The sequence below is a fragment of the Taudactylus pleione genome, unplaced genomic scaffold, assembly GCF_031769625.1.
Source record: "Taudactylus pleione unplaced genomic scaffold, aTauple2 ptg000607l, whole genome shotgun sequence".
Taxonomy (NCBI): domain Eukaryota; kingdom Metazoa; phylum Chordata; class Amphibia; order Anura; family Myobatrachidae; genus Taudactylus; species Taudactylus pleione.
In genome coordinates, this window is record NW_028285009.1 from 1,566,741 (window position 1) to 1,638,829 (window position 72,089).

At 44.6% G+C, this 72,089-nt stretch overlaps 1 protein-coding gene across 1 annotated transcript; it reads left to right on the plus strand.

The window, feature by feature from the left end:
- Positions 1-7,706: 7,706 nt before the first annotated feature.
- PRKAR2A (protein kinase cAMP-dependent type II regulatory subunit alpha) lies at positions 7,707-57,437 on the plus strand. The gene is made up of 11 exons (XM_088454012.1): positions 7,707-8,257; positions 39,029-39,064; positions 43,066-43,118; positions 43,377-43,460; positions 43,570-43,676; positions 46,700-46,853; positions 51,490-51,591; positions 52,423-52,497; positions 52,600-52,665; positions 53,012-53,150; positions 53,928-57,437. Exons 1-11 carry the CDS (start codon positions 7,996-7,998, stop codon positions 54,059-54,061), a joined length of 1,212 nt encoding a protein of 403 aa, XP_088310138.1. The 5' UTR covers positions 7,707-7,995; the 3' UTR covers positions 54,062-57,437.
- The last annotated feature ends 14,652 nt before the right edge of the window (positions 57,438-72,089 follow it).

Genomic DNA, 72,089 nt, shown 5'->3' on the forward strand with positions numbered 1-72,089 from the left:
GCTGTGTCCCCAGCATCTGATGCAGTAAACTGGGAATGCCACCTAGCATCTCAGTTTATTGCATCAGCTGACCGGGTGACAGCGATCAGATGACCGAGCCGCTCGCTGGATCACCGATCACTGGTCTGGGTGCAGGTGTTTATATTTCTTTTTAGTTTTTCACTGTGATCAGCAATGTGGTCTATCAGACACACAGACTGATCATGGGGGCTTACTCCAGGCATTGCTGAGTTAGAGTAGGGGAAACGGGAGGGGAGGGGGAGCAGGCACCCTGCTTAACGTCATCTCCAGGTATTTTTCCTTACAATTCTCTTTGGTAACTTTGAAGCAGATCACATTTCCCATTACAAGTATGGGAAATGTGATTGGCTTACTAAAATGTCTGCATTTAAGGGGTTGGAGTAGCTTTAAGCGAAAACCTCTCTAAATGCCCTTTCATACATTTAGGGGAAACTAAAATAATGTAAAAAAAAAATTATTGATAAATAGGGCCCTATACACAGTCAAGCGATATCTAAGCCTATGTCAACAACAAAGGGATGATTTAGCTCTTACATGGCCCCTGATGTTTCCTGCATGTCACCAGGACACCAGCATGATGCACAGAAATAGCAACACTCCATGTGTCTAAGACACCTGGTTAAAATTGATCTGCGAGCTGGGTGCCTCCCCTTCAGAGCTGAGTTTAGAACAGTAAAAGGCCTATTTATTAATCTGCAGCAATAACATAGTTGCCAGCTATCCCAGAAGGTCCGGGAGAGTCCTGAATTTCGGGGGCTCCTGACAGAATTGGCCCTCTTTTGGTGCTGCCCCATGCCCACTTGTTGACTGAAGTGGGCGGTCAGGGGGCAATAGCAAGGCAAACCACATCCTAGAAAGGCCACTATACACACCTGTACAATCAAATGTTCAGGGTAGGAGAGAGAGAGGAAGCGAGGAATGGGGAATTGGAGTAATCAGAAATATCACCAGAGTGAAGACCAGATTAAGAGAATGCCCACTCACATGGGAGGGTGAGGCTGTTTATTGGGAGAGACCAAATGAAGATGTGAGGGTAAAGAGTTTGGAAGCAGATGATTCAGAGGAGATATCAATTGGAATATTGAAGTCACCTAGGATAATGCAGGGAAGGTCTGTCAAGGAATTTGGAGGAAGGGCAATGGGGACAGTAAATGACAGCTACTTGCAGGTGTGCTGTTTGTGGATGGTAACAGGGGCAGTCCAGTTTAAACGGGGGAGTGGAGGTGCGAACGCAGGCGTGCCTGAGTGTTTAAACGCCATTCTAGAGGCGTGCATAATTAACAGGCAGCGTCATAGTACACGCCACCAGCCATTTTTTTACTCTGTTTTCCTCGCAATGCTTGCGGTAGAAAAAAGCTACCACAAGCACTGCGTTCCCATCCGATAGTGGTCGATGTACCATTGTTTTCACAAACTTCCAGGAGATGACGTGGGCCAGTGGGCGTCTCTGCATTCGCTAAGGGGAGTCTGCATGCACAAAGCGAACGCTCGTACATGTAAGATGGACGTGCTTATGCCTTGGCGAGCGATCGCTCCCCACCGCGTCACTTTGAAATATTTGCATACGCATCGAGCGAGCGTAGTCTCATAGCGACCGGGTCTGAATCAGACCCTCAGACCCGCTCCCAAGCGCTATGCGCTCCCAAGCGGGTCGATGGCCCCTGCAGTGGGGAGTGACTGACTGGACAGGTGTTTCACCACAACGATCCCTCTCTCATCCAGGTATCCGTTCATAGAAGACCCTGGACAGCAGAGGGGACCAGGTACTTGTACTCCATACTTACTATTTAAATTTATATGGGGTTATGTGACGCAACATGATATTATCTGCCTATAGTATTTTATAAAATTTAAGTATGTCATCCGGGATTGCTATCCTGATATAAATCAGTATCAGGTCATCTGGGATATTTACGCCTACAGGGTGGTCTTTGCTCTCCCCTTTTTTCAGAGTACTCTGCTAGCATTTCATGTGTATATTTATATATTTTTGGTTACATTGAGGTAGTATCGAACCCGGCAATAGGATTAAATAATTTGTTGCAAGCCGGGAATCATTTGCATATGTGTTTGGCCATACATGGTATATGAATTTGGGATGATAGTCAGCAGACACGCTATTATCACACTCAATGTATAGATTTATCTCAAATGACCGAGTGGTTATTATTACATACAGTTCTAATTTGTGAGTTATTTACAATTTTTATATGTCATATAAACTGTACCTGACTCTGCTATTATAATATATTATGTACCCATCAGGAGCTATATGAGCATATGAATTCAAACAAGCATAGGGCCTGATTCAGAGCCGGACGCAATTAGCGCTCGCTCGTCCAGAAAATAGGGGTGGCTATTCAAATGAACCGTTCGCTCTTTGCGGTCTGTTCACGCCTCTAGGTCTGAACGAGCTAACAAAACTTGAGGTTGTTTTTTTGAAAAATACGCCCCCTGGCCGCTCGCATCCTACGTCATGTCCGCTATTTATTAGATTAATCGAGTACATCGACCAGCGTATGAACTGCTCGCAATTCTTGTGGTTGGTTTTTGCTACCACAATCTTGCGAGCAGTTCTGGCTATAAAATAACCCAGTGACGTGGTCAATGGCGCTGCTGTTTTAATTATACACACCCTTAAAACGCCCGTTTTGACCTTTAAGCACGCCTGCGTTCTGATCTCCACTCCCCGTTTTCAAGCACCTTCCCCTGTTACCACCCACATACGCCTCATTCTGTAACTCAAAATAGCAGGCATTCGCTATTTAGCGAACAAACAAATTTCGGCCTCACTGACTGGTTCGCGCATGCGTATAACGATCCGTACGCATGCGCAGTTGGGCAAACATCGCTCGGAGCGAACGAGCGTCCGCTTACGAGTGGCTCTGAATCAGGCCCATAGTCACCACATACTTTATGCTAAATCTTATAATAGATATATTTTTTATAAATTCATGAGATTAATTGCTAAGGGAGCTCGATTAGATATTTTATAAATGAGCACAACAAATCCCTATTCTTTTATTGGAAATATATTAAAAGCTAATTTTTAATTATACTAACAAATCATTTATGTACAAAAGAGTGCCCCACGAAGGAATCACTATACTGATGATTGGTTTTTCAATTATTGTTACTTGTTGAGTATCATTCACATAAATCCCTGCCCCATTGGAGCCTACTGTCTTAGGGCCTGATTCACTAGTGTATGCAACTGCGAATGCGCACGCACTCAGCCGATTGTTTCGCACTGTACCTGCGTATGCATCGTAGTGCGTGTGTGCGACCCGGCCGCTGCGATGGGGACTGCAATCGCAGTGACTATGCTGACCCATCGGAGAGTGATTGACAGGAAGTGTCATTTGTGGGTGGTGACAGGGGGGCGTGTCGGAGAAACACAGGCGTGCCAGTGCGTTCGCACCCCATTGCAGGGGTGTGTGCGTAAATTAGCCACTGCGATATCATATTCAGGGCTTCATTCAGAGGCGGCCGTACGGTCTACGACCGCCTCGATGTTTGTCCAGTGCGCATGCGCACGAGGGAGCCGGCTCCTTCGTGCGCATGCGTGAGACCCGCTACGACCGACAGCGCTGGTCGTAGCGGGTCTCTTTCCAAAGGGGGCGAGCTGTCGATGTTGATTGACAGCTCGCCCCGTTTGGAAGGCGGGCCGCGGGGGTGGCAGCCCAAACGGAGACGTTCCCATGGGAACGCCTGCTGTTAGGGGGAGGCCCCACTGACATCACTAGTGATGTCAGTGGAGAGCTTCCTGCTCTGACAGAGCCAGAAGCTCTCCGGGGCTTACGACAAGTGAGACCCTACCCTAGGGTCTCGTCGTAAGCCCCGATGGTCGCGATGGTCTATGACCATCTCGACCATCACCCTAGCAGTCGTTAGAGCTGTGGGTGTAAACCCACAGCCTAATGACCGAAACAGAGGCGGCTGGTCAGGATGCAAGCGGCCGCCCAGTTTCTGAGCGACCGCTTGCATCCTCCGACCGCCTCTGAATGAGGGCCTCAGTGTGAGGTCTCATAGCGTGCGTGGTTGTTAGCAATTGTCAGAGCTTGCACAAGTGTGCTTGAGGCTGCGACGGTACTCGTTTGTACCGATGGTTTCGCTATTCTGCTAAGTATTACAGATGTGTGCAATTTAAAGTGGGCGTCCATATTTAGTGCTGTTTGCATTGCAATTGCAATGGATTAGCATACTATCGCAGTTGAACTGCGTGCGTACGCAATATTGTGATCCGTAATGAATCAGGCCCTTAATTCCACTCACTACAGTACCACACAAATATGCACTAGGAGGAGTGTCAAGCAATTAAAAGAGTTGAAAAATTACCCTGGGCCAGTGGAGAAGTTGCCTATAGCAACCAATCAGCTTCTACAAATCATTTTATAGAATGTACTTGACAAATGCTACCTCAAAGCTGATTGGTTGCTTTTGGCTACCTCTCCAGTGGCCTACTTCTCCACTCTTTTCACTGCACCTGGCACTGTCACACCCAAATGGGCTTTTTACGACACCGTCGCATCCCATGCCGTCCCTCCATTCGCCAAGGAGCGACACGCCACTGGACCTCGCCGGACAGATAATAGTGATTACCGGTGGTATAATCGTATTACCATTAGATGTAGTGATACCAAAAGAAATATGCTGCTGGCAACTAGCTTTTTAATGATAAATGAAGCCCTAAGGGGCCTATTCATCATCGCTGTGAGTAGTAGCGGTTGATACTACAGCACCAGAGCAATTCAATAATGCTTTGCTGCGGAGACAGCAGATCTGAAGATCAGCTGTAAACACTATCCCTAACACTGCTACTTTGGTAGCAGTGAAGCGTAGCACTGCCAAGTCTGACTCGGCAGTGTTAGGGCGCAGGCGTGATATTTTGGGTTTGTGCATGCGCAGGAAGGAGCCGAACAGGGGCGGAGGAATCCCTCTTCGCAAACCTGGGACTCCTTCGAGTGGGGTACGGGAATCGGCGCCATCTGGAGATGGCGTAGGTTCTCTCTGTCGAGCACCGAAAATTTTGTATTTTCGGAGCTTGAAGAATTTAGGTCCCCATACTATTTTACTGGGACACCGGGCCAGATCTGGACTGAAAGATAAGCAGGAGATATTTACTTTTGTGACGATTGGTAAGTGCATACACACTTACCAATCATCAGCCCGATGTGTTGTGACTGACATCACAACTGGAATTTACCTGTGCCCGCCCAGTTAAGCTGTCAGTCACCTGGCCTCTGCAGCAAGTGTACGGTTTGCAGATATATTGGGCATCGGCTTTGCTGCACAGTTGACGCAACATGTCTGTAAACTATGTGTGGTACCCCGAATCCTGGGAGTACCACCTCTGAATACCCTGTAGGCTAAGATGCCTTGTTTAATCAGTAGGTGCTGAATGTTGTTATAAAGCATGTATATGTTTAATGTATATATGACGATGGTATCATAAGGCTGTACCATATATTGTATTTATGCCCAGGACTGGTAGTGACCTGCCCCACTTTGTGGCAGAGACTGTAACCTGTTTCCCCCCTCACGGAGTGTGGCCTTTCCCACCTGACCTAAAACTGTTAATGGTGGGCAAGCAGCAGGGACTCTTCCACCGGCTCTTGAGGGGGACCCTGCAAGTTACTGGTCAAATGGCCAAGTGCCGTTTTAAACAGTGACTGCTGCACGCGACCCCAGCGGGAGAGAAGCCGGCGCGTGCAAGAGGACCCGGATGGAGTTAATAAGAGGGACTGCCTGAGAGACGGTTGCGGTTGTTTCCTGAGGCGCTGTGGCGGAGAAGGGAGCGGTGACGGAGCGCTTACCTGTGGAGATTGCGGAGTACCAGCCAGAGGACCTGGCAGCTTGACTGACGGCAGCTGCTGTAGGCGGAGCCGGGGGCGGCCCGGAGGAGAGCCGAGCCAGCCCTTCATTGTCCAGGGGCAGCGGTCAAGTGTAGTATAGTTACAGCTCCCACCCTGAAGTTGAAGTATAAGCCTCATCAGCTATTCTATAATAAGACATTGACTGTAGTTGTTCTCAGTTAGCAGCCTGTGTGCTATTCTAATAACTAACAACTGATCAAGGCACTGTCTGACGCACCTAGTAACGTGAAGGGTTCAACACTCTGACTTATCGATTCTACATTCACAGCATCTGTACAGCTCTATAGTGCACAGCCTAGTAGAAATATCCAGAATCAGTGACTAAATTGCTATTACTGGAACAACCCTATGCCATTTCAATCAAATTGGAAAACGTTATTTTTAACTTAACAGTTCAGGGAGAAAAGAAAGTAAAGTGTGCATAATCAGCAGTGTAGCCTGGAGAAAGGAAATAGCGCACATTAACAGAGCTCAGGATTACAAAAGTTACAGTCGTGCACCACCGTTAAAGAAATATCGGGCCTGCAACTGTTATATTGTAATGACTTAAATAGTTAAAGTTAGCCATTTAGGATTGTAGAACATATATATCGTGCAAAGGTCATAAAGTTTGTACCATATACTGTTTTCCTGCTGTGTGTTTTAAACTCATTTAATTTCACAGGCATACAGACAGGGAAAGAAGAAGGTTCCCATATAATAAAACTTAATCGGGTCACGTGTGTTTTCTATGTGAACTCTGAAATTATAATGTACCCTTTAATGTATCTGTATGAAACAAAGTGTTAATGCAACTGTTTGCTCTATCTTATATGTTTGCTGTTATTGCCAATAACATATGGCATTGAGTACCAATTGGTCTGATATTGCTAGAATCATGGGATAAATTACCTATCCCAGTTTCGGGTAACTTTCCAAAGAACTTCCTCAAGGAGAATACCTTAGTAGGCTGTTACATATATACACACAGTTGACGCGACATGTCTATAAACTATGTTCTTCACAGACATATTGTCTGTACATAGTGGCTGACGCACACACGATACATCAGCCATTTCATTGAATGGCCGATATATTGGTCAGTTTCAGGGTTGGTGCTAGGCTTCTCTGCGCCCAGCACCGGGGGCAGGGCTAAATGACGCAAATTGCGCCGTTTAGCCCAGCCCCCCCCTCACGGACCTGCAAATTCCCATTAAATCTCCCATTTTCCCTGCTTCACTAGGAAGTGGGCAGGATGCGGGAGATCTGGCTACACTTCCAAGGCTATTCACGCAGGGTGCAGGGCTGCGCCCTTCAGGCTGTGGCGCTCTGGGCGACAGTCCTGCTAGGCCGTGCCTTCAGCCGCCACTGCTCAGTGTGTACCCAGCATAATAGAGCAGGCCTGATCATTGCTGGGCAAAATCATCACTGGTTCCCAGTCGATGGTTTCATACCATCGAGGTCAACCACCAAAGGTACCATCGATTGTTAACCCACCAATGACCTCCCTTAGCCTGGTCACTTTTATTATTAACATCCTTTAGGTCAGAAGAGTATTAAAAAAAAAAAAAAAAAAACCTCACGGAAGTCTCAATTTGATTGGCCTACAAGCGTAAGAGGGGAGGGACTTTTATGCAAATCAGTCACCGCCCCCTGATACGCCTCTCCCGCCGTTATCCTGTCACATAAGAGCTGAGCGTGCGCCTGCCTAACTGATTGAGGGGAATAATAATAATAAAATAATCCCCAGCGGAAGCGATGCCTCTGACGTCAGTGACGCGTCCCGCCCTCTCCACCAATGTGCCACGCCGCCTTCTTCCCGCCTCCCGCCCCTCGCTGCGCGCGCACCCAGGGGCCGCTCCAACTCCTCCCGGCGGCGGCGAGCAGAGAGGGATCAGTGCGCGCTGCGCTGTGTGCCGGTCCCGGGTCCCGTGTGTGTGTGTGAGGTGAAGGAGAAGCCGGAGCCGCCTCAGCCTCCCCGCAGCGGCCGCAGCGTGTCAGGGGGGTGGGAGGGGGGCGGGGAACGGAAGGAAGGAAGTGCGGACTCTCTCCCGGGCCACGCCACCGTGCCGCCGTGCTGTGAGTGCCCGCCAGAGTGGACGGAGCCCCCCGGGGGACGATGAGCATCGAGATTCCGCCCGGCCTGACGGAGCTGCTGCAGGGCTACACGGTAGAGGTCCTCCGCCGGAGGCCTAAGGACTTGGTGGAGTTCGCCGTGCACTACTTCACCTCTCTGCAGGAGAACCGGCTGCAGGATGGCGCCGGGGCCGCCGCGGCTTCCCGGCCTCACGCCCGCGGGGTCAACTTTGACGGGGAGCCTATGCAGACCGAGTCGAACGGGGAGGAGGAGGACGAGGACTCCGATGAATCCGACTTCGAACGTAAGAGGCAGGGGCTGGGCGCCTGATATCCCCCCTTAGCTACCCCAGTGTGGGGGCAAATAGGCCTGCAACCCCGCCCTGGGGTTCTCAAAGTGCGTGCTTGGACTTGTAGTCCCCCCCCCCTATAGGTTGCCTCATCCTAGAGCTTTGACTATAAGGGTAAAGTCCCTATGCCATTAGTTCCACTGCAGATTGGCAGCTGGGTGAGTTCTGCATACTGAGGGGTGGGGGGCATTATAGTATAGGTTACCCTGTGTGTTGGGTTATGGTATCAGTACAGGGTTCTGTATATGTGCATATGCCCCCGTGACCTGTCATCTGTCAGTGGTGCTATGAATGGGGAGGCCTGGCCTCATTCTGGAGGAGGGGGTGACACAGACCATCTGCCACCCGCCCACCCTTGTCCTGAGACCTGCCATCCAGCTAACCCAAAGAGACTTCTACATACATGTAACGGGCACTGCCCTAGTTACCCCATAAAAGAGGATCCCTGAGTCGAGCTAGACCAGGGGTGTGGAACTACACTTCCCAGTGTGCCCAGATTGTTGCTGGGCTGTGTAGTTCCACAGCAGCTGGACTGCCGCACTTTGCCTACTCCTGTAGCCAGCCAGTGCTAGATCCATAAACCATTGCTTGTGGGCTTCTAGGTGTGGGTGCTCTATTCATTCATGGAACAGGTCTGCGCTGTGTGTGGTGTTGTGAATGGGCGTCACTGAGCTTTTTATAGCTTAGCTGTTATTTGGCGTCATTGTAGTAGCAGATAAAATGGGGCATGTGTAGGACTGTGACGTACGCTTCGTGTGACTTAAGCAGGGCCTGTGTCTTAGTAAAAAAATTGGGTTTCACCTGTAAGTGGCACAGCACTGCCGGTGTAACCAGCTTCTGAAAATGCGCTTGTCAAGTTTGTAGATGGCTTTCTTGAAGGTAATCTAATATCCTTATATAGTTCCTTGTAAATGTTCCTTAATCTCAGTGTACTGTGGGTTGAAGTTGTGTAGGACTTTAACATTACTGTAATGTCTGCCACATTTATTATATGGTACTGTTTATTTTTGGAGCTTTAATTCGTCACCTCGGAACGGTGCATACAGACTGGCGCATTGGACTCCATTGTAAAATGAGTCCAGGAAACTGTGTCTGGTAACTGTATCCCTTTATGCTGCAAAGGATAAACGTTTTGGTGCCCAAGCTCCCAGACTCCAACCTATTAGTGATATGCAACCGCCGTGTCTCACACACAATGTACTGCATTAGCATGTGACTATTGGTTCCATCAGAGCACTGGAATATGGCTATTTTGGTTGTTGCAATTTGGCTTCTGCAATCTGTTCCTAATTGTACAGATTAATTGGAATGTAACGCTTGTTAGACCATATATTTCAAAGCCCTAAGCCTCGTGACTATTCCTTATAAGGTTACATTATGTGGCATAATTATATGGGAGGTGGGTGGTGTATGTATGAGTATATTTGTGATATATATATTTTATTAGCGATACCTCTGTAATTATCACTTAATTCAGCAGCCTGATTATTCATGTCATCTGTAGATGTTTATAGCTTTGTTTCATGTGCGTTATATATGACTACTTATTTGGTGAAATGGTTACGAGGGAGGTTTAATGCACTCCTCCACATGCTCTGGCATCCAGTCCCTCAAATATTAGTGTTTCTGCTCTCTATAGAGAAGTATCTGAAGATTGGCATCCTGACGTGCCCTGCACATCATCAAGCTAAATCACATGTGGTGCTAATGAGTTTACCGAAAAGGATATTTGACATTTTCAAGATAAAGGCTGGCGTATGCGTGTGGACACTGTGACTTGCCCAACGCTTTGCATTCTTTTTCTTTTTAAAAGGTTTTTTAGCTCTAGGAGGTCATGACAGTGAGATTTTTCGACATTTATTTGCAAACAGGCATGAAGCGACTGGGTTATTTGGGGTCATCTAGGGGTATGCTTTTCATAGGTAATATCTCAGGCTGTGCTGGTACACATTTGACTGCAATGTGTAAACTCTTAACATGCCTGCAAAATTTACAAAGCTTCAACCCTGCAGTAAATGCTGTCTGAGCTTGGATACTCTCGAAGGGCTGAAACTACTATTGCAAAACCTTGTAGGGATGGAACCTCTTGTGGGTGTGGAACCCTGGAGGTTATGATTGAGATCATCCAGTATCACTGAGAAATTAAGGCCTAGTTGCAAAGCACTGCCACATGATCTTCTGGCAATGGGGGTGATGCGTTTTGTTTTTTGGTGGGGGGATCAGATGGAGGAATATTGTATAGTTTTTAAATTGTGGAATAAACTAATATAATTTTAAATGCAACATCTCGGATCCAATTTAATAGTATCACTAACAAAAGGAAAATATCCTATTCATTCACAAGTAGTATATTTGCAAATGGCTGTAAAAATTGGCTGGTGGTAGTGCTGATCATTGCGTCTCTGTAGCTACCTTTTTGTTTCAGAAGGCTCTGAAAGAACTCTGGCTTTAAACACGTCATTTTTCCATCTTCCCTGCACTTCCTGACCTCATTACATTCGGATCTTTCATGGTGCAGGAAAAACTCTGCTATCTCCATGGCAATGAGGAAGCTGTGGAGCAAATTCGTAGGTAGAAAAAACGCCTAAAGGTCACTACTGCAGTTCTTAACAGCAAACTGATATCTGACCATGCTTCTAGTAGGTGGGCAGTACTACAGAGGCAGTAGGCAGCTGTTTGGAATAGGTATTGAGTTATGTCTCCAGGAAGACATCTAGTGCATAGGGGCACTACTGAATTCCTGATTATATTCCCATATAAACTCCACACTGATAAGGCCCTGGTTGCAATGGAACCCCAGCATTACCAGGCAGCACTGTTGACACTGTAGCTTAGTATTCAGCTACACTATATTAGCAAGGACTCTTCCTGTCATGGGCAGGTTTGTGTAGTTGTTTACTTAAGTCACATTTAGCTTGCAGACTGTCTGCACCTTATGGTGTGTGAAATGATGCATGTGAAACCACGTATGGTATTTGTTACTTTGTAATAAATAGATTATATAGCAATATAAGAGCTACATTTATCTCAGATATGCAGATTTGAAAGTTAATGCTGTTACATTAAGTCTAAAACAAACCTGTACTCATCCTTTCTCCCCGGTCAACAGTTCATAGTATCAAGTATATAGCATCCCCCTGCCCCCACACACATTCTCACAGTTTTAGCTACCAGGCACCCCGTGCTCCCGCCCTCGCACATAAACTGGCCATACACCGAAAGATACAGTAATCCGCCCATTTTACTCCTGTTCTGAACGTTTATTGCTCAGTGCAAATTCGCAGACTCCCAAAACGCCCCAAAATTGTAATTTTCAGGCATGTTCGATTGGTCAGACGGTACTTCTGCAGATATTGTTTAAATCATGCCAGTGTATGGTAATTACTAATGGTCTGGGGACGAATCTCTTGTCCAAACTTTTTGTTAAAATTTTGTTTTCTTTACCAGTCTTATCCGAATATACGGTGATCGATTTTCTCACTGTTGACTACTGGTATTGTATAATAGTTTGAGAGATTTATCATCACAAATTAATGTAGGGCGTTATTTGAAGTTTCATTGAATCGCTTAGAACGTCTAATGCTGGGTACATACTGGACTGTATATCGCTCGTGCAGTCGACGATATATATATCGTCTTGACCATCTGGTAGTGTGTATTCACAATGTATCTCTGAACAATGTTTTTCACAGATATATCACATCTGCTGTGCTGCACAGCAGATGCGATACATTGTGCAAATATATTGTTCACACCTGCTTGTGTGTACACACGACCCATATCTCGGGTGTATAGCCAGCGTAACCATGTGGCTATCTTATACCTGTCCATTATGGCATCACATTATAGGACATGAATCTCTAGAGACTAGAAATGATATGGATTGTTTAGGTGGAATTATTGTAATCAGGCCTGTGTTTTTATATTTTTGTTTCTTCATAATGAAAGGCCATTCGTTTTGTGACTTCATGCTGTATCCCATAATACTTCACTGAGGCTCCCTACATAGTTTACTTATTAAGTGTTCAATATAAATAAAACAGACCTGGACTCAGTTTATAAATGTCATTTCTTTGTTTATGAGAAAACGTTACATTACGCTACAGTCCAGGATGAGAGTCAAGTATTTGCCAATGATACAGTATCTGTACTCCTAAATTCCAGATCTGGCAAGTGCACTTTTTTCCATCTTGAAATGTTTGATTAAAAAAAAAAAAAAAAAAAAAAAAAAAAAAACTTTTATGTTATTTTAACATCTTTATCATTATCCTTATTCCTAATTGGATTGTGTATAATAGCAGATTGATCAAAATCTTTAATTATTTTATAGGAACTATTATAAACTGTTTCATTTTGATAGTAATGTCTTGCTGAAGAAACAGAATGCTTGCAGACCTTATGTATCGGTAATAGGATCCATCGTAGTTTGGTCGTGGAGTAACAAGGCTGTCTGATGGGGCAACGCTCAGTTATTAAAAACTATGACAGAGATTTAGGTCGTCGCTGAGCAGTAATAGAAAGTGTTTATAATACTTTGGTGCTTGGCACAGGCGGTTTGGGTGCATTATCTACTTTAAATGTTTCCATTTCTACTTAATGGCCCCGTTTCCTGTAGCATATTAAATGTCCTGCTTCTGGATTATCTGATGAAGACATTTGGATTAAAATGACATTTGAGAGTTTGCAGTACAGTTTTTATGCACACTAGCGCAGGCAGGGTGCTTGCCGGTGAACAGGGCAATTTTACTCGTAGCCGACGAGGTGTGGTCAATTGGAAGGTGGTCTTGTCTTTAAGACCGCCCCCTTTCCATCACTGTGTAGCACTCACAGAGACGCTGGGAGCCCAGAGCTCTCCCTGCAGCGTGAACAGATGCCGTGCGCGCATGCTTACACATGTGCTTATACATATCAATGGTGCTGACAATTGTTGCTTTTGTGTACATGCAGCATCACTTTGCAGCTCATGCCTTCCTGCCACTATTAAAATATATAAGAATATCTAGGTTTTAAGGTTAAACTGTTCAGTGTAATTTGCCATTATTTGTTATGTCAGTATCCTGGGGTAGAGTAAGTTGTTTTTGAGTGCCCAATCACGCCTTATCCCCCCATCTAAACAGACGGGGTATCATTCAGTTCTTTTATTTTAATTTTTTTCTTTGCGCTTGCTGCACTTTGTCTAAAGTCCTGATTACTGTGCCCAAACAGCAGTGTGTCCTCCCAAAACCAGGACTTCTCACACATTTTTGCTCGCCACCTCAGAAGGGTGGAAGGAGAAATATGTCCACCCATGGCATTCGCTCCCAAACGGAGCAAGAATTAAATTGCACAGTCGGGCACCCACTGATACTCTGCTTAAAACAATTGAATTCCCCCCTCTGAAGGCGTCATGTCTGGTCCAGCCTTCACTCCCAACTGGCTGTGTATACCGTCTGTGTGCCATTTAAACTATGAAAACTGAGCCTTGAGCACATCCAAGACAAGGTCGTACTATGTGGTCATGAAAAAATCAGTGTGTACGTAACTGTTGGCAGGATTTCTGTTTGTTAGGAGCACTTGCACGCATAGAGTTCTGGAGATGAAGCAGATCAATGTAAAGCCCTATGGAGTCACTGTGTAACTAGGGATTGTCTGACATTGGAGTGTGGACAGTTTAGGAGATCAGGGGGTTTCATTCCTTCCCCGAGATACATTTTTCTGCTGATTTTAGTACATTTGGCATCTCTGCAGCAAAATGAGAACACCCAACATTGTTTCAACAAAGTAATAAGCCATAAGCATGGATGCTTGCCAAACTGTGCTGTAACAAAGGAATAAATGAGATTCGAAAACTGCTTTAATACTGTATACTTAGTTTACGTTTTCTTAACTGTTTCTATGGACATTGTTACTGGCTGGGTTCTATGGACATTGTTATTGGCTGGGAAGACCACAGCTGCAGCTTGCTTTTAGATTTGATTCATGCAGTGAGTATAGGCAAAAGCATTCCTCATGCTGACTATTTACTATTGTAAGGTCCACTTACATCACTACCGAAGGGCCCTGCACAAGGATGGCTGTAAAACATCCCCTAATTGGGTCCTAAGGAGTTGGGGATAAGTTTTGGGCATTTGTAGGTTAAGAAAATCTGCTGTAATATATCTTGAAGTTCAAAGAAAGGTCCCATACACAGGGCCTGCTTCCGATTTGTACAGTATTGCACAGCCGAAGGGAAGCCATAATGAATAACTAAAATTCCAATGCAGCAGGAGGGGTCTGTAGGAATTGGGTGCCTCCTGCATGCTTCTATCATCTGAGTGCTACATCCAAAGACGCAGCATCCGAGAGATGGTCGCGGCCCTCGGCCAGTCTGTCTAAGCCAAGGCCTTGGCTTAATTTTGTAGAACGGTCTCTGCCTCCGCCCCCCCCTCTTGAAGTGGCGAGCAGAAATGTGCGATAAGTGCTGGTTTTGGGCGCCCATACTGCTGTTTGGATATCATAATTAGGACGTTATACAGGTTTAGCAGCTTCATGCTGCTGAACCCTGTCTCTTTGGGTGCGATAATGCATGGGTGGCCAAAACAATTAAATATCGCACCCCGATCTCCTGTCACTTTAGATAAAACAATTGAACCACCCCTATAGTGTCGCTGAATCTCTTCCTTTCTATTTCTTTATAAAGATTCTTGTAGAGAAGTGGCTCTCCAGATGCTGTGGGACTACATATCCCAGCATGCCCTGCTACAGTTTTAGCATGCCCTAATAGCGAAACTCTGGCAGTGCATGCTGGGATGTGTAGTTCCACTGCAGCTGAAGGGCCCGAGTTTGACACCACTGTTGTAGAGGAGCCAGGCATCCAGGTTACACTTATTTCAGCTATTTTGGCCATACTTAGACACTGAGGGCTTTTATTTTGAATTGCACCATTCTCCCTCTGTGATCTCGCTGCATGATATGAGCAGAGTGCTGTTATGCTGCTATATCACTCCATCATTTTACATTCATTTGTGTTGACTAGCAAAGATTTTTTGGATGCACTCTATATAATTATATAATATATAATTATGCACCCTAAGATTGTTTGAGCGTTGTGCAATTCTTTTGGAACTGATTTATATTACTATGTCTATACTTATGTGGAAAGAGCCATATTTATTTTTATTTTTTTTTGATAACTGTTAAGTCTGCATTTTAAATGTGCATATTAGAATGATGAAATTTATATTATGTAGCATTAGAACAGGGTTTCAGCTGTATATTTATTGTGTTGGCAATTTAACGTGTGTTCCAACTAGATGATCTGCTTTAGATACTCAGTGTTCTCCCCAGGCCTCCTGCTGTGGAACGCTGGCCTCTGAAGCGACAGGAGGCTAAAGAAGCCTTCGATCGCTTCAGAGGCAAGCGTTGCCAGTGATACACTGCGCGGGTGACGTCCTGACGTCACCCGCGATGTGAGGATCCTGCCTTGCGCGCCTGCTGGATTTGGTTACATCCAGTCAGAGCGAGGCAGTGGCAGCAGGAGCGCCTAGCAGCATATTAAGGTAAGTTCTGGGCTGGGACCCGTCTGGGGGCACTGCATAAGGGGCCAGTCTGGGGGGCACTGCATAAGGGGCCAGTCTGGGGGGCACTGCATAAGGGGCCAGTCTGGGGGGCACTGCATAAGGGGCCAGTCTGGGGGGCACTGCATAAGGGGCCAGTCTGGGGGCACTGCATAAGGGGCGAAACAAAACTTTAGGGGGCAATGTAAAACTACATTGGGCAATGCATAAAGGGGAAAACTACAGGGGGCACTGCATAATGGGCACTTTTGACTGAGAGCCAGTGGGGGAGCAGCCTGAGACCTGTCGGGCTGGAATGGTAAGGGAGGGCAGTGTTCTCCCCAGGCTGTTTTTTGCGGCTGCACCACCCGGCACTTTGGGAGCCTGCAAGTGGGGACAGTATCTGGAAGCTATATTAAAAAACCCCCAGATCCTACAGACTTTGCAGCTTGTCATATTCAGACAACTGGGCCTCTAATAAGAGGAGAATTAATATATAAAAATGTTATCTCAAGTTTAAATCATAAGGTCAGGGTATAAAACATTTTATTATTGTGAAGGCCCCCACCCGGCTACTTCTGGATACCGCCCGGCTGGAAACATTTTCTGGGGAGAACACTGGATACTGTATCCTGACTTGCGTTCCATACTCTTATTCAAAAATACATTGGTAATGGATGGCAGCAATAAATGGGGGCGATTCAATTGACTGGGATGTTAATAGTGCTGAGAAGTTGGTTGCGGAGCTATTAATTTCTAGTCCGACTATATTCACTCAAGTCGGAGAATGCCGGTTCATCCGACCAAAGCAGGGTGGTTAGTTGCTGCAGTGTGACAGTTCATCAGTGAGGTAGGTTGGTAGCGAATCAGAATGCTGCCAAACTACTAATTTACTAATGCAGTGCTCAGACTTGATTAAGGCCTCGTCTTATGACTATTTTGCTGCCTGGGAGCCACGTCACCACAAGTTTTATGCAGATGTTGTGTTACTGGTGAAGGTGAATATTTAACTGTCACTGCTGTGTGCATTAATCAATTGAGGGTGGGCAGGATTAATGATGTTGCTGCAGATCTGGGGGTGGAGGGGCATTTAATTACATATATTAAATCTACAGTGCTCATATTTTTTACAAGGTTTGAATGTGTATGGAGGTGGTTGAGGGTCTTTATGTGTAATGGCAAGAGGGTGGCGGAGGGCTTCATGTGTAGCAAGTAGTGGTGGGTCGGTGGAATTAAAGTGTTATGGTGCGTACACACCGTACGATTTTTATGGACTATAACTATTGCTGAATGATATGGTTAATATTGTTAATTTTTATGCAGAGAACGACCAACGATGCGCGTCCCTGCATGGACGATATCTATGGCCGTCCGTACATGCAGTTCAACTTGGACAATTTCATCACGATTTGTATGTTAAGAGATGTGGGGTCCGACATATCGGGCGGTCCCCACACACGGTGCGATTGGGTGGCCAATCGCCCGATATGCTGGCTCCCGCCTCCCCCACCCGCATAGCACTGCATGGGATCGCATCCCCTGATCGACCGAACCTGCATTAAGATCTGGGGGTGCGATGTACCATCCCACAGTTGCGCGAGGTATACCAGATGTAGTATGCGGCCGGTGGTTCGATTCCCGGCAGCACCTGGCCGACAACAGCAGAGTTCCCGGCAGCGGAAGCCCGACAGCGCTAGAAGTCCCGATCGTGGATAGGTAAGTACTAACTAACCTAACCCCCTAACCCTCCTTAGGGGCGCCTAACCCGAACCTCCCCCCCAAGTGCCTAACCCTAACCCCCTCATTCCCCGCTGCATAAAGCAAAGTCCCCCGGGAGGGTGCCTAACCCTCCCGGGGGGGGTGCCTAACCCTAAGGCCCCCCCCCCCCCTGGTGCCCTAAACCTAACCCCCTCCCCCCCCAAAGGGCATCCCTTCGATCGGGATGCTGGGCGCCTGACTCCCGGCGTCGGGGAAATGTCAGGCGTCTACATCTAGACGCCCGGCATTTCATCCCTCACCGGGATATGATGATCGGGAAGCAGGCTGCCGGTATTAAGGCAGCCGGCTTCCCGATTGTATACCCTATATCCTGACCGTTTCACAATAAAATAAGTTTTGATTAAAATACCAAAACGTTGCAGCCAATCGAGTCTTCACCATAGTGTTGGGCTTCATTATACTTCACAGCCCTGTATACGGCCGTCGGGAGCGTACAATCGGGCATACACCCTGCACGATATGCCCTCTTTGTTGTTCTGATTTTGCCGGGAAATGACAAATCGGGGCGCTATAAGGCAAGTCAGTACCCAACCTTAGTATATTTTAAACAAAGCAAAGCTTTAATTCTGTTCATACCACTTTATGCAGTCCAACTGGTTTCTCAATCCAAATTTACAGGCTTTGTCAGTTTGTTGATGGTGCCAGCTGGGACTACTCCTTCTAACACTTTTTTTTTTTAATATTGAAGAGTTGCACCCATTAATACAGTCTGCCAAATGTCATACTGGCAGAGTAGCTGTCTACACTCTAGGCTCAGCTGTAGAAGCCAATTAGTTTGACCAGGCAGATCTATTTACTTCTAAAACAAGTCCTAGGAAACTAATCCATGTGAAATCCTGTTACATGGGTTATTAGTATTTCTATAATGCCAGCATGTTTTGCAGCTCTTTTATTTCAGAACAAACACCGTAATAAGACAAGATTGGGTATTAAAAAGAGAGGTAGGGGTGACATGCTTGCAGGCTTCCCCTCTATGGAACTGCGGTTATGCACTGTAACAGTGACATTTTTTGTTCCCCTTAACATCCACTTTATGGCAGGTTATGTAAATAGGTGACGAAATGAAGAAAATAGTGATTTTGTTGAGTTCGTCACAAAATTTAAAGCGGCAATCAGTTATATGGTAAAACCAGTCTGATTTCTGAATGGTGCTTTAAATTTAGCAGCACAAATGCGCCGGTTCCTTCACGTCGAGTGTGTACGCCTGATATGTTTGTGAACGACATCGTTCAGACATCAGGTAGGCCCTGCAGCACAGCCACCCGCATGTGTGTATGGGCAACCCGTCGACTGCGTGTACACTTGCTGCAGGGACAGTTGACACTAACATCTCAAATTTAACCAAATTTAAATGCCCGCCCAATTGTGGTGTCAGTCCAGACATATCGAACTGCCAATTAGTAAGTGTGTTTAACTTACCAATTGGGCGCTCTGACGGTGAACATAGTCTAAATGTGTACCCAGCATATGGCTAGATTTTTGAAAATTACAAAAATTTAGATTTTTGTTTTTGGGATCCTTCAATTGGTTAATTTTTAAAAATCCAATAACAGGCAGTGCGTTGGGGCAAGCAGAAGAAGGCAACGCAGTGCATCAGGCCTAGGAGAAAAAGGCAACGCAGTGCGTCAAGCAAAGGCCTCGCCGCAATGTTCTGTCACAGATGCTTGACAGACTCCCATGGCCCGATATCCCGGCTCCCCCACCTGCATAGCGCTGCATGGGATAGCATATCGCATCCCCAGATCAACTGAACCTGCAGTAAGATCTGGGGGTGCGATGTACGACCCCAGGGGTGCACGCTCTGTATGATATCCTGCCCATACACGGTACGATAGAGCTGCCAAATCGTACCAATTTGTCTGATCGGCTGCTTTATCACACGGTGTATGGGCAACTTTTGATCCAGGACATCTGTGGCAGTGTGATTTCATTCACAAGTTCTTATCTGCTAAAGTTCTTAACTGTAACTATGCTGCAGTCTAACCTTGATGTGCATTATGTAATGCAGCACATGGTTATTGAACAAAGTGCAAGGTTTGCTGTTTTAAATAGCGCTTTTCAACATTGTGCGCTTAAGCTTCTGCTCTCAAAGGCTTGAGGGGGTGGATTTGCTAAGGCTTCTAAAAATTAAAAGTGACTGTGTTGCCCATAGCAACCAGATTGTAGCTAACATTTCTCTATTGCATCCTAGAAAACGATGGCAGAATCTGGTTGCTATGGGGAACTTTTCATTTTTAGAAGCTTTAGGAAATCTACCCCATGGCCTCCTTTTTTTTATTTTTTATTTCCATGTAATTTTTTTTTTAATCGCATCCCATTTACCTATTTATGGTTTCAGTAAAGCTGACTGAAGAATAAATGCACTATATTCCCCACAATTCACTAATGTTTGGCTTCTAGGGATAGTATGGCAGGATGGTACGGCTGTGTCTCCACTGTGCCTCTCTGCCATTGCTCTATGCTATAATAGACTAATGAGCGGAGACTACCCAACGGGATGGTCCTGGTCAGCTCCAGCTAATTGCAAATAGGTGAAATGGTAAAATGATTTAAGTGGTTTTTTTTGGTGCACAATTTTATTGTATTTTACGTGCAAACATTTACTAAATTGTGTTTTCTCTCTTCTGATTTTTTTTCTCTTGTTCTCTTGCCTGTAATAATTATAACCTAATGCGGATATTATATGTCACATGGAACTACTCTAATGTCATTTAGTTAAAACTGTTTCTCACAGTTCACTGGGGGTAGTTAAATTGTGTTGTCTCTGAAGTGAGCAATTCCATTGTTTGTGCAGATGGGCATGAGTGCTGCGGGTGCCCATTTCTGCTCGCACCCTCCCGAGGTGGCAAGCAGAGATTCGTGAAATGTCGGGTTTTTGGGCACCCAAACACATTGCACCCAGTACTTTGCAATGGCTTAGCCACTGTATGCGTCCAAACCCGGGGCTTTTGGGCGCAATTAGTAATAGGTACCCATTAACTCGCGCCATCCGGCACAAATCCTTGAATATCTCGCCGTCACTTTAGACGGGAGATTGGGTGTGAGAAAACAGTTGAATACCCCCCCATAGCAGTATAGAGCAGGGTAGGGAAGTATGTTGAATTTTCTATAGCATGGGACTTGCCTAATATCGCTAGCCCAGTGCGTCTGTAACGCCAAAGCTGAGACGGGGTGTTTCCCCAGTGGGACGACTAAAGGTTGGTGTGCAGCGCACCTGCCGGGGGAAAGGTGACATCTGCATTGTCCGGGTAGTCTCCGAAATGGCAGGCTGAGACACACAGCCGTGAGTACGCAGGGCTGCCTGTGATTGACGAGCAGGACGGCGTGCAGGACCAGTAGTCTGCGTGTGCATGCGCGTGACCTCCGATGAGGATCATGGGATACAAAATGGCGCTGCTCTCCGGACGCAGGTACACTGCATGCTTGTTCTCCTATCTACAAACAGAAAAATCATAGCGTGCCACAGCATGGACGCAGGACCTTCTCTGCAACAACCAATGTGTTCAGAAACATCCTGCACCTGTGATTTCACAATAACCTAAACAGTTTCAGGAGTTAATGGACTGGATGAAAAAGTTGTTTGTGTCCAAACAGGATTTTATGTGTCTGCAAATGTGTACAAGATCTAGGTCTGAAGCAAGTATTGATCATGATCAGGATATTCTCTCTTCTGAACATGGACTTGAGGAAGTGTGAGATGATTTGTCCAGTGGAGAGTCTGGAGAGATTCGTGAAGATGTGAGAACTTTCAATGTTGAAAGTATGTTAAAAGATAGATAGATAGATAGATCTATCCATCCATCCATCCATCCATCCATCCATCCATCCATCATAAAGATACTCGGGAACAGAAAGATAATCGGGATGTGTTGTTTGAAGACAGAGTAAAAAAAGGGCAGAAATTTTCCTGTACATAAAGCTATGAAGGAGAGATAGTATCTAATGAATGGCAAAACCTAGATAAAAGGCAAAGTAACTTTAAACGTGTAGAACGTATGTATCCTTTAAAGATCAGGATTTGCTTAATTGGTGCACGTTACCTAAAGTGGATACTGCAATTGCAGAATTGATGACAAGAACTACCATCCCATTGGAGGATGGGGCAACATTCAAAGATACCATGGACAAAAGAATGGAAAATTAATTTAAAAATAAATTACGTATTTCTATGCGGTATCTTTGAAGTCTGGTGTAGCTATGGCTTCTGTTGCTAGAGCCTTTAAGACTTTGGAGTTCGAATTTGCATATAGATGTTGAAGAGAGAATATCAAGACAATACCTTCTGAGGAATTTAGAAATAATGCAGAAAGCGATTTGATTTTGTATGTGAAGTGTAATTGGATACTTCCATACACAGCAAAATCTATGGCTACAGGTGTAGTAGCAAGGAGAGCACTATGGCTAAGAGCTTGGTTGGCTGATGCAAGTTCAAAGAACATATTGGCTACGTTACCGTATGAGAGTTCTTTCCTGTTTGGCAGTAAACTAGATTTGCTAATGCACAGGATGACTGGAGGTAAATCACACAGGTTACCTCAAGATAAGCGAAATAGATACCCATTTGTATCATCAAGGCAGCAGTATAGAGAAGCTAAGATGTACAGACCTGGTCGTCAGTACAATAGAAGATATTTTTCAGGAGTCACCAGACAGTTCTTTCGACAGAATTTCAGAAGATTCAATTCCAAGGCCCCTGTAGAGATAGCAGTAGGAGGAAGGCTATTACAATTCACCAATCAATGGACCCAGTACATTCAAGACAGATGGGGGGTACTGGATGTGGTATCCAACGGATACCGATTAGAGTTAAAAAATGAACCAAGAACAGACAAATTTGTGTCATCAAGAATGCCAACCACAAAAGTGGAAAGTATATTGCTATGGAAGATTGATTAGTTTTATTAAACTAATCAATCTGCAAGCAATAAAAGCAGTACCAGCTAATGAAAGGAAAACCGGGTTCTATTTACTCCTATTTCTGGTAAAGAAGCCATCAGGAGAGTTCAGAACTATCCTAGATCTAAGGCAACTGAACAAGTGTATTCAAAGAAGAAAGTTTCATATTGAAACGTTAAAATCTATTCTGGCAGGTCTCATGTAAATAAACTTTCTAGTATCAATTTTAGATTTAAAAAATGCTTCCACATTCCAGTAAACAAGTCATCAGAGATTCCTAAGGTTCTGTACAGCAGGAAGACATTTCCGGTTCACATGTCTTCCCTTTTGGACTATTGACTTCACCAAGGTGCTAGTGACTGGCGCATTTAAGGGCCCAGGGGATTATGATCTGGCCTTACATAGACCTTGATATCCGGAAGAACAGAGGATATGGTGCGAGACAATGTAGGACAGGTTCTACAACGTCTGCAGCCACTGGGTTGGATTATAAATTGGGACAAGAGTTGTCTGATTCCAGTCCAGATAATCACATTTATAGGAGTTGTGATAAATACCCAGTAATACAGTCAGTCTTCCAGAAGGAAGATGTACAAAGATACAGAACATGGTCAGCCTTATACAGGGAAGCAATCAGGAAGCCGACTGCCTATATACCGGCAGCCAGCTTCCCGACTGTCTTATCCCGGCAAGATGTAGATGCCCGCATTTCCCCCGACCCCGGGAGACCGGCGCCCGGCATCACGATCGTAGTGATGCCGGGCGCCGCGAGCGGACAGCCGCGGGTGGGGGAGGGTTAGGTTTAGAGCTCCAGGGGGGGGGGGGGACTTAGGGTTAGGCACCCCCCCGGGAGGGTTAGGGTTAGGCTAGGGGGAGGGAGGGTTAGGGTTAGGCACCCCCAGGGCGGACTCGGGGTTAGGCACCCCCCCGGGGGACTTAGGTTTAGGTAGTGGCGAAGGGGGTGGTTAGGGTTAGGCACTTAGAGGGGGGATTAGGGTTAGGCACTTGGGGGGGAAGTTAGGGTTAGGCACCCCTAAGGAGGGTTAGGGTTAGGGGGGTTAGGTTAGTGGATACTTAACTATCCACGATCGGGATTTCCAGCGCTGTCGGGATTCCGCTGCGTCGCACTCTGCTCCTGTCGGGCTGCCACTGACGGGAATCTAACCGCCGCCCATGCGGCCGGCGGTATTTCATACCCATTCCCTTATACAGAATCACAGCAGAATTCAGCTCCGTATGGAACTAAGATTACTTGGCATGTTATTGTCAACTATAGATATAGTTCCTTGGGCAAGGTGGCACATGAGAGATCTACAGTGGGATATTCTAAAATTCATCCAGAAGAAAATGCCTCTATCACCACATACGGTTGATACAGGACACAAGAAAATCCCTAGATTGGTGGAAGAGTGTAAATCTAAAAAAACAGATTAACACTATTGCTTCAACCACAATACCTAGTTGACGACAGACGCAAGTCAACTAGGATGGGGAGCACATGTATCACAACAGGTGACACAAGGTCGCTGGACCCTACCGAAGAGAAATGAGGGCTGTGTGGAAAGCAATACAGTATTTCCAAGAACTGAAAGCGGCTCCATTATAGGAGTATCCTCAGTCAATATGACAGTGGTATCCTACATAAATCGTCAGGGTGGCACCAGCCGTCAGATCCGCATGTAAAGTTTCAAATATTATAAACTGGGGGGAAAAGTACCTACTTTCCTTTTCAGCACTTCATGTGGCAGGCAAGGATAATGTGGTGATGGACTTGCTGAGCAGGAAACAGATTCTTCCGGGAGAATGGGAACTGAATATAGAAATATTTCAGGAAATAATAAAATTGTGATGTTCGGAAGTGGATCTAATGGTGACAAATGCAAACGCAAAACTACATCCTGTTCTTTTCAAGAAATCAAGTACAAGGGACAATCGGGATAGATGTCTTCTCACAAAAATGAAAGTTTCACCTAGCATATGTCTTTCCACCTTTCCCACTAATAGTGTTCCCTCTAGCTCCGGCGGGAGGCAGGGCGCCGGAGCTAGAGAGGGCATGCCCGTGCGCGCGACCGAGAAGGGGGCGTGGTCATCGGAAAAGGGGGCGTGTCTATAAGACGCGGCCCCTTTTTGTCACACTTGGGGGCGTGCCCGGCACTTACGGACACGCCGGGCAGCCCCCAAGCCCTGCAGACAGGGAGAATAGATGCCGGGCGCATGCGCCCGCCGTCTATTCTCCGGCGGTGACCGGGTCACCGCATGTTTCTCCACCCGCGGGACACTGCTTCCCGCGGGTGAGAACGGCTCCCGCAGGCTGTTAGGGCAGGGCGCTTTTTGCCCTCCTCCTGGAGGGCAGAGTGCTTTTTGCCCTCCAGAAGGAGGGCAGGGCGCCGCGCCCCGCTAAAACAGCCTAGCGGGAACGCTACACTAATATATTGGATATTAAAGAAGATCAAACAGGAGCAAGTGGAGGTAATAGCGATCTTTCCTTTATTGGCCCAGAAGAGCCTGGTTCTCAACAGCCTAAAGGTGCATACACACTAGACGATATGCTCCCTGAGCGATATCGTCTAGTGTGTCCCCGGCAGGCTGTGCTCAATGTCGTTCATGACATTGAGCACAGCCGCTGAACGATATCATTAGCGATATCGTTCAGCGCCGGGCTCTCTCACCCATTCCCTGACATGCAGCAACCTGACGAGGTCGTCAGGTTGGCCTGCATGTCAGCCCGATGAACGAGGATGACGAACGACCCGCGGGAACGCGCGTCGTCGTCATCGTTCATCTTTTTTGTGTTAAAAATGGACGATAAAGTGGACGACTGAACGATAACGATATCGTTATCGTTCAGTCGTCCACTTTAATCGCCCAGTGTGTACGCACCATTAGAGATAATGGAGGAACCATGGTTGTTACCAGTCAGACAAGACATGTTAAAACAGGGTCAGTTATTATATCAGAACCCAGCAGTACCCAATTTAGCGGTCTGGAGATTAAGAGGAAGATATTCAAGCAGACAGGGCTTACAGAGCAGGTGAATACAGACCCTGTTGAAGGCAAGAAAGAAGAGTAATTCTTCACAGATATATTACAGGATCTGGAGAACGTTTTATTTCATTTATGGGTAATTAAGTTGAGGCAAGGAAGGCGCAAATACCACCGATACTGCAATTTCTACATGAAGGATTCTTTAAAGGGCTCAACAGTCAAGGTACAGATATCGGCTCTCGGTGTACTTCTAGACAAGAAATTAGCAGAGAATGAACTAGCAAAGAGATTCTGTCAAGCAATTAAAATAATTCGTCAACAAGTTAAGTCCGTCACAGCTTCGTGAGACTTAAATTTCGTCATGAAAAAGTTAATGGTGATACCATTCGAGCCTTTAGAATAAGTGTCCCTCAAACACCTAACATTGAAAGTCATTTTCCTAATTGCAATAACATCCAGCAAGCCGATAGAGTGAATTGCAGGCCAGGTGGGCAGAGGAGCCATATTTGAATATTAGGCCTGACAGAATAATAACAAATCCAGAGTTTTGGTTTCGTCTTTTTTCATCTTAGTCAATAAATTGTGTTACCAGCTTTTTACCCTCAACCGAAAGATGACCAGAAGAAAGGAACTGTATACATTGTATCTGGTCAGAGCTATTTCAGTCTATCTTCAGAGAGTAAAGCTGACCACACATCTAAAGATTCTGTCCAACCATCCAACTAGTTGATTGGTTGGAATGAAAATCTGATAACGTATGGGAGTAAATGATGATCAGCAATTTGCTCCTAAATGCCAGAAAACAGATGAAAATGGTCGTCGGACAAGTTTAAATGTTTGATCTAAACAATTTGTTCAAACAACCGTTTTTGTCCATTTTCTGGCATTTGGGAGCAAATTGCTGATTGTCATTTGCTTTCATACCTTACCAGATTTTCATTCCAACCAATCAACTAGTTGGATGGTTGGATGTAAGTTGGTCTAGTGTGTGGCCAGCTTTAGCGGCTTCAGGAAAACAAAGCATCTGTTTGTTTTGCGATATGGATTTAGACAAGGCCTTAGTCCTACTAGACAGACTATTGCAAGATGGATAAGAGAAGTTCTTATCTTAAAGAAGGGCTTTAAAGTGCCGGAGATCCTTAGAGCACACTCGACTAGGGCTGTAGCTACTTCTTGGGCAAAGAAGGCGAAAGCTTTGGTGGAAGAAATCTGCAAAGCAGCGGCATGGTCATCAATACATACATTCACTTCTCACTCTGCATTAGATCTGTCAGGTTCTTGTTTTGGAAATAAAACAAGAAGCACTTAAATATTTTATATGCAGAAATCATGAGGTTTGGTTATTGCCGTATTTTTAGCTTTGGCATGTCCCAAGGTGTAGGCTACCATGGAGGAACAAAGATGAAAACATTGGATTATATTTACCGATAATTCCGATGACAGGGAGACACTCAAAAAGACAGGGACCCAGAGGAAGGGGCTGGATTATATACGGCGAGGGGGCGGTCCCTGGAAAAAAAACCTTCCTTTATGCTAGGGGGAACAGGTCGCCATGGAGTCTCTCGAAGAAACGGAATTATCGGTAAGTATAATCCGATGTTTTCTTAGGGGGCGATTCAATTAATCGCGATGTGAATAGCGCCGTGAAGGAGTTTCCGGAGCTATTCATTTGTCCCCATCACGCCCTACATTTAGTCGGGAGGTGCCAGTTACTGTGCCTGTTTAGCCACTGTAACCAGGAAATACTCCGACTAAAATGCCAGCCACAGGCTGTTAGCCCCGTGCTAGGCCAGAAAACGGCATCACAGCCGCCACTTAAGTCTGATTTCTGGTAACACCTAAGGAGGGTGCAGGCAGAAATCCTCTAGTCTGACTTCACAGCGTGGTCAATCGAATAGGTCCAATAATTCCTTCCCATGGCTAATCAACATCATGCTGAATTGAACCGCTCCCTTGGATAGAAAGGATGGTGTGGATGGAATCCAAGTTCATTGTAGTGATCAATGCAATAATTCCCGTAAACACATTTGATTATCTGTGTACATTTGTATCCTCTGAAAGTAAAGAGAGAACATGTAAATGATACAGTAGGTACATGTCCCCTAATGAGCGTGTAGGTGTAATGTGTATCTCCTAGGAATCCACATGACATTGTACAATGTCCACTGGAATTAAGGTCATGGGGTAGATTTGCTAAAGTTTCTAAAAATGAAGAAGTGGAGTTGTTACCCATGGCAACCATTCAGATTCTGTCAATTTTCTAGGATGTGAGGGAAATGAGCTACAATCTGATTGGTTGCTGTTGTCCACTACTTCTGTTTGCGGACCAAATCCACTCACAGCAGACATCACAGCCAGTCTTCTGCTCCCTTTCAGTTCACCTACTTCATGTTACACACGGAATCGGTATGAATTGCGTCCGGCGGTTCAAATCCCGACAGCGGCTGGCCGACATGGCTGAAAATCCTGATCGTCCCAAGGAAAGTATTAGCTAACCCTAATCCTCCTTAGGGGTGCCTAACCCTAACCTTCCCCCCAGTGCCTAAACCTACCCCCCCCCCCCTTCCCTGCCGCCTAAACCTAAGTCCCCCGGGGAGGTGCCTAACCCTAACCTCCATTCTCCTAGCCTAACTCTAACCTACCGAGGGGGGGGGGGGGGTGCCTAACCCTAAGTCCCCCCCAGGAGCCCAAAACCTAACCTACCCCCGCGGCTGTCATTTAACCCTCGCCAGGATAAAGCAGTCGGGAAGCCGGCTGTTGGGATTACGTCCGCCGGTTTCCCGACTGCATACCGTTACACACTAAAGTATGCATATATGATGTCATTTATCTCATGGAGGAATTCAATTAGAAACTAGGGTAAGTAGTTCCCAGGATAAATGCCCGAAGCGATTTAATTGGCTGCATCGCACCCGGCGCTTCGGGAGATGCCGTTTACCACGACTGATGCCTGCAGCTTAGTTATGGGGAACTGCATTTTGACACTTAAATGCTGGGCGCAATGCTGTCACCGCACTCTGTAACACTGTGTCTAACCCCAAGGCACTAGGTGGTGCAGATTTCTTCTCGCACCTCAGTTGCTGATTTATTACAGAGCGGGCAACTGAATAGCTTCAGGCACTCACCCCGGAAACATCCGCTCGCTTCTAATTTAATCTCCCAACACCCCCCCCACCCCCCATGGAGTTCACATTGTATAACTGTTTGGACAGTCAATCTGGTCATTGTGGACCATGGTGCATGTTATATATTCTAACCCGATCATTATCTCAATGTAATGTATCAGATATCAATACCCCAGACGACCTCCATAGACCTTCCTGTATTACTGATGGGAAAATTAAACTTTTTTTAAAATCAGAATGGGTCTAGTAATCACTGGCTTTTTTAAAAACGCAAAATAATTCATAAAATTGGACTAAATGATATTGGGACTCTGCTGTAGTCATGATATAGACAACATAATGTCGGCATGGTCAGAATGTCGGCATTGAAAGTATCAACACTAACAAATTGACAGAATGTCAACACACATTAGATTTAGGCTGCAATTAGTGTTAGGCTAAATGAGTGTTGACATCCTCACTGTTGACATTCACAATGTTGATATTTTGTTGGTGCCGACATCCCATACCACACCCTTGGGAATACCCATAAACTTCCTGTAGGAAATGAGCCCTACAAAACACACTTGGGCTTTTAAAAATGTTTCTGTCTGGTGTTCACGATACAGATCCACTTCGCACCATCTGTGCTTGTAGCTGATAGGCTGGGCAGGTTTATCATTTTGAGGGCAGGAGGGGGTGTGGAAGTGTGGGGAATAGACAGGTATATATATCTATCCCTCCACTGCTTCTGTCTTCTTTACACCTACATGTGAGCGCTCCCCTCCCCTCTAATTGCACTGCATCACTTCAGTCATCCTTCTCCGGCATTTGATGTGACTCATTAGCTGCAAATGGTGCAATTATATTTTCACTTATTTCCTTCTTCCCTTTTCATGGTTGTGTCAGACATGGATTTCTGTATGAACAAAAGAACACGGAACATTCATTTCAATCTGCAGAATAACGCTTGCTCTAGAAAGTGTAAAGCACATCTGTGCTCTCTGTTTGGCTTCTCTGCAGCTTGCAGACCCCGTGTTCTTGATGGAGTTTCTTTTCTTTTACATTTTGTCCTTTTAATTTTTCGCACTTACCGGTTTTGTGACTTTTTTTTTAAATTCTAGGTAAGCCTTTGTGTAGTCCTCACAGCCTGCTACCTCTCACGTACCTGACCAGTACGTATGTTTCCCAGTGTACAATAGGCTTCCTGTCATGAGTTTATTGAAGGACACTGTAGCCAGCCCCTCTTATCCTGAGCATAGCTGATAACCAGCAATAATAACTTGCACTTTGCAGACAGCAAATGTGTCAAACATGTAATGTTTGAAGTCTGCTGACCTTTACTTATGTTTGTGAATTAATATATCCTGTATATTTTTTTATAGTCTTTAGTAAAATAATTGTGTTCCTCTGGTATAGCTTCTAATGCGTGCTTATTACTCCTTACCCTTGGTATAAAATGTGCCTGTGTGACATCTACCACACCAAAATTGCGATGTTGGCACTACTGTTACTGGCCATTGTGTGCGCAATATATATAGTGGTGCTAGAAAGTTTGAGAACTCCTTAGAATTTTCTACATAAATGTGACCTTACATGCCGGATTTAATTATACGTAGGATATACTTTTCACTCATTTAGGGGGGCAATTCAATTGAGCGCAATGTGGATAGGGCCGTGAAGGGGTTCACAGAGCTTATACAATTGACTGCGCTGTTTAGCCAGACTAAAGGATTTCGTCTTGCCCCCTCCTGCCAGCCGCAATGCTGTTTTTCAACTTAGCGCAGTGCTGACAACATCACGGCTGGCACTTAAGTCAGAAAATGCTGGTTAGCGCGACAAAACATCCACCTAACCAGTGTCTTCCATCTAAGTGTCGGACACGGGGGAAACAATTGCATTGCATCGCGTGCAATTGAATTGCCCTCATTGATCAGGACAATCCAATATTACATTTCTTTGTTGGAATCTAAACCTATGCTTTCAGTAACTGGTGTGATTCACCTCTTTGAGCAGCAATGACTTCAGTAAAACGTTTACAGTAATTGTTTGTTCCATCTAGCACTTTAAGCTCATTCCCCCTTACAGAGCAGGATGTAGTTAGGATCCCGGTGGCTACAATACTGGCTCTGGAATCGCGACGGTCATTACAATACTGGCTCCAGGATCCCAATGTTGAGTACTAGGGGGAGGGTTAGGATGTGCTAGGGGGGACAGTTAGGGTTAGGCTGGGGGGGGGGGGGGGGGGTTATGGTTAAAATATTCACCAAAATGCATCAGTATTTTGCCCATCGGGATTCTGGAGACGGCATTGTGACAGTCTGGATATCATACCCATACCTACGAAACTGCTTTTAGCTCAGGGATGTTGGTGGCTTTCTTGCATGAACACCCCACTTCAGGGCCTGCCATGACATTTCTATTGGAATAACATCTGGACTTTGACTTGGGGCCAATTAGTGACCCTTTCTTCCTCTTCTACAATTTTGTGGACTGCTGTGTGTTTAGAGTTGTAGTCTTGCAGCAAGACCCACCTTCTGCTTCAGTTCATGGATGGAAACAGTGATAATTTCCCCATAAACTTTACTGGTACAATCCAGAATTCAGTTCCTTCATTGATAACCAGCAGTCAAACCAGTAAGTTCTACTCTAGATCTGTCCAGTCTTCCAGCAGTCGCCTGGCTCACACAGGTGGTCTTTAGCAAATTAAGGAGGAGATTCAATTCGGCGTGAATTGAATAGTGCCAGGAGGGCGCAACCGGATATATTCAATTCAGAGCGCTGTTTAATCCGACCAGAGATCCAAAGATTTATTCTCTGAGGGTGCGAGGAGAAAGCCAACTAAAGTGCCAGCCGCGAGGGTGTTTTCTGGCTTAGTGCAGCCTAGCGGCCAATAGTTTAATCGGAGAATGTCGCTTCTCACAACCAAACACCCAGGGTAGGTCGCGAGAACCAGCATTCTCCAACTTAACAGCTTCCCGTTGAAGTAAACATCATGGTGAATTGAAATGCTCCAGGTGCTCCTTCCCGGCACTATTCGACTCCTGTTGAATTGAATGGCCCCTAGTTTAAATGGGCACCAATGTTCTTCATGAATATTTTTTTTCTAAATCGTGCAGGGTCACCTAAGCTCACTTACTGCAGTGTTTCCCAACTCCGGTCCTCGGGAACCCCTACCAGAGCATGTCTTACAGATCATCTCGGTTTGACAAGTGAAAAAAATTAACGCCACTTATGGGTCTTTTAAATTGTCTGCCAGTAATGGATAACTGCACCAGCTAGGAGATCTGGAAAATTTACACTGTTTGGGGTCCCCAAGAACTGGAGTTAGGGAACACTGCCTTATTGCATTTCATTGATTGGCACTCCCAACTCTAATGGGGGAATTCAAGTGTTTTTTGCTCACTCATTAGTACCGTATGCCCGATGAGCAATTAAATTACTCCGATGGGGTGCTCAAATTTCTGGTCACACCCTCCTGAGGTGGCAAGCAGAAATCAGTGAAAATTCTGGCATTTGGGTTCCCAGACGGGTGTTTGGGTGTTCTACCCAAGACTTTTGATGGGTTTAGTTGCTTCACGCGGCTAAACCCAGTACATTTGGGCTTGACGAGCGCGATAAGTAGGGCGCCCGCAACACTCCTGCCCGATCAGATCAACAATTGAATTTCTCTATTGGGTGTCCATTACTTATAGGCGTGCAAAAAAACTTTAATTCCCTTCTAATTATGCCCTTAAGCATTAAGTGATTAATTATAATTACTATGTATTCCATTGGTGATACTCATAGTTTTAATAACTGAAAGATCTGGTGCCATTAGTTGCAGAGCAATTTTGGATAATAATTTAAGCCTTTGATTCATTAAGGAAAGTGGGCCAGGGGGAGTAAAAGGAATATACTTTAAATCTGCAACCAGCATTCCTTTTGAATTCCCGTATCTCTCCTAATGCTGTAAACTAATCCTGTCAGCATATGTTATGGCGAGAGAAGTTCCCGTGTGTTCCAAATGACCCCCTTCTCCTGCTGTGCTCGCTCCTGTAATCCACAATGGTGCCTGATTGCATACTGCCTTGTAGTCCCGTGTGTGTGGATGGTTCATGACTATGGTATTTGGCCCTGGAATGATATCGCACTGTAGGAGGAGACATTCTACAGAGTTGTGCTTATTCTGTGCACAGGGCGGAACTTCTGCTCCTTATCACGTGTAATAGTACAAGTTTCCCTTGCTCGGTTGGAGCTGCAGCTGACTGTACCAGGCGCACAGCATAGGAAAGCTTGCAAGCAAGCAGTGGCTAATAAAGTTGTAATATTCACAGAATTGTCGCACCAGTATTTGTTGTATTCTCGGTAGTTACTGACTGCTATTGTCTGATTGCTGGTGGTTTTCTACTACATTTTAGAACGTTGACTGGCATCCATTTAGCCCCAAGAACATTATACCCATTTTACGCCAAAGTGCAGGGTCTGATCCGGGATTTGGAACACGTTTCCAACCCGGATCAGACGATGCACCGCCACGGGCTATGCCCAGGTCGGCACCGTTAAACAGGAGCCAGGTCTGCAGTGACCCGGTCCTTCTGGCGTTGTCACCTCCAAGCTCCACTGAAGCCGGCCACACCGGAGCCAGGTCTCCAGTGACCTGGCTTTTCCGGCGTTGCACTGTAGTGGGTGCTTGGAGATGTCATCTGAAAGCACCACTGAAGCCGGTCAATCGGGCAGCATGCGGCACGATCCGGGTCATTGTAACCCGGATTGTGCCATTTAAACTGCAGAGTGACACGGGAACTACCCGTGGCCAACCCTGCAAACTACCGGGTCCCTGAACCTGGGTGGATCCGTTTACACTGGCAAAATCCTGCGTTGATACGCGTTCCCGAGCATCAACCCCGGATTTTCAGGTCTGTGTAAAAGGGGTAGTTAGGCCGGAACTGATGTTGGTTGACCGGGTCTGGCTCATAGTCGGTGTTCCAATCAATCCTAGAGGATTATGATGGGATTGAGGTCAGTGCATTTCGAATCCTACCAAGGCCCACCATCTGTGTAAAGATTCCATGGGTTTCCTCTGGGTGCTCTGTTTTTTTTTTCTGACAAAATCCCAAAATACATTCTAGTAGGTTAATTGGCCTCTGACAGAAATGGATCAGTGTGTGTTAGGGAATTTAGACTGTGAAGCTGGATACACGTTTAACGATGTGTACCCAGCCGATCTATCATGCGATGGGACCCGGCATTGGCAAGTGCATACATACTTGCCGATGTTGGGAGCGACATCGCAATGGCGGGGGCCATGCTACATTCGGCAGCTTGACCCCCTCTGACGATATCGCCCGTCGGACCTGCATGCAGGTCCGACGAATGATGACGACGTGTGGGAGCACGCATCGTCCGTGTCATAGTGTGTACACGCTACAAGATGTGCACGATATGTCTGTTCCGGCCGGATGGGATGACAAATTGTCTAGTATGTATGTACCCGGCATTAGCTTTAATGGGACAGAGACTGATGTGAATGATTGCCAGTTATTTATATAGCATGCACACACATTCTGCACTGCTTTTACAGAAATATTTCAGTTACTCACATCAGTTCATGCCCCATGCAAGTATGGGGAGAATATGTAAACTCTACACATTTAGGGCCATGATGGGAATCGAACCCAGACCTCAGTGCTGTGAGGCAGTAATGCTAACAATTACACCAACTCGCGCCCATAGAGACCGAGAGCTATGCAATTGTTTTGGGCTCCCATCGCGCCCCCTGAAGTGCAAGCAGACATCTGCCCAGATTTGGACTTTTTGGGATCCTTAACAGCAGCACGTCCGGCTTTTGGGCGCCTTCACTGGCACTTAGCACGGAAGAAGCCTCTTTACGTGGCTAATCCAATCCATTTTAGGCGCAAAAACAGTTGTCGTGACAAACGTGGGACTGGTTATGCAAACTATTGAATAGCTAATTTCACTTTACACTGGAGCCAAGGGCACACAAAACAATTCAATCGCTCCCCAATGAATGGCAACTGAGTGTTCCCAAAATGGCAGCCTTAGCTCACTGCATAATATTGAATTATTTATGTATTAAACATCTCTAACCCTTAATATGTTATGATTATGAAATCTGGTCCTGTTTCAGAGCCGGACGCTCTGACCAGAGCGCTCGCTCTGAATCAGGGCCGTCCTAGCTGTCTGTTACCACCCACAGCTTATGCGAGCGTCCATGATGATGGTCGCGATGGTCAAGACCATCGGGCTTGCGACGAGACCCTGCGGTAGCGTCTTGCTGCCGCAAGCCCTACAGTGATTTTGGCTCTATCAGAGCCAAAATCACTCCCACTGACATCACTAGTGATGTCAGTGGGGCCGGCCCCAGACGGTAGGCGTTCCCATGGGAACGCCTCCGTCTGGCAGCCACACCCACCAAAGGGGGCGTGCTGTCAATTACCATTGACAGCACGCCCCCTTTGGTGCGAGACCCGGAGCGACAGTTTGGCTGTCGCTATCCGGGTCTCGCGCATGAGCATTTGGGTACCATCGACCCGCTTGCGAGCGTCCTGCGCTCGCGAGCGGGTCTGAATGAGACCCTCTGTCCTCAATATATCTGAAATTGTAATAATGACTAATCCCCATTCCTAATATAAATAGAGGGTTGCTAGTAAACTATATCAATAATGCTAGAAGTGGAATACATAACCACTATGAATACTTACCTCTGTTGTCTATCGGAATAATATTAAGTAACAATAATGTAGAATAGTAAATAAGTAAAAACTTACACTCACAACTAATGATATAACATCATAGATTCACTTAAGAACTTATACTTGTCTCTCACAATGGATTGAACCTAACCCACCTACTCTTATGGAGCATACACACGGTCAGATTTGTCAGACTTGTCAGATTTGTCAGATGAACGATTTGAACGATTTTACCAAAGATTTGAACGATTGAACGATTTTTGACTGCATTACAATGAATGGAATCGTCCAAGTCTGACTGCAAACACATCAGATGTCAGAAATCGTTATCTGACCATCGGGAACGCGCATCGTTGATCGTCCATCGTTCAGGCATGTCAGATATGAACGATTTTCCTTCAGATATGAACGACTGAACGATTTTTAAATCGTTATCGTTCATATCTGAAGGAAAAATCTGACCGTGTGTATGCACCATTAGAAATATAAATCTAGGATGTAATAATGTGTTTACCATGGACTGGACAGAGACGTTCACCAATAAAGAAAACCTTACTGAAAAGTTTTTTGGCACATGGTTACCTTATATTCTTTACGGAGATGCTTCCAACTAACGTCTTGGTATAACTTGGAAGTACTTGATAGTGGCCCTCCCTTTTGACTTTGATTTTGATTATAATTTTGATTCATACCATAGATGTAGCTGGACCGTTAATGGTATTGACAATAGTAAATGTAACTGTAACAATATATGTGGTTGTGTTTTGTGTGCGCAATTATAATTTATATCTAGATTTATATTCTGCAAATATTTTTTCATTATTTTGTCGGATATTTCTCTGCAATCTGTTTGTTATGCTGAGGATAATTCAATGATATATTTGTATCATATTATGTTGCTTTTCCTAACAATAAAATATAAAAAAAAAAAAAAAAAGAACCTATACTTGTCATATAAAGATAATAGTAACTGATAACATTGTAGTATAGTGAACCATCGTAAGATCTTACTTTCAGTAGATAACAACAATATCATGCAGTCCGGACAGACTGCGATCTGATTGGCCACTCTAACTACTGAATGCATTGAAAGAACATAACTGGATACAAATATCACGTGACGTCGCATCCTCCATGAGGATTAGATGACATTCGATTGGCCTCGACGTCATGTGACCGGGAAATAGTCCTATTGGCTCCCCCACATCAATATAGCTTGGGTACGTAGAGGCAATCTGCTTGCCTTGAGAAAGCTATTTTCAGCGAAACACGCGTCGGCATGCCCGCGCTGTGTCTCTGCACCTTTTGTATATTGTTGCATTGTTCAGCACAAGATATGTTAATACTATAGAACAGGTGTTAATAGTTCCGACAATAGGGACATCATTATGTGTATAGGGGCCTATCCATTAGCAGATAAATGTTAAAGATTAACGATTTATCGTTCAGTCGTTTAAGTTATCTGCTAATGGATAGGCTCTGAACGATAAAAATGTGCACTCCCGCGGACGACAAATTTGGTCTTTTGCCTCTCCAACATGTTGGTCAATTATCGTTTATCGCTGACAGATATTAGAAATATCTGTCACGACTAACGATTTTTTTAATGTAAATGAACAGTAACATAAAAAAAAAAATCCACTCAAAGAATGTCATCCAATATCGTTTGTCTATTGCAAATATCTGTCATGTACATGACAGATATCTGTCACAGCAGCCCCAGGAATTTTCAAAAGATTAAATCTTTTGTCTTTTCTTTCAGTAAGATCTGCTAATGGATAGGCCCCTTATGGGTCTGAGTTTCGCAGTCTGCAACCGATTGATTGTAGCAATATTGTTACCACATGTATCGCTCATGACCGCTCTGACAGCAGCCACAATAAGAAACCATTATAAAATGTAATAGAATGATCCTTGTATATTAAACCAGTAACTGTGTAATCTCAGACTGTGACCACAATAGATTCAAGATCTACATATTAATAAAGGTCATAATATAAGATGTAAACAGTCGCAATAGAAATCATATAAATACTGTGGTGAGGGATCCGGGAATATCAAACAGCAATTGTGAAGGAAAGCTGACTGCAGACTGATCACAATAGAATAAAGACGTATATACCAATAGGGTCAAAGCAAAAAAAGAAAGAAATAAATATAAATAAATAAAAACACACACAGACACACAGACACACACACACACAGACAGACACACACACACAGACAGACACACACACACACACAGACACACACACACACAGACACACACACACACAGACACACACACACACACAGACACACACACACACAGACACACACACAGACACACACAGACACACACACACACACACAGACACAGACACACACAGACACACACACACACACATCATAGGTGTTTTTTTTTGTTAATATCCATACTTAAGATATCCATCTAGGGGAGGAAGACACTATTGGGATTGTTACAATTATTCAGTGTACTACTTAAATATCAACTGATAAGAGACCATTCTCTTCTATAAATGAAATATACAATCCCATCCATTTAATTTACCCTTTTGGCTCCGAGTTTTATTCAGTTACCCTTATACCTATGAAGACGGAATAATAATATAGACACTCAACGGGGTGATACTATTTTTTTTTTTTTTCACGCTTTCAAATACTTTGTCACTATTTTTCTATAAAAATAAAACATTTTCATCTTTATTTCGCTGGCTACTGTCCCAAAGATAGGGACATTTTTAGAGTATACCTAATAAATGTTAAGTTTTTATTAAAATATCATTCATCTTGGGCACCTCTCTGTGAGACGTAACTTTCTGTTTCTTGCAATACTGGTCTACTATTTTTGTCTGTAGGCAGCACCCCCGAATGGTATAATGACTTATTTTAGTGTAGAAAAACGGGGTCTCTAAATACTTTGTCTTATTTTTGTGTGTGCAGGTGTATCGATCTCTCTGTACTCCTGAGTAGGTGCAAAGTGAGGGGGGAAAAAAAAAATCCCAATTTTAAAAATGTCAGCACTTAAGTTTTTAATAGTCCTATCTGGCTGATAGACATGTCATTTATGAGGTGATTTTCTACAAAAAGCTGAATAATGGATATTTGATGTATGTGTGGGTGTTGTGTAGAGAAGACATAAGATTTTGAATTTGCAGCTCGGAGGTGTGTGTGTGTGTGTGTTGAAAGGTCTTATAAATACATAAAAATCACCTTTACGTGCATTTTAATTATACCCCAAATTTATTGGAGGCTTTAGTTTGCTGTAAAACACTTGCTTAATATAATTTTCCCATGCCTAATAAAATAAAAATGCACAAAGCAAAAATGTTACATCTATAAGAGCACCCAATGCTTTGCTCTATGGTCCCTAATCCTGTCTTTAGAACCGTGTTGTGCAACAGGCACAAAGGGGGTCACGTGGCTTTTGGCCCTTTTCCTACTCTAGTGTCTGAGGAAATGCATCCCAATAACACTGGTATATATAGCGGGTCGTCTTACCAACCTGACTAGCCAGCCATAGGTACCTGCTGTTTGAGTGAGAACTACATGTTGCTATGATGGCTATGTATGCCAAGAGACATTTGGATATAAAAATATTGTCTAATATAGCAGACTGTATCACACTTATTCAAAAATACTGTATCTTAGAAGGTATCTAGTTTTTTTTAAATTTTATAGATAATATGTATATTTTTCTTTTACATGTTCTGCAAATAATTTTTAACGCCATTTATTTTTTCTTTATTGCAGCTCCTGTCATCAATAGATTCAAACGGAGGGAATCTGGTGAGTTTTATTGTAATAATAAACCTTGTAAGATGACTTGTGGCTTTAGAAAGATCACACCTGGATCACTTATAAACCCCATATATCTTTTTAATGCTAAGCTTAATGCAAACATGTATAGTCCTTAGGATGGGCAATGCTATGCGACTCATTGCACGATATATTGTATAGTGTGTACGCCCTATCGTGCGTGCCCGTGGGTCCTTCATTGCATTATCCCATCAGACTTTGCTGCACAGCAGATGGGCCGATGCGGTGAGCGACGCCATTTTTCTAAACACAGCATGGAACGGTACAGCGCACTGTTGTGCACCGGAGTGCGTGCAGACAATGTATCGCATTGTGTCAACCTGTCAGCTGGGTACACCACCGTGTAGTCACCATTTCTGCCTGGCTAGTCTGTGAAACGGCAGGCAGATGTATGGGGCCCTATAGTCGTGGGTACTGTTCGACAAGGCTTGTGTATGGGGCTTGTCACATTTGGACTTGAAGGCGATTCAGTTCAGCACACCATGTGGTGGGAATTTAGGTTGTCGATATTTCTAGGGTAAAAGCCATTTCAGCACATTCATCCCTGAGCATGGGATAATGTATATATTTTTATTACGTTATAAATGCCGGGACACAGTGCAGTAACCTCTGACAATGAATAATCAGGCACTTGCAGGAATTTAAATAGCATAATTTGGCCAATACTGACATGTTCATTTTAAGGTGAATTTCTCAACAAAGCTAAGAAATGGGGTAATTGTTGTGGTCCGGGTATGGGGAGGTGTAATTGATATGGGACAGATATTGTGTGGAGGTGTAAATGATGTGGGACAGGTATTGTGGGGAGGTGTAAATGATGTGGGACAGGTATTGTGGGGAGGTGTAAATGATGTGGGACAGGTATTGTCGGGACGTGTAAATGATGTGGGACAGGTATTGTGGGGACGTGTAAATGATATGGGACAGGTATTGGTTGGAGGTATAAATGATGTGGGACAGGTATTGTGTGGAGGTGTAAATGATGTGGGGCAGGTATGTAGAGGTGTAAATGATGTGGGACAGGTATTGTGGGGACGTGTAAATGATATGGGACAGGTATTGGTTGGAGGTATAAATGATGTGGGACAGGTATTGTGTGGAGGTGTAAATGATGTGGGGCAGGTATGTAGAGGTGTAAATGATGTGGGACAGGTATTGTGTGGAGATGTAAATGATGTGGGACAGGTATTGTGTGGAGGTGTAAATGATGTGGGGCAGGTATTGTGTGGAGGTGTAAATGATGTGGGGCAGGTATTGTGTGGAGGTGTAAATGATGTGGGGCAGGTATTGTGTGGAGGTGTAAATGATGTGGGGCAGGTATGTAGAGGTGTAAATGATGTGGGAAAGGGATTGTGTGGAGGTGTAAATGATGTGGGACAGGAATTGTGTGGAGGTGTAAATGATGTGGGACAGGTATTGTGTGGAGGTGTAAATGATGTGGGACAGGTATTGTGGGGAGGTGTAAATGATGTGGGGAAGCCGGGGGGGGACTTAGGGTTAGCCCCCCCCCGGGAGGGTTAGGCTAGGGGAAGGGGGGGGGGTTAGGCACCCCCGGGGGGAGGTTAGGGTTAGGCACCCCCCGGGGGACTTAGGTTTAGGCAGCGGGGAAGGGGAGGATTAGGGTTAGGCACTTGGGGGGGCGGGGGGAGGTAGAGGTTAGAGTTAGGCACCCCTAAGGAGGGTTAGGGGGGAAGGTTAGTTTATACTTTAAGGATGATCTGGATTTCCAGCGCTGTTGGGCTTCCGCTGTCGGGCTCTGCTGATCTGTCGGGCTGCTGCTGCCAGGATTTGAACTGCCGGCCATGCGGCAGCCGGGATTCCATACCGATTCCCTTGTTGCCTACCATTTTCTCATCATTACTAAAAAAAAAAAAAAAAAATTAACTATTTGACACCTTTTAAGAACATCCAATACTGGGCCACTGTTTGGCACTTGGAAGTTCAAGGTGAGTTTGTTGTAGTATTAATGAGTGATATTGCCGCATTTCCAGGAATGGGCATTTACAATTGAAATGCGGCGTGGGAGTTGCAATATTGAAGTTCCGAATTCACACTCCCACTGGATTGAATACTCTCTCTCCTCTAAGAAACATATGCTAAGTACACAGTAGATATGTCATATAGACGCTCAGTGTCTAAAATAATTAAATCGCCCTCTTGCACCCTGTATAGTATTTATCTGTGCTATCCTTGTGTGAAATCTTGGCTTCATAGTAATCTGTGTAAACTTGGTTATCAATGAGGAATTAAAACATTTGGTAACAGCCCATCAGTTTTATGGCCTTTCCACATTAGGTGCTAAAATGTTTCTCGGACTCTGTCCTTTAGGATATATTGAAATTACCTTGCGTTAATTAACAATAGTAGTGTATACCCATAATGGGGGCTATAGTGTTACATCAATCTTGGCTGGGCTATCTGCACCTTACGGTGCTGTATCGGTCTTCCAGACAATGCAATGTATTTTTCTTGAAAACGCTAGTTTGTTTGCTTTATAAATGTTCCACCTTCTACCAGTGATTTTATTTTTATTTTTTTTTTGTTTTAAAGAGGTCACTTAGTGAAACTTGGCACAATTCACTTTTATTTTGACCTTTGTTCCTTTTCAAGGCTCCTAGAAAAGAAATACATAAATTTGTTCTGTAGCTGCAAAATCCTGAGGTTGTGATAACAGCCGGTGTGACCTTCTATTCCTGCAAGGCCTCTGATACAGAGGCATCTGTGAGAATCAGACGTCTATTGTATTCATTACAGGGGAACGCTGTCCATCATTGCTGCTTTGTTAAAGGGCCCGTTTTATACAGTATGGTTTGGAGATTATCCCTGTAACAGCAAGTACTAAATTACTGTCCCATATCAATTACACCTCCTCGTACCTGCCCCATATCATTTACACCTCCCCTCAATACCTGCCCCACATCATTTACACCTCCCCACAATACCTGCCCCACATCATTTACACCTCCTAAATCTTCCTTAACGGAGTTAGGGCTGTAGATTGTGCACGTCAGGAGCTGGCAATCTGTGTGCCCCCTGCTATTTCTGGACTACGTGTCTGATTGGTCTGCCCGTGGCTGGTTGTGCTGCTGTTTGTAGTTCAACAACTAGAGATCCTGGGTTGCTTATCTTTGTTGTATTCTATAAATAGCTGGGCAACTTATCTCTTAAGCGGAAGCCACAGCAAATCACGATGGGTTGAAATCGTGAGAGATTGAGTCCAATTTAATGATTTTTGGTGCCCCTTATCTCACTTGTCGCGCCCCAAAATACCAGGTTTAACGACTAAAACCCTCAAGTTTTGGTCGGGGTGCCAAAATCACGGACTTTTCGCATATTTCTGCTTGCTGACCTCGGGCTGTGCGCAGAAATGTCGCTGCCAGCGGCTCTTGCACCCGAACAGAGCGACAATTGAATTGCTCCCTTACGTGCCCATTAGTTAAGGTGTTCATATAAGCAGTTGAATCCCCCCCCCCCCCCCCCCCAAAGACTATTGTCTTTTTATTTTATTTTTTAAATTAAAATAATAAATCTGCAAGCTTGGGGTCTAGAGACCTGCATTTAATTGTTATTCTGGCGATTTTAAATCTGTATTTACAACCACTACCTGTAATTGGGCACTTATCTGACAATCTGCGTCAGAGCCTCGCTGTAGTATAGGCCATGGAATACATAAGTCTTCGCTCCCTTTAAAATAGTGTACCGTAGACTTTATTCTCCCTGTTTCTACTGAGTAGTAATCACAATCAAAGCTTTAAACCCTGGGACTGTCCAGGAAGTTAAGGACAGCTAACCCTTTTACATAGAAACTGATGCACACCGTTGCACTTGTATGTTGGAAGCAATAGCGATTGTACCTGCACTGTGAGTCCTACTCTCAGTAAGTAGTTCATTCTGTGCAACGTCCAGATTTGCATGTGTTTGTATATTGGAATGCTAGAAGTAAAAGAAATACATATTTTTATCTTTACTAGTATGCGCTGAAGCCTTTAACCCAGACGAAGATGAAGATGACACGGAGCCTCGGGTAAACTAATTTTCAATTATTATCATTGTAACAAACCTAAAAATGTGGTGAGCACAGCCATTTTTATGTAGTCCTATCAGTAAGCAGTGCTACTATTCAGATTTATTAAAGTGCCAGCTCCCGGTTATCCCACATCTATACCCCACTGTACTGAGACTCCAGTGTCCCCCGTGGAATCGGAGAAAGGGATTTATCGGAAAGTACCAAAATCCTGTTTTTGTTGCTGCACAACGTGTAATGTATTGACGTGTTTTGCAGGTAGTTCACCCGAAATCAGATGAGCAGCGATGCAGACTGCAAGAAGCCTGCAAAGATATTTTACTCTTTAAAAACCTCGACCAGGTAAGCGCTCATTTCCAGTTTCCAAAACGATACGTCTATTCTGTTCAGTATGGAATGCGTCCAGTCTTCTTATACAACGCACTCAGGTCCTTGTGTTCTCTCCATTTAGGAACAGCTGTCTCAGGTTCTTGATGCAATGTTTGAACTGAGAGTAAAACCTCAGGAGCATGTTATTGACCAGGGAGATGATGGCGATAACTTCTATGTTATTGAACGGTAATATACATATGTTGATTGGTGGATTGCGTCATAAGGGTGTATTCACAGCCTTTTAATGTTCTTACACTTTTAACTAGAGATTATAAAATAAAGTTCACACAGTGACTACTTCTTTGCATAACCTCGGTGTGAGCTAGGCGCAGTGGGTTATCCTTTTTCTTATCTATTGGACGTATTTGTTCAGAATGCAGAACCTAGGTGGCCAGGTATGGGTCAGCTTTTGTGTGTAGGTTGAAGGGAGACCAGAAAAGTCTCATTTTAACTTCGGCTGTTTGGTCCAATTTTTGATGATTTGTGACGTAATATTAAATGGGTCCTGTCCTGATCTTCCAGTGTGTGAGTAGTTTTAGTGTAATGTGATCGCCTTGTTGCGTTGGCATAACTGGCATATGTGTGCTGGATCGCTGTGCTAGGTGGCTTCAAAAAAAGATCATCCTGGTGATTTCATGGGAGCGAGAGATTCTGCAGTATTCATCATAGTAGTATGTATAGGAGCAAGGGGACAAACCATTGCACAAGTGTGAGATAAGAGAAAATAGTAATGACATCAGAAGACACAAAGAAGAACGTAAAGTTTTCATCCAACTAGGGGAGGACAGGAGAAGGAGGAAGAAGAGGTGAGAGGGTGAGTCTGGTCAGGTTCCAATAGTGAGGTGCAGCGCGGGCAGATTCCTGCGGTGGTAGTGATGTGCAGAGATCAGAGACATTACTAGGTCAGAGCTGTGGGAGGACGTGTAGAGCGCTTTGCAGTAATCTAAGCACTTTGACTTGTGTTCTGGGGAAAAAGACGATTGTGCAAGGGTCTGGATGTGGACGTTGATGGCAGAGACCACGGTGCCCCATGCAATGTGAATGGGAGAATGCAATGGCAATTGAGAAATGGGAGGAGGAAATGTGACCTAGAGCGGTAAAAAGGTTACAGTCCCCTTTTTTTGTTTTATGTTGTGCTTGAGCTGGTATTCGGGTATCCAAATGGCGAGGTGCAAAGGGGCAGTTTAACGGGAGAGTAGAGTGAGAGCGGGCAGATGACAATAGACAGATTATAATAGTCACATTGTTAAAACTTTAACACATCACTGCATTCATATTTGTCAATTGTCTGGTTACATTGTATTGTGGTAGTTTAATGAGACAAATGATACCTGGGCAGTAAAAATCTATAAAAGCATCTTTTTGCTGCCTTTCTCATTCATACAGATAGGGGTCAGCCAAACTGCAGCGAGAGGATAGTAATTAGAGCTGAGACGTTTTCTCTTTTATGTTGTGATGGCCTCTTGTAGTGATTTCTGTGTAATCTTAGGGGGTCATTCAGACCCGCTCGTGAGCGGCAGTACGCTCGCAAGCGGGTCGATGTTCCCCCACTGCGCATGCGCACGACGGAGGGAGCTCCGTCGTGCGCATGCGCGAGACCCGGCGAGCGACGGGCTCTCCATCGCTCCGGGTCTCGCACCAAAGGGGGCGTGCTGTCGATGTTGATTGACAGCACGCCCCCTTTGGTGGGCGTGCCTGCCAGATGGAGGCGTTCCCATGGGAACGCCTACCGTCTCAAGCCGGCCCCACTGACGTCACTAGCGATGTCAGTGGGAGTGATTTTGGCTCTGATAGAGCCAAAATCACTCCAGGGCTTGCGGCAGTGAGACCCTACCGCAGGGTCAAGACCATCGCAACCATCATCATGGACGCTCGCTATAGCTGTGTCCACGAGGACGCTCCAAAAAAAGGTAGGAGGGCCCTGATTCAGAGCGAGCGTTCAGCTCTGAATCAGGCCCTTAGTCCTTTTATTAGGCCACGTGGTTAATCACCAGCAATGGACAATCTGCATGTACCCAGGTGTAGCGATCTAATGTTGGCCAACACTGGAAAATGCTGTAAAGCCCTGTCCGAGTAGGTTTGTGGGGTGTGCGTTATAGGGTCACTGAGAACTCTGAGGAACAATAAAGTTCACTTTTCAAATTATTTTTTTTCTAAAGGGACCGTTCATTGGTTCTGGCCATGTAAATATAACACTCAGTGTTTAGTTTGGGGGGTCCTAACGCATACTCACCAGTGAGAACGATTCACATAGAAAAATGTCAGTTATTAGTGTTTTATCATGAGGGCAAAACCAGAGAGTACTGCGGAGAAAACTGCTCAGACCCCATCAGTGATGATTTGATAAACAATGTAATGATAGTGTTGAATGGTGTAACCCGTAGCAACAGCTTATTCTGGAAAGAGGAATGGGAAATCACCGGGTGAGAATGAGAGCAGGGTGCTGTGATCCTTGGTAACATTTTGGAGATGCTGTAAAAAGTTTGTGCCAGGCACCTAGGAGATAATAATGATCTCTTACTACGGCAAGAGCACCCTGCAGAGCTTGGCCAACAGTTCGCACTGCCACCTGTGCAGCCAGAGAGAGCCTCAAAGTAGATGACAAGCACTATTTCTTAATAAATAGGACTGCAAGGGCCAAGGCAGGGAGGGTCACTTGAAAGTAGTCTTCTAGCTTAGTTGCCGTCATCCAGGGGGTATGAGACAGGTGCCAGTGAGCATCCTTCTGTGAAACTACACCTCTCGGCATACCCTTGCACAGTTTTTCTGTTTATACATTCTAAAACTGCAAGGCATGCTGGGAGGTGTAGTTTCACAGCAGCTGGAAGTTCCACAGATTCCCTGCCTTTGTTCTAGCTGTTAATGGGAGGGGGGGGGGGGGGGGGATGTAATTGGGTCTGATTATTGTTATTTTTTGTGTGATTTATAGTCAATGAATTTACCGTAAGATTGAAAGTGGCATTTAAAAAAAAAAAAATGGGTTGGTTTTTTTTTTTTTTTTTTAAATAAAAATATGATCGCTTTAAATCCTGCAGCAAAACAGCCACAATTTGCACTTCAGTGAAATGGGATTTATTCAATTTCTCACCAAGCCATCAAAGCCTTGCTGTTATTAACCCTTAGAATGACATGCCCTCCTTCATCTATACGTACTGTTTTGCACTTTCTTATTTTAAAGAATGCGATTCTGTCTCCACATTCTTTTTTAGAGGGGTGTTTGACATTTTCGTAGCCAGAGATGGACAGTCCTGCTGCGTGGGCACGTATGATAATCATGGCAGCTTTGGTGAGCTGGCTTTGATGTACAACACTCCCAGGGCTGCAACTATCGTTGCCACAACTGACGGAGCACTTTGGGGACTGGTAAGTAAGAGCACCTTGTCGTAATGCCGTTTTCTAAGTCACTGGTGTCCGGGCAGCTCGACTTTGCTGGAAGACCCTGGATGTTTCCTAGATGAAGGAAATCATTCAGCTCGGTCACCAAAGGGTTAAGGAAAAATTCTGTCAGATGATCCGTCACTGTAAGCGCTGTGTGCGGTTCCTGTATGCGCTGAGGCAGATACGCTGGTGTGTTTGTCACGCAGTTAGGGATAACTTCCTGTTTAATTTGTCTGTCCTGGACAGAAGATTAATACATTGGATTAGCAAATAAACAGCCGTTCGTTTCCTGGTCCCGGCTCTTTGCATATCGGTTCTATGTTCCCTCTGGCTCGTAGCTCACATTGCTGGTTTGCCTCTGGAGTGGTGTAAACGGAGAGCCCTTTCTGTGGAACGGCGCAATGTAACGATATATTGCACGCACCGTACACACTGCACGTTCCGGTGTACGACAACGCAATATATCGTCACATACTGCATGGAGCAGCATGGCGTCGTTCATTGCATCGTCCTATCTACTATGCAGAGAGCAGACGGAACGATGCGATGAACAACTATCGCGAGCAGTGAATCGGGCTTACACTGCACGAGCCGTACGATATATCTGCAACAGAACGATATATCGTACATCGAATTCTATATTGTAGTGTATAGTATTTTTTTTACCTGGGAACACTTGACTCGTTGGGGCCTGTTCAATTGATGCTTGTGCCCCCCCCCCCCCCCCCTGCTTTGCTGGCAGTCTATACAAATAGGCGTCTATCAGAGCAATTCAGTTGTTTCTCTGATAGATGCCCATTACTATAGACTGCCAGCAAGGGGGGGCGTTCATCAATTGAATGGTCCCCATTGTATTTGCCACCCTATGTTTTAAATGTATAACGTTCTAGCACTAGAGGGAAGATGTTCAGCCGGATCACTGTAGCCAGCAGTGATCGGGACACACTGGGGGCGGAGCCGCTGGTGCAGAGGGACCGGGAGGTCCCTCTGATATGGGCGGCTGCTGGAAGCTTAACTTCCAGCAGCCTCCCTCTGGGCGTTTCTGACTGGTCGCATCAAATGCCACCATGTCGGGGAAAACCCAGCCTGGTGTAGTCGCATTTGATGTGACCGTGCCAGGCATGTGGTTAATGAACACAATCACCAAAGGAACCTGGAAAAGAAAGCAAAATGTTTAGTTGTACGGGTCAACCTACTAATGCTATTGTGGTGCTAAAGCCCCACTTAAACACATGCAAATGGGATTTGGTGTTGGGAGCTCTGTAATGGGTCTAGGCCTAGTTGTGACTGTCTCTTGGTAATGGCCCTTACCCACTGGCATTGCGTTAGACACCAATGGCACCATGTGACAGCTTGATCGCATTTCTTGTGTGGAGATTATCGAGGACTTGTGGCCAGGGGATGAAACAAGTAAATGCTGTGTTTCGACGCCAGTGGGTGAGGCCCTTATTTCTCAATGTTTGCAAACACATTAAGTTTGTTACCTTGAATAGTCTAACTGGGGACCTTTCAGTACCCTGCCTGAACTGTGCCTGCATCGAACTGTGCCTGCATCTTACTGCTTAGCCGTGATTTGTATCGCCACCTAGTGGCAGTCTGTGATAAATGACTGGCACAGCCACTGAAGTACATGTTCCTATTCATTACCAGCCTAAAGCTGGCCACACACTAGACCAACTTGCTTCCAACCATCCAACTTGTTGATTGGTTGGAATGAAAATCTGGTAACGTATGGGAGTAACTGATGATCAGCAATTTGCTCCTAAATGCCAGAAAACAGATGAAAATGGTCGTCAGACAAGTTTGTTAAATGTTTGATCTAAACAATTTGTTCAAACAACAGTTTTTGCCCATTTTCCGGCATTTGGGAGCAAATTGCTGATTGTCAAAGTTGGATGGTTGGATGAAAGTTGGTCTAGTGCATGGCCAGCTTTAGAACCTGCTCCAAAGTGCAGTAAGTAGGAACACTTTAATTTAAGCAGCCTTGTACATTGGTCATATGAAGGGTACATGAGCTGTTGCTGCTTTAGATAATATGCTCTGTTGGGTAAGCCAGAAACCAGTTTTAAAACCAGCTTTCCTTTGTAACCTAGATAATCTACAGTAAATTAGAAGTTTGTCGTCTTGTCACAACATTAATATATAGTGTCACTCAAGCCGTGCTCGCTATTAATATCCCGTGCTCCAGGTTATCCTTGTTATATTGCTGTGAAGAATGTGGGAGATTTGCAGCGTATGGTTAAACAGCACCACCTAGTGGACAACGTGAACACTTCTAATTAGTGTGCAGTTTGCCGATTCATCTACTATATAAGGATTTCCTGGGTTAGAAATGGCAAAACTTTCATGGGGCGATATATGATCACTGCCCTATCTTCCGTTTTATCAGAACCTGCTTCTCCCATTTAGCGTGGCGAAGCAGGTCTCTGCATCGGCGCCATGTAATAATATCTATGTTGGGAAAGAGGGAGAATTGCGCTCTCTCTTGCGGCGGGGCTGCTGTCACCGAACGGCGCATACATGCAATTCTGTGCACATGCTGGTCTCCCAGTGGCACCCGCGGAGTTATTGAGGAAAAAAAACCTTTGATATTTGAATGCCCAATCCCTGGGACAGAGACAGCGCTATGAATGCGGCAGCTGTCGGAACGGTCAGTGCCACTGCACATCAGCGTCCTTTCTTGAAGATAGGAGTGCTGGTAATGACGGGTGCATAGCTGATCGCTTCCCTGCATTACTACATGGCGGGAAGCAGTGACTGCAACACTTAACGTGCGTAGTTACCGTCCCCCCCCCAAATCGCCACTTCATACATCTCCCCCTGAATGTGCTAAACTGCTCATGACAAACTTTCTTTTTTTAATTCTATCAGCCGCAGGATATTTACCCGTGGCTCAAGCTCTGTGTTTATTGCCTGGAGCTACTGAATTATTAGGCAATTTTCCTCGGCAGTTAACCCTTAGAATCCATGGGTTACCACACATGGTAAGCCCCAAAGGAGCGACAAGGAAATAACCTGCTTTAAATGCACCCTCTGGTGCTAACCGCATGAGGTAGCGACACTAATAGCTCAGGACAGAGCTTTAGCTGAACCTGCCTCTGTGTGTGTGTGTGTGTGTGTGTGTATGTATGTATATATATATATATATATATATATATATATATATATATATATATATTGTGTTTATGTATATATATATATATATATATATATATAATATATCACAACTACTATACGTAGAGATAAAGGCACTCGCGTGACTTTTGAAGTCAAAACATACTTTAAGCTTTATTAGTATGCACATAATCCATAGTTGCCAACGTTTCGGTTCACTGCGGAACCGCTTCATAAGAATACAACAGACTGTGGAGCTGAAAGAGTGTGTGTGTGTGTGTGTGTGTGTGTGTGTGTGTGTGTTAATGAATGTATGTATATATATATATAGTTCCCAAAACTGCATGTTTCATAGTCGATGTTTCAGTCCTCTCAGGGACAGTCATCAGGGACATAGCATATTATACACTGGTAGGAGCATAGCGGTGTATATTATATGCTACAGTCCTGATGACATCTACTATGAAACAGCAGGTAGCTCCCAAAACTGCATGAGTTCCTTTTTTTCTTAATATTTTTCTGTATGCGGATTCTTGTTTGGATCTGTAAGGAGTACCGCCGTGTTGTTCTGATGTGGCCCGGAGTGCAGACACTGGTACAAATCTATGTATAAATGTATATGTATGTGCATTAGGTACAGGTGATTTTCACTTTTAAACAGTCACCATCTGTTATGAATCCAATTAGGCACAATCCCTTTCTCTTGTCCTCAGGAGCTAAACGACCCCTACCACGTTATTGGATGGAGCAATATGTATACTAGAAAAGTTCTTGTGGCCCATCAGCTGTGTGTTGGGAAAGGTGGTTGTGCACCTTAATTGTGCTGCATTGTCTTTTGAATGAATAACTGGTTTGAAGTATAACAGTCCTAAAGGTTATCACACGATGACATAACGGAGGTTTCCTCTAATAAAGGCCCCCATACATCAGCAATTGATTGGGGCACTTTTGCGTTTTGCAATTGTGTATAAAAATCTGCAATGTATGGGGGTCACAGATCGCAGATTTCAAGGAAAAAGTGATTGGAATTGGTAAATCAGGTTGTCCAGCATGTTGGATTTCACAAATGAATTGTGGCTGTAGATTACTAGTGTATCAATCAGCAGATTTGCAGACAGTTACTAGTAAAAGGATGGGTCTTTTAAGTTTGGCAGATCTGTATTTGCTGAAAATGATCTGCAGATAACTGAAAAAGATCTGTAATGTATGGGCGCAGATTGCTAGATTGGGAGAGTCCTAACATCGGGCAACAAATCTTCAAGTTGTTCAATTGCGGTTTTCTGATTGCTGACGTATGGGGGCCTTTACAATCAGAAATGCAATGATTGCAGGTCCTCACCCTACTTCACCGCCTGGCATTGGCAGCCAATGTCTGGGCTCAAGAGGCTTCTCAGGCAGTGGGTAGTAAGCAATGCTTCCTGGTGCTACTGATCAGCAGAATGTATATATATACGTGCATTGCTTCTATAGTCTTACCATTCATTGCAGGTCTTTCTATATCTTTCAGGACAGAGTCACATTCAGAAGAATAATCCTTAAAAACAATGCCAGAAAAAGGAAGATGTACGAGATCTTTGTAGAATCTGTGCCCATCCTGAAGTCCTTAGAGGTGAGGCTTGGGTCACTTACCCCTATACTCTCTGGGATATTGAGATTTGGTGTATACAAGATATTATGCTGGGTTGTGTTCTTTCATAGGAGAGCAATTCAATTGTTGTGTGTGCCCCCTGCTGGGCGTCTATATGAATGGACGCCTGACTGAGCAATTCAATTGTTTCTCCCTTCGAGTGCCCATTTAGTATTTAACTCTCCTAATAGCACTGTGGCTAAACCAGTCTAAAGAAGTGGTTAGGGTGCCCAGACAATGGACTCGCCGCTTCTCGCACCTAATGAAGCTGCAAGAAGAAATGTGTTCCCCTGCGGCTTTAGGCGTCAGAACGGAGCAACATATGTATGGCTCCCTCGGGCACCCAATCGTATAGATACCCAGCTGGGTGAGTCCAAACCAATTGGATTGCCCCCACTTTGTTGCTGTAAGTCAGGGATGGGGAACCTCAGGCCTGGGGGGGCCGTATAAGGCCTGCGGAATCATTTGGTCTGGCCCTCGGAGCTTTTTTCTGCTAGCCTCATCTGGCTAGCAGGCTGCCTAGAATGGTACCCCGCAGCCAGAATCTATGCAGCAGTGCCGCCTAGAGCGTCCTTAGGACACTTCAGATGGTCACACTGCTGCCCTTACGATGCTCCAGGCACTGCTGTAATCACCGGTGATTGTGGTCCCGCCCCCGTGTGACGTCACATGGAGGGAGCATGGCCTGCACTGGGCCCACAAATAATGTTATAGATATCAAAATGGCCCTCGGCAGAAAAAAGGTCCCCCACCCCTGCTGTAAGTAATCAGTGGGGGACATATTGTGTGACAGCATCTTGTTCTGTATTTTAGCTATCTGAGCGAATGAAAATTGTTGATGTAATAGGCGAAAAGAATTATAAGGATGGAGATCGCATTATTGTACAGGTAAGGGGGGGGGGGGGCCTGTCATACACTTCATCTACATATAACCGTAGAATATACTGTAATAAATTGTGTTTTTGTGACTAAAAGAAGTTTGTTTCCTAGGGCGATAAGGCAGACTGTTTTTACATCGTTGAATCGGGAGAAGTAAAAATCATGATGAAGAGCAAGGTACAAGGCGTTTTTTTTTGTTTTGTCAAAAATTGATTTAAAGAAAAAATGTATTCTAATCCATTTAGTATAGTGTACATTAATTTTCACAAATAGAATTTAAGAACAAAATTAACTTGGTAAAGCATTTTTTTTTTTTTTTTACTGTTTTACTACTTTAAAACATCTGTCGGCCTTGCTGTATGTATGTTCTCGCTACTTTCTATTTTCTCTGTTCCAAAGTTTTCAGTGCCCTGTGCCACGCTGAGCATGGCGGCTCCAGTGCCCTGTGCCACGCTGAGCATGGCGGCTCCAGTGCCACAGCTTTAAACAAACTGAAATGATTGTTCTTTCTTTTGTTCTGTAGACGAAAACTGGGCAAGAAAGTAACCAGGAAGTAGAGATTGCGCGATGTAGAAGAGGACAGTATTTCGGAGAACTCGCTCTTGTTGCTAATAAGCCCAGAGCAGCCTCTGCATATGCAGTGCAGGACGTAAAGTGTTTAGGTAATAATCTTCATGTTAATATATTCGTTTTCACATCACTGACTGCGGGTTTATCCTGCCCATTAAAACCTACTATTTGTGTAAGTGTTGAAGTTTTTGAACGTTAAAATGCAATGTGTGATTGTGTTAAACATTTTACTTACATGCCTGACCTAGTAATCTGTTGTAAATGACATTACAACATGAACGGTCATCGAATTTAATACATCCTTATTGGAAGTACTGTTGCCCCTTTGTGTTAAATCTAAAATCCAGTCTACTATGGATTTTAGAGATAGCAGGCATCACATAGTGCTATAAAAGCATTGGCTCTGCAGAATACGCCCTGGGTTTGTGTGGCTAGTATACTAATGGATAAAACAATGATGGAAAACGTCCATACGGTGGGACCTGTTACCCAGAATGCTTGCTACTTAGTGTTTTGTTTTCAGATAGGAGGTATAAAATATCCTTAAAGTAAAAATGACCTGTGTTTTCCTTGCTCCTGGCGTCCCTCTCCTCATAATATCATTTATCAGTGCTCCTCCGTGTCATGTCAGTAGGACAGAGTCTGGGAAGCACTGGCATACAGGTGTATTGGCACTCAGGTTGCAGGTAGGAATTGAGGCTGGTGAATACCTGCCTGTAACCGTAGCAATGCCTTGTAACCTGAGGAACTTATAAAGGAAGTGATTTCTGAAAACCGGGAGGTAATAGATCTTTATTTGTATGCAGGTCAGACCTGATGTATAGTGATTCTATGGAATGGCCATCATGTACATCTCTGCTCTCTTTCAGTTATGGACGTACAAGCCTTTGAGCGATTACTGGGCCCTTGCATGGACATTATGAAGAGAAACATCACCCATTACGAGGAGCAGTTGGTGGCTTTATTTGGTTCCAGCATGGACCTTAGAGATCCAGGAAAATAGGCACCACGTTACCTTAGTGCCTTCACTGCCCAAGACGCAGCCAGCGCGCCTCCTGTCACGTACGCAGCGCACGCGGAGCGCAGAGCACCACAGAACAGTCACTGCTGCTGTTGTCTTGGGGGAATTTTTTTTTTTTTTTCTTCTTTGTTTTTTTTTTAGGAAATGAATAAAGAATTCAGCACCAGAGGCCAGGTAGAAATCCAATCTATGCCATCATTTTGCTGCTGAGATCCCATTATTAGACCTTCTAAAGGAAAAAAATAAAATAAAAATGTGCCTTTCTTTTTATACTTCCCTGGTTAAGAACGGCATGTTTGGCATCCGTGCCTATTTCAGTGTCTCCGAATTACACCGAGAAACATGGGTGAAGTGTATCGCTATCGTTGAAATCCACTTTCTTAAAAAAATAAATAAATTAAAATAAAAAGAAATAAATAATAATAATAGACTTAGAATATACAGCAACCTTGATCTTTACTGATTGTATTTTTTATTTTTATTTCCAGTATGTTCTATGGTACTCCAAATGACTTATCTAATATTGGTTTCCTCCTTTCTGGAATGGTGTTTTTTTTTTTTTGTTTGTTTCATTTTTTTTAATTTTCTTTTTTTTTTTTGGTTCTAATGGACCTCTTCATGCAAGATATCTTTAATCCACATTTTTGTTTGTAGCCACCTCACCTACAAAATGTACAGTGTGAACATAGACCTTAAATTAGCATTTTACCAGTCTTTAGGGGCGAACATCTGTACTAGGAGTATTAAAAAAAACTCATCCCTACCAAAGTTGGTATTTTTATGGAATTAAAAATTAAAAAACAAATGTGCCCCCCTCCTTATTTGGCCTGCAGTGGTTTGTTTGACCTGCCCAGCTTCTGGGACTGTGAAATGGACACCTAGACCTTTTCAGGTTGTCATCTGGTCCCGTGTCAGTGAGCACATTGCTGCCCGGGCAGCTGTTCCACCATTCCCAACATCAAAATGGTTGCTCAGGTTTCTTTCCGTGGTTTTTATACAGCACTTTTAACTTGAACCTATTTATGTGAATCCCATTTGGTGGCTTGCTCCCATAAGGTTTCGTGATTATACATGGTATGTAGTTTTCCTGCAGGAGCTGGTAGAGAAAGTTAAGCTTTTTTTTTTTTTTTCACATTACTGACTTTTCCATGTAGTGACATTTGTTAGGGTGGTGTTAGGAAATATACAGAAGAGTGACGGCTACTGACGTGACTTTTAATGCTTAGCATCATGTGACAGTTATTGCCGCTAGTCTAGTACGTTGGCGTGAGAGACACTCGGCAAGATTCTTTCTTCCAGTGTTTCCGATCAGTCGGTGGCACCTTGGTTTAGACCATTCTCAGACTGTAGTAAATATGTGGCTGTGAACATGCATTATTGTGTCTAATTTTTACGTTTGGCGATTTATATCTGAAAACAGTTGTGTCCCTGTATAACCGAAATAACTGAGCATTGATTCTTGATGCTCTTCACGGGGCATTGGAAGGAGATATACATTAGTGGTTATTGCTGGTGCACATGTTGCTATGTACAGGGAACGTTGCATTGCTTGGTGTAAGGTACAATTATTCATTGCTTGTTTTCCCAGCCGCATTGTCATCTGCCTTCCTTTTCCTAAATGTTAAAATTAAATACAAATATTAAAAACAAAATACAGGTGCATATTATCAACTGATGTAATAAAATAAAGGTCACATACAGTAAAATGATTTAGATTTAAAAATGCCTCCTTTTAAATGGGAGAAACATACCGATTTCTCTTCACAGGCAGTATATATTGCATACAAGTGTGTGTGTGCGCGCGTTATATATATATATATATATATATATATATATATATATATATATATATATATATATATATATATATATATTTATAAAATTTATTTTACACACACAGCCAAAGACGTCATGGTTAAACGTTTTTTTCGGTTGGTATGATTAATATTGAGCCTATAAATGTGAATTTATCGCCTATGAATGCTTTTACCACTGTAGTATTAGTGGTTTAACTTGTTACTTTTCAGCCATGTTTTTTTCTGATTCCCCCCCACTTCCTTTCTTCCAATGTTAAATGACAAGCGAATCATGAACAAATTAGGCCGCGTGGTGGCTAAACGCAAGCCAGAGAGAGGTTTAATAAGGGAGCTCAGCAGCAAAGTCCGGCGAGACTTTTGGAGATGTACGTACCTTTTTCTAGTCTTGCTTTGTAGTTGTGCTGTTGGTAAGAGGAGCGTTTTCTAATGGCCACAAGTATCCCGGCCGACCGTAGTTCTGTTTTTATGTCACAGCACAAATTTCACATTTTAAAAGTATATATATATATATATATATATATATATATAAAAATGATTGCTCTTGTTAAAACACACAACTGTTCTGCACAGTTAAACAAAAAAAAAAAACTAAACAAAAAAAAAAATATCTTTGAATGTCACCTATTATTTTCCTGTTTCCAGTTGTACTTGTGATTTTTGTTATTGACATGTGTATGTAAAGCAGTTTTGCCAAAATATATATATATATTTTTTTTTTAACTCCATTTTTTTTTTTTTGTTTGTTAAAATACGACTTCTGCTTTCTGTTACTCCGTTAGTCGGCGGAAGATCTCACAGAATTGATGCTGCAGGGTTTCTAGGTTTTATTCTCTTGTGTTACTTGCATCCCATTTTTTATTTTTTTCCCTTGAGGCCTTCCTTATGGTTTATACAGACAATGTTATGTTTCACGCTACAGGGCTATGTTGAGGAATGCCTGAGATGCCCTTCGTCTCGCGCAGTCCCTAATCTGGTGTGCAGTACAGGCACACACATTTTTACCCCGTTTGCTTATACCAACAAATGTATTTCTGCCTGAAAGAAGCTACCTCAAGGTGTTAAGTGCTTTGCAGATTTTCACCTGTAACCCCCCCCCCCCTATCCCCCCAGACACCCGTCACCCTCTCACCTTCTCCCTACGTGTTACTACTGGTTCTCTGTTTTGCATTAAAATGTGCCTGTTACTTATACTCAGTAGGGAGAGAGCGGTTTTGGGTGCTGACTCTATATCATTGACCTCATCTGTCATGTCACTAGCCCCCTAGTGAATCGATAATGCGTCCTTAATAGTGCATGGTCCCGCAGAGTCACCACCTGCTCTGGGTGTAGGTGACGGGTGCACTTTGCAAGCTTCTGGTTCTGTCTGTCTGTTTGGGGATTTCCTTGTTCTTCTACACTCCAACAGTATTTTGCAGAAGAAGGGTGGTACGCCAACGTCGGTATTGAACTCCCTGCAACCTTACACGATAGACTCCTTCCAGCGGAATTTCTCCTATTTAAACTGACGTTTTATTAATAAATGCCGAGATTCTTATCTAGAAGCGTTGTACATGGTCTTTATTCTCCTCACAGCTGCCGTGTAAAGGCAGCGCGCTGTTTTTCATGAGTGTGTGTTTCTGTTTAAGGTTTTTGGGTATAGATGAATAAAATTAGACTGCTCTGTTGTGGGAAGCGGTCAGACCTTTTCTGAGACTCTGTGTGCAAGGTTTGCTTTATAATAAAAGAAGATGACCATTTTGAAGTCTTATGTTATAGTTCAGGCTCTGACTCTGCGTGTGTTCAGTAGCGCAGACCTATGTCGACAGCAGGTAAGTTGGATTCACTCAGTTATAATTTCGGTTTTGGAGACTGATTAAATGATGCGGTGTTTGCTACCCTTTCTTTGTAACATTTTGCCGCAGAGTGGTTTTTGATTCCTGAAATTGCAGCCTAATTTGTTTAAATGTATGAGTGCTGTACAATCTGACATTGCCCAGGCTCACCAGCTGGTTCCTGCAATCGGTGGGGAGCGAATGGTACAAATCTGCATTGTGATGAAAGGAGGAGACACCATCGAGACAGGCGGGATGGCAATCTGCATTTGATTTGCTAGTAAAGTTGCAAGTATCACCACGTGTCCAATATAACTGACCTGTGCTTGGCTAAAGCTGGCCCCACATCTAAAGATTACCTGTCCAACCAGCCAACTAGTTGATTGTATACCTTACCAGATTTTCATTCCAACCAATCAGCAATTTGCTCCCAAACGCTGCAAAATGGACCAAAACTGTTTGAACAAATAGTTTAGATTAAACATTTAACAAACTTGTCAGACGACCATTTTCATCTGTTTTCTGGCATTTAGGAGCAAATTGCTGATCATCATTTACTCCCATACATTACCAGATTTTCATTCCAACCAATCAACAAGTTGGATATAAGTTGGTCTAGTGTGTGGCCAGCTTTACTCATGTCAGGAGGTGACTGAGATTAACTGTTGCATTGCATGATGTTAGATGCGTTGGGTGGTGGAAGCAGGTACTCCCTAATGAGGGTAACATCATGAAGTGGGTATGTCCTAGGAAATAGCTGTTTCCATTTCCAATCCTGTTTTTGTGACTTATTTGATTAAATACATATCATTTATTTTTCTGGGCTGACTACGGCACCTTTTTGAATATACAAATTCAATGCAAACACAAGTAAAATTATTGAAACATTGCAGAATATGGGATGAAAGCTGTATAACCATTGCTGCACATACAATCCCTACACCCATAAAAACAGCGTTTCCTTATCCCAAAGGTTTGGTGCCATTGTGGGGAGGAGATGATGGTAGAAGTGAGGGGGGGGGAAAAAAAGCAAATGAGGGCCCTGCTTGTGAAAGCTTACACTCTACAGCCATGGCCAAAAGTTTTGAGAATGACACAAGTATTGGTTTTCACAAAGTTTGCTGCTTCAGTGTTTTTATGATGGCAATTTGCATATAGTCCAGAATGTTATGAAGAGTGATCAGATGAATTGCAATTAATTGCAAAGTCACTCTTTGTCATGACAATGAACGTAATCACAAAATACAACATTTCCACTGCATTTCAGCCTTGCCACAAAAGGACCAGCTGACAATCATGTCAGTGATTCTTTCATTAACACAGGTGTGAGTGTTGACAAGGAAAAGGACTGGAGATCACTCTGTCATGCAGATTGAATTAGAATAACAGACTGGGGGAGAGACGTAAGAAGCTCAGAAGCGTATCAGCGCACATAATGTGCGCTGATACTGCTTCTACCCGATGTATGATCGCCTGACCGTTCGGCCTGCTGTCGCTATCTACAGCCTGGCGCTGCCCTATCCCACAGCAGGGACAGCACTGTCCCTGCTGCAGTGGCTGCCAGCTCCAGGCTGCAATCCCGCGCATGCTCAGTGCAGCCGGTCGGGACTGAGACACAGCGCATCAGCACTAGGCTGATGCGCTACGGTCTCTAATGGGGAGCGCCGGAGGCGGGAGTTATCGCTCACTGGTGACGACTGATTAGATGTTTATACATCTCATCGGTAGTGCTTCCTGATTCGCCGAGGTGAAGCAGGAAGTGATATAGCGGCACGTTTTGTGCCGCTATAGTACATCTGCCCCTGGAAGTTTTAAAAGGAGGGTGGAGCTTGAAATCATTGTTGTTCCACTGTTGACTACACGTTTCCTTGAAGGTAACATGGTTATCATTGATTTGCACAAAAGGGCTTCACAGGCAAGGATATTGCTAATAATAATAATAATTAATTAAGATTGAACCTAGATCAACCATGTATCGGATTATCAAGAACTTCAAGGAGAGAGGTTCAATAGTTGTGAAGAAGGCTTCAGGGTGGCCAAGAACGTCCAGCAAGCACCAGGACCGTCTCCTAAAGTTGATTCAGATGCGGTACGGGGCACCACCAGTGCAGCGCAGGTGTGAGTGCATCTTCACACACATTGAGGCGAAGACTTTTGGAAGATGGCCTGGTGTCAAGAAGGGCAGCAAAGAAGCCACTTCTCTCCAGGAAAAACATCAGGCACAGACTGATATTCTGCAAAAGGTACAGGGATTGGACTGCTGAGGACTGGGGTAAAGTTATTTTCTCTGATAAATCTGCTTTCAGATTGTTTGGGGCATCTGGAAAAATGCTTATCTGGAGAAGAAAAGGTGAGTGCTACTGTCAGTCCTGTGTCATGCCAACAGTAAAGCATCCTGAGACCATTCATGTGTGGGGTTGCTTCTCTGCCAAGGTACTGGGCTCACTCACAATTTTGCCTAAGAACACAGCCATGAATAAAGAATGGTACCAAAACATCCTCCAAGAGCAACTTCTCCCCACCATCCAAGAACAGTTTGGTACGGACAATGCCTTTTCCAGCATGATGGAGCACCTTGCCATAAGGCAAAAGCGGTAACTAAGTGCCTCAGTGAACAAAACATAAAAATGTTGGGTTCATGACCAGGAAACTCCCCCGACCTTAATCCCATTGAGAACTTGTGGTCAATCCTCAAGAGGCGGGTGGACAAACGAAAACCCACAAATTCTGACAAACTCCAAGCATTGATTAGGCAAGAATGGGTGACCATCAGTTACTATGTGGCCCAGAAGTTGATATGACAGCATGCCAGGGTGAATTGCAGGGGTCTTGAAAAAGAAGGGTCAACACTGCAAATATTGAATTTTTGCATAAACTTGTGCTTGTCAATAAAAGCCTTTGGGCTCTATTTATTAACATTATTTTTACTAAAATACAGTGAAAAAGGGTGTTTTCACACCCTTTTCACATTATTTTAGTATCACATAAAGTTACTAAAGGGCAATTGGAGTAGAATTCGTAAAATTCTACTCCAACCCCTAATTATCACTTTTTTAGTAAGCAGATTGCATTTCCCATAATTGTAATGGGAAATGTGATCTGGCCAAAGTTACTAAAAATAAATTGTGAAAAAATACCAGGGAAAGCCATCTGGAAAGTGGTGTTATCCAGGGTCTTCTAAAAGGCAGAGCCGAGCCTGGCCCCAGTGATCAGCTGTGTGGTCCTAAACAGATCACACACTGATACACTGTAAAAAAAAAAACAACTTACCCGAGTCCAGGGACTGGAGATCGGGGGTTCAGTTGATGTCCTCCCTCCGGTCAGCTGGTCTTCCATCCTGCACTGTGACCCAGTTATCAGCTGACTGGGTCCCAGTGCAGGATGGGATGTCAGCTGACCGGACCCATGGAGGACATCACCGGAGGTAAGTAATTAAGGGTGGGGGGAGGGGCTTAGCGGCCGGTCGGCGCATTCGCGGGCACTTGTCAGTGTTTTTTTTTGCAAAAATACCGTGGTAAGTGTGCGGAGGGGATTCGCAGGGACAGAGCTTTATCCCAAGCTCTGTCCCTGCAAGGGATTTTTAGTAAATCCCTGTGTAAATCCCCGTCCTCTGGATTTGACTCGCAATGCGAATTCAGTCAGTAATACCACACTACAATCTGCATTCAAAATGCGGATTGTAAAAAATAGGGCCCTTTGACACTTATGAATTGCTTGTAATGTTACTTCAGTATACCATAGTCTCCCAAAAAGGTCTCAAAACACTGAAGCTGCAAACTTTGTGAAAACCAATACTTGTGTCATTCTCAAAACTTTTGGCCACGGCTGTAAAGGCAAGGGATAGATAAATAGTCGGGGGTAACACACAGGAGAAACGGTCAGCGAGGTGCATGGAGCTGTTGTATAGGATGAGAGACTGGACGGGACTTTGACAACAAGCCAGCAAGGAAAAGGAGCGGATGTCTGGACTACAGAGTTTTCATTCATACCCTATTGCCAGATACCTTGCACACTCATGAGCCTATTTTAAAGCTCAGTAGTGTGAATAGAGTGGACATTTCCAGAAATTAAGAAGATTGTTTGCTCATTTTCACTGTAACAATTTTGCATTGTTTATTTTTCACCTATGATAAGTAAATTAACTTTCGTTCCAGTATTCCATGCATTCTATTACGTTTCATTTGGGGTGATATACAGATAGACCTTCTTTCTACTTCAGGCTCCATAGGGGGTCCACAGGGTTGACCTTGGGGTATAGGTTGGGAACCAAATCCGGGCACCACGCAGTTAAAGCTTTTAGCTCCCAGGATGCACTTGGGTCCACTCTCCCTATAACCCCACCCCCAAGCCAGAGGCACCTCAGTTTAAGTTGGTGCCCGGCCGGATTCGTGTCACCGTTAGCGCAGGGGGAGCTGATTAGCAGCCCCTAAGCTTATTTTATTTTTTTAGGGACAAAGTTTTTTTCCAACTTTGGACTCTTCAGAGCGGCAGCGTCGGACTGTCACCCCGCTGGCGCTGAGACGCCAGTACAGATCTGGGGATCTCAGCGGATATGTCTGACCAGGAGATGGAGCGTTATACTGCACCCATTTTTACTATCCTGCAAGCCATGTGCTGCAGGTGTTAGTGCGGACGATTTGACTCATAAAGGGTTCTGTATGTGGCGTCATCTGGTGCCGGCCCCCTTTCACGACCCCCTTGGGCGGTTTGTTTTCTCGGGATCCTCTCAATTGCGGATCGCCGGGCGGGCCCCATTGTTGTACTTCTCTTGGGGTTACTTCACCATACTGCCCTTTTCATCTCAGGGTATCTCGCAGTTTCTTGCACTCTTCTCCTGTGACACAGACTACCGCTCCCTGCAGGAGTTTTTCGCAGTATATGAATTCCCCCTGGTGCCACCATAGTCTGTCATTCCCCTTGCAGGGATTACCACAGGATGTAGTTTTCTACGAAACGCAAATTGGTGTGGTTGACGCCCTGTGGTTACTTCCCAGTTGGCTCTGCGCGAACTGGTTACTGTTTTGGGCTCTTTCCCTCTTACACGGGGGGGAGCCTATTTCAGATATTATTATCCCTGCTTTAGGGCTGGTAGCAGGTCCATTCTGGTTAGAGTGAATGTTGACCTGCACCTGTATCATACACCCTCAGTCTTACATGCCTTCGGGTTCCCTGTTGCTGGCTAGCGGGTGGATCGCTTGGTGGGACTCTGGCTGTTGCCAGATACGAGGTATTACAACAGCTTTTGGCCTCCTGTCCCAAATTCCCTGCGGGTCATCACGACCCCCTCCTGGGGTGGATGGGCTTGTTCCTCGTCTGATTACAGACGTTACTACGCCTCCCATTCCTGCGTGGTCGGATTCTATGGATCCGTAGGTGGTAACTCTGCCTGAAATCAGTATACTCGCTTTCAAGGGTTGTTACCCATCCTACCATGGCTATAGCATGGTTGGTTAATACTATTGCATACTGGGCTGACGCATTTGTAACGTTTTTCCACTCCAACACGTCTGGGGTTCAAATGTATTTGGTCGCTCACGTAATATATGCAGTTGTCATAGGTGGAAATGCATATATTGGATACCAGTCTCCTAACTTTCAGAGTTCCGGCTGCGACTGTATCCTCCTTAATACCCTATGGCTGCGCTCTGGGAATGCAGAGGTGCAGATACCATCTATAGGGTAGATCTTGTTTGGTCCTGACCTTGACAAGATTGTAGTAACATTGGCAGTATTACTAACGACAAGTTTACCTCCTTCAGCTATGCCCACTACAAGGTCTCAGACTAAGTCTGTTAAGTCTTTTTGTCCTCTGGGTCAGCCTAAAGGTGTGTTTCTTCGTAGACTGTCGGCCTCTACAAGGGCCGACATATCCAGTACCGAGCAGGCCTGGACTGCCAGCCGATCCTGCTTCTGAACCTACGGATATATCTTCAGCCTGACGAGACAGGCCTACCACTGGGAGATACCGATTTTCTCAGTTCGCCCGGTACTAGTGTCAGGTTGCTGCGGCTACGTGGGTAGGAGGGGTACGTCCTCTCTTTGCTCAGGCGGCCTCTTTACATGCCCGGGCCCTTATTCAGACCTGAACAGGGCCTTACAAATCCAGAAAGCTATACAGTGGTTGCCTTAAGCGGAGCTAATTAGGCCATCCCCACTTTCTCAGCGAGGCACTGGTTGTTCTGTTTTCTTTCTGGTGCGGTGGCGGAATGGTCCTCTTTGGCCTATTCTCTGTCTCAATTCCCTGAACCAGTTCCTAAAGCTACCTGGGCTCAGGAGGAAATCCCTATGCTCCATCATACTATGTTTGGAACCTGGGGACTTTATGGTATCACTGGATATCCAAGACGCGTGCCTACGGGTACTTACAGAGACCTTTCATCAGCATGGACTGAGGTTTGCTGTATCACAGCAACACTTACAATTTTTCGGGCTCTGCCTGTTGGGACTGTCCTCAGCCCCACAGGGGTTTACCAGCGTTTTGGATTTTCTGACAGTCCTCCTGTTCAGTGTATCCCAATGCTCCTGTACCTGGACGGCCTCCTGCTCTTAGTGGGATCACCGGGGTACTTTACAGCCAGGTCAGGATGACCGTGGCTTCTTCAGGGTGCAGACGTTTAATCAACGAGCAAAAAGTCCTCCCTGCATCCCTCTCTGGGTATTCTTTGTCTAGGAGCTCTGCTGGATTCTCAGAATCTGAGAATTCTTCTGGCGTAAGACGGAATCTCCACTCTTCCATTAGGAATACATGGATGTTTACGCAGTCGACATATGTCTTTACACTCTGGGATGCATGGTCAAATATTCAGTGTCTGCCTTTGGAAGGGTGGAATGGGCTCAGTTCCATTCCAGGCCTTTCCATAATTGGCTTATCTCAAGATGGAACGAGTTTTTTCTGTCGGATCACTGTTCCATCCTGTCAATTAACTTGTTGGAACTTTAGCCTGTCTTGGGCCTTCACTCTGGCATAACTCTTGTTTTCCGGTGAACCTGAAAAGGTTCAGTCCAACAGGGTCAGGACAGTGGCTTCCTTTTTAGCAACACTGTTAGTTGGGTGGCAATGACAGGTATGTCACACATTCGGACATAATCCGAGAGTCTCCTCCCGACCGTCTCGGCAGCGTTCGTTTCAGGAGTTCTCCATTGGGAAGCGGGAGTCCTCAGCCGTCACGACGTGCATCCCGGGGACTAGTCTTTTCCCCAAGAGAGGTTTCATCTCCTGGGGAGCAGGGGGGGCCCCCCTGAGGTGTCCCTCCATAGCACTCTGACTTTATCACAATATGGTGTTACAGTCCAGCTCTGGAGATTCTGAAACAACCTTCAGTGACTTTGTCGGTGAAGTGGTCCTTCCACTTTGTGTACCTGTGTTCTCCGGTCTCCCTTCTTCCTCGAAGTCTTTGGAAGTGTTTCAATCGGGATGGAGATGCTTTCCTGCTGGTGGCTCCTGATTGCCCCAGATGGCAGGAGTACTTGGATTTTCAGAGTCTCTCCATCGATACTCCATTCCTGATGCTTCACTGCCCGGACCTGTTGTCTCAGGGTCCTTGGTTTTGCCTTGGACCTGGGTCGTTTGTCTTTGACTGTGTCCCTACCGTGGTCTTACGGCTTCCCTGGCTTTGTCATCGTTGGAATGATTACAGCACATAGATCAGCTTTTGCTGGGACCTACCACAAACTGTGGCAGCCATAATTCTTATGGTATTGTACCTGTCGATACGATTCTCCGGTGTCTAGGATTTCCAGATATTCTGGCATTCCTTCCGGCTGGCTTGGGTTTCACCCTTGGCCTGGCCTTCCTGACAGTGCGGATCTCTACACTGTCAGGGTTAAGATATGGCATTGCTCCACTCTGGTATCCAGTTCATCCTTTGGAGTGTTTTCTGGATTATGCATCCTTTTTGTCCTCCCTAGGGACTCCTTGGGAGTTAGTAGTAGTTCTTCGTTCCTTCCGGGGACAGTCAATGGAACCGCTGGTTGTGATAGCCTAAGCAATAGACCATGTAATGGCTCTCTCTTTCTCTCAGGGTGTTTATATCAACCAGGAGAGTGTCTGTCTGTATTGGGAGTGTTCTCATGTGGTTCCCTCTTCTGGAGGGCATCATGTCAGGGTGTGAGTTGCTCTCGCCCTGTGTTTCTTCTTAAAGTGGTTTTTAGGTTCCATATTATTCTGGAACTTATGATACGGCAATTCAGTCCCCAGTCCTCTCGGCTGGGGGGCCTCATTGACTGTGGTCTGGCCCCTTGGGATTTATGTGATCCGTTCAAGTTTCTTACGGAAATCGGACCCCTTATTGGTGGTCTGCGATTTCTGGTTTTCACAGGAATGGATGGCCGGCCTATAACCAAATGTTGGCTGGATGGCCTCGTAGGTCTTCCTCAGGGGCCTACCCATGAGTAGGCCTTTCTGTTGAGGCTTGTTTTTCCTCGGGCCATGTAACCCTCGTGGGCGGCCTGCTGTGGCGCCTCGGCTGTTTTGCCTTACTAGGTGTCCACGTGGTCTTCTGTCCACACCTTTTTTAAGGTTCTAGGCATTGGTTTCCTTTGCCTCTCAGGATGCTTCCTTTTTGGCGACTGAGTCTCCTCTCAGCACAGGAGCGTTGCCATAACCAATAATGCTGGGCATACACTCTACAATTCTTTGTCAGATATCTGGCTGGTTGGAATAAAAATCTGGTAATGTGTGGGAGCAAATGACAATAGAAATTTGCTCCCAAACACTAGAAAACGGACCAGATTTTCCTTCCCACCAGACAGATTTGACAGATATCTGACAGATAATTGTAGAGTGTATGCCCAGCATAACAAAGGCTGGAGTGGCATGAAGCATGTTGCCATTGGACTCTGGTTGGCCAGTCCAAGTCACTGCTGGGGAAAAGTGGGATAGAATTATATGCAGCTATGGCTATATCTGGGGTCCTGTAAGAATTCAACAGCAAAGTATAGCCTCTTCTGATTTGCACTGCTGCGTGTTATCTACCAAGAGGTCGGAGGACCCTGCCCAATAGCTAAAACTATATTGAATCAAATCATTGGCGTTGGCTTATATATTGCTATTATCCTTTATTTATATGGTGCCACAAGTGTTCTGCAGCACCTTACATAGAACTAATAAGTGAACAAGTAACTTACAGTACAAGGACACGATTTATATACATTGCTGCAATAGTGATTAAAGCACTCACAATAAGCAGCAGGAAGTTGGCAGTCACGTGTTAGGTGCCTTTAGTAAGGAGTAGAAGAAAATGTAAAGAGAAGCGCAAGAGGGAAGAGGTCCCTACTCAAGATAGCTTACATTCTAAAGGAGAGGGGCAGACAGACAGGGGTGACACAGAAGGGGAAGATAGGAAGGAAAGAGCATGAGGTGGGTTAGGATGAGTGCTGGAAGGCCTTGATGAAGTAGTGGGTCTTGAGAGCCTGTTTGAAGATTTGTGGAGAGGGAGAGCATTCCAAAGGTAGGGAGTAGCACGGGCAAAATCTTGGATGCGGGAGTGGGAGGAAGTAATCATTTGGCAAGAGAGGCGGCGTGCATTAGTTGAGCGAAGTGGGCGGGCGGGAGTGTGAGGGGAAAAGAGGTCAGAAATGTATGCGGGAGAGGATTTGGTGAGGGCTTTGTAGGCGAGTGTAAGAACCTTGAATTGGCATCTGAAGGGGAAGGGGAGGCAGATGTAGAACGTCTGGAGAGGAAGATGAGCTGAGCAGCAGCATTGAGAACAGATTGTAGTGGAGAGAGGTGAAAGACGGGGAGGCAAGGAGAAGGTTACAGTAGTCCAATCTGGAGATGACCAGTGAGTGTATGAGGGTTTTAGTGGCATCCTGGGTGAGGAAGGGTCTAATCCTGAAGATATTTTTTTAGGTGGAAACGGCAGGACTGCGAGAGGTGCTGAATGTGCGTTTTAAAGGAGAGTGTGGAGTCTAGGATAACTCTAAGACAGCGCACTTTGGGGCTAGAGGAGATAGTTGTGCCATCAATAGATAATGAAATTGTGGGAAGTGAGGCAATGGAAGAAGGTGGGAAAATGATCAGCTCAGTCTTAGACATGGGGGACCTCTATTTGGGAACAAACTTGGGGGTACTTTGTGGTACCCCCAAGTTTGTTCCCAAATAGGGGCCCCCCCAGACATGTTAAGTTTAAGAAAGCACTGGGACATCCATGAAGAGACAGCAGAGAGACAGTTGGACAGAGACAGTTGCTATACATTGTACTTCCATCTACCTATTGCAGAGTTGTTGCTGCCAGTGTTTTGGACCATTTGCAGATGACTGTAGCGCCATTCCGCCTTTGCACCTTACAGGAAGTTGTGTTTTACATCATCTGAATTGAGTACGCTGAAACGCAGCCGCACCCTGACCCTCATTAACCATTTGGAGTTTTCTTGTATATTTTAAAATGCTGGTAGAAGCACAGGAACCTGGGACGGGGTATTCTCCATGACCTTGTATGCCTGAGGCAGACAGTGCGTGGGATGGACCAATATTCAGGACTATGGGTGGGATGTAACAAGTCTTGGAAAGAGATCAATAATAATTTTATTTATATAGCGCTTTTCTCCCATAGGGCTCAAAGTCGCTTTCAAATAGAGCAGTTGCCCATAGCAACCAATCTGCTGTCATTTCAAAGACTGTGCTAGATAAATAACAGAAGCTTATTGGTTGCTTTGGGCAACCTCTCCCAATTCATCTCTCTCCAAGGCTTGATAAATCTCCCCCTATGTGGCTACTTGGGGTGCCATTTCCGAATAAGAAAGAAATTACCTTTGCACCAATTTTATTTGCTGCAAGTATGCCTATTTATGCACCAGGCACTTACATAGATGGTCGCTAACATTCTGTTTCTGAGAGCAACCCATGGAGAATCCCTGCACCTGCTTATAGCGGGTCACGTGCCCATCTGCCGCTTATGAAGAGAGGAAATATGTCCCACCCATCAGTTCCTGCTTCCCCATCACCCTTCTTCATGGATTTAAGTGGGAAATACTGATGTATGCAGATAAGTTTAATAACCCAACTCCCGAAGCCCCCACCACCACCTTCCAGCAGCTAAATCCTACTAAACTTCTGATCAAGCAGCTGTTGGGATTCTGACACCCGGCATTGTGTGCATCGGGATGCCAACTACATCTCCAATAACATCCCATAGAAAGGACCGACAGGGAGCGCCTCTCCGTGTGTACAGGAATACCCCTATCATAGGGATCTGTCCTTCCTTAGAGCCCCAGATTGAATCCATCACTTTTTGCATATAGAAACTATATAAGGTGCAGGCATAGCCCTACCCAACTCCTTCCATCAACAAAATGGGACCATTTACACAGCCATTGGATGCCGCCATCTTGACTAGCAGGTCAATGCATTTCCTTAGATGCGATTGCTCCCAAAAATGGGTACATAAGGCCACGGCAAACAATTTGCACCTGTGGGCTCTGAGGAGCCCTGATTGGTCTGGCCTGACGCCATGTTTTATTTGTCACTGATGGGGCGCACTCCGGTACATTGCCTAGGGCCCCATGGGGTATTAATCCAGGGAGGAAATGCTGCTCTTTGTTTTTTACAAGCAGTATGTTGTAAGAATTGTTAACAGCTCCATCATCAAGCCACTTGGAGAACTTCTGGTGCCAGGCACAGATCCTATCCAGCTCCAGCCTACCCACTGTCTGCTGATCCCGATAATTGTGATTGTGCTCTGCAGATGGAGTATCTTCCAATGACTGGTGTGGTTCCTGGCCCTGTAATAAGTGTAGCAGGCAGTCATCATATTACATATTTATATGAAACCTTTAACATCAGTAGAGCGTCTAATTTCTTTCCCAGTTAGTGCTGGCAGCAGTGGCAAACGTAGTATTTTTAGAGGGAGAGGGGGGGGTTTCCAAATGTTTGGTTTTAGAATGAGTGTGGCCAGTCCATGAAGAGGGCATAATTACCACTTAGCCAGCTTTTCTATGCGTCATACAAAGTGTATTGTGTGTGATAATTCCAGCATATACAGGACCAGCGATCACAGTAACCCATTATATGTGTCATACATAGTGTATTGTGTATCATAATTCCAGCATATACAGGACCAGTGATCACAGTAACCCGTTATGTGTGTCATACATAGTGTATTGTGTGTCATAATTCCAGCATACACAGGACCAGTGATCACAGTAACCATTATATGCGTCATACATAGTGTATTGTGTGTGATAATTCCAGCATATACAGGACCAGCGATCACAGTAACCCGTTATGTGTGTCATACATAGTGTATTGTGTGTGATAATTCCAGCATACACAGGACCAGTGATCACAGTAACCATTATATGCGTCATACATAGTGTATTGTGTGTGATAATTCCAGCATATACAGGACCAGCGATCACAGTAACCCATTATATGTGTCATACATAGTGTATTGTGTGTCATAACTCCAGCATATACAGGACCAGTGATCACAGTAACCCATTATATGTGTCATACATAGTGTATTGTGTGGCATAACTCCAGCATATACAGGACCAGCAGTCACCGTAAGCCATTATATGTGTCATACATAGTGTATTGTGTGGCATAACTCCAGCATATACAGGACCAGCGATCACAGTAACCCATTAGATGTGTCATACATAGTGTATTGTGTGTCATAATTCCAGCATATACAGGACCAGCGATCACAGTAACCATTATATGTGTCATACATAGTGTATTGTGTGTGATAATTCCAGCATATGCAGGACCAGCAATCACAGTAACCAATTAGATATGTCATACATGGTGTATTGTGTGTCATAATTCCAGCATATACAGGACCAGCGATCACAGTAACCCATTAGATGTGTCATACATAGTGTATTGTGTGTCATAATTCCAGCATATACAGAACCAGCGATCACAGTAACCCATTATATGTGTCATACATAGTGTATTGTGTGTGATAATTCCAGCATATGCAGGACCAGTGATCACAGTAACCCATAAGATGTGTCATACATAGTGTATTGTGTGTCATAATTCCAGCATATACAGGACCAGCGATCACAGTAACCCATTATATGTGTCATACATAGTGTATTGTGTGTCATAATTCCAGCATATACAGGACCAGCGATCACAGTAACCCATTATATGTGTCATACATAGTGTATTGTGTGTGATAATTCCAGCATATGCAGGACCAGCAGTCACAGTAACCCATTAGATGTGTCATACATAGTGTATTGTGTGTCATAATTCCAGCATATACAGGACCAGTGAGCACAGTAAGCCATTATATGTGTCATACATAGTGTATTGTGTGTGATAATTCCAGCATATACAGGACCAGCGATCACAGTAAGTCATTATATGTGTCATACATAGTGTATTGTGTGGCATAACTCCAGCATATACAGGACCAGCAATCACAGTAACCAATTAGATATGTCATACATAGTGTATTGTGTGTCATAATTCCAGCATATACAGGACCAGCGATCACAGTAACCCATTAGATGTGTCATACATAGTGTATTGTGTGTCATAATTCCAGCATATACAGGACCAGTGATCACAGTAACCCATTATATGTGTCATATATAGTGTATTGTGTGTCATAATTCCAGCATATATAGAGGACCAGCGATCACAGTAACCCATTAGATGTGTCATATATAGTGTATTGTGTGTCATAATTCCAGCATATACAGGACCAGCGATCACAGTTACCCATTATATGTGTCATACATAGTGTATTGTGTGTCATAATTCCAGCATATACAGGACCAGTGATCACAGTAACCCATTATATGTGTCATACATAGTGTATTGTGTGTCATAATTCCAGCATATACAGGACCAGCGATCACAGTAACCAATTATATGTGTCATACATAGTGTATTGTGTGTCATAATTCCAGCGTATACAGGACCAGTGATCACAGTAACCCATTATATGTGTCATACATAGTGTATTGTGTGGCATAACTCCAGCATATACAGGACCAGCAGTCACCGTAAGCCATTATATGTGTCATACATAGTGTATTGTGTGTGATAACTCCAGCATATACAGGACCAGTGATCACAGTAACCCATTATATGTGTCATACATAGTGTATTGTGTGTGATAACTCCAGCATATACAGGACCAGCAGTCACAGTAACCCATTATATGTGTCATACATAGTGTATTGTGTGTGATAATTCCAGCATATACAGGACCAGCGATCACAGTAACCCATTATATGTGTCATACATAGTGTATTGTGTGTCATAACTCCAGCATATACAGGACCAGCGATCACAGTAACCAATTATATGTGTCATACATAGTGTATTGTGTGTCATAATTCCAGCATATACAGGACCAGCGATCACAGTAACCCATTATATGTGTCATACATAGTGTATTGTGTGGCATAATTCCAGCA

What these genes read in the sequence shown, in the direction of transcription:
- PRKAR2A (XM_088454012.1), top strand. Translation starts at nt 7,996, where the DNA reads ATGAGCATCGAGATTCCGCCCGGCCTGACGGAGCTGCTGCAGGGCTAC. An exon ending in ACGGAGCACTTTGGGGACTG is followed by an intron (nt 46,854 to 51,489) that starts GTAAGTAAGAGC and finishes TATATCTTTCAG; the next exon opens with GACAGAGTCACATTCAGAAG. An exon ending in CCATCCTGAAGTCCTTAGAG is followed by an intron (nt 51,592 to 52,422) that starts GTGAGGCTTGGG and finishes TCTGTATTTTAG; the next exon opens with CTATCTGAGCGAATGAAAAT.